Source organism: Diadema antillarum, unplaced genomic scaffold, assembly GCF_040938485.1.
Source record: "Diadema antillarum isolate AM-2024a unplaced genomic scaffold, OU_Dant_1.0 seq00000793_RagTag, whole genome shotgun sequence".
Lineage (NCBI taxonomy): Eukaryota > Metazoa > Echinodermata > Echinoidea > Diadematoida > Diadematidae > Diadema > Diadema antillarum.
The window spans coordinates 1,513,341-1,585,429 of record NW_027271680.1 but is presented as its reverse complement, the minus strand read 5'-3'; the positions used below and the strand labels follow the sequence as shown (position 1 = coordinate 1,585,429).

Below are 72,089 nucleotides of genomic sequence, written 5' to 3'. Positions count from 1 at the left end.
GAGAAGGCAGGATGAAGGGAAGATGCCGTTTAACTCTCTGCGAACCACAAAAATTTCTTGCCCACAGGCATGTATGTGAGATTCGAGCACATCTGACTCAATGACACAAAAAGTGTTAAAGAAACAGACAGAGAGAGCGAGAGAGAGAGAGAGAGGGAGAGAGAGAGATTGAGCCCAGCACTACCACGGACTCAATCTAATCCTAGCTGGCTATCTTGCTATTCTCTATTCTTGATTTACATATTCTATTCAGTTCATAATGCATCACAACCTTTTGTTTTTATTTAGATTATTCATTCATCAACACGCCACAAGGCAGTGGGGTTTAGCTTGATTATCTGAGAGATGTTCATAATCCCAGTCGGCCTCACAGTCCGTGCATTCTTTTCTTCTTTAATTGTAACCGCATTTGCATGCGTCTTTAACGCTATGATAATGTCATAATCTCGTACCTCCGCCTCATGTATAATTTCATTGACAGGCTGTATTATATGCTAAATAGTATCGTGTTTCCTACCTTTACCTGTCAGATAAGAAAACGTTTCTTGACAAGGCTTTCAGACTCTCTTCCTGTCGGAGCACATCACCTTATGGTCTCCTGAAGCCGTCCATTCGTGAATTCAGATAGTATGCTTCCACCGATACTCTAAGGACTTCTCGCTTCATCATTTTCAATAATCTATAGAAAAGCTTACTTTGCTTGAGACCAATTACCATGTTATTTCTGTGCACTTGCTGATGTGCATTTCAATAATCATCCTAGATAATATTTGACATACGTAAAAGAACAAAATCTACAGCTCCATCACTAAAACCACTTCGCCAGAGGGGAATCTTTTTCACATACATTATACCATAAAACTTCGTGTCGAATTTTAGCCAACACCTACGAAATCCAATTCATACGTTGCTTCACCATATCGTGGCGCCATCATCTTCGGAATACTCTTCTTTTTCTCGCGTTCATTCGCTTCGGCAGAGTTCGCTGTCATCATGCCACATGGGCCAGGGGGTGCGTTGCTTCTGGCATTGTTGAGCTTCGCATGGACTCCAAAGCTCTCGACGGGGCAAGAATTCACGACTATGTCTTCACTAGACCTGGAAGGCGGCTGGACTCGTGAGTTGACTTTTTACATGAATGACGCTTGAATGTTAAATTTGTACTATTAATATGGAAACTTCGAGTACATTTTTACTCCGAGTTCAGTTGATGTATACATGGGGGCCATTCTGTGCTTTGAAATATATAATTAAAGTAATCTACATTTGTGCATGGTATAGACCGTGATCTTTTACAGTTAATTTCGAACTGCTAGTAAATTATGTTCAATGCAAAACACTGGATCTCTACACTCTGAAATATATCAAAGAGTGCACTGGACGAATAGGAAAGCCATGAATGTTTCGTTATGCCATTAATTCATCCAATCGGAAATCATGTTTTGAATGCACTTACATTTCATAATGTGTGTCTGTGCTTCATTTTTCATATTCATAGTGAAATAAACCCCACTTCTTCTAAAATATTTCGGGTCCTGCAAATCCATTTCAAGCCACCATTTTTTGATTGGCTGCAGGCTTGATACATTCATCAAAAGCTTTATAGCGGTTTTGTAGAATCGCTTTTTGATAAAACGCGCGACTATCTTGCTTTAAGCGCCTCCTCGCTTTAGGAATGGCACACAAGCGAGTTTCAGTCGCTGATTGGGTCTTCATCCCACATATAAATATGCCTTATCTGTGACCTAACATCTCTGAATTTCATGAATAATGTCTCCATATATGTACATAGTATGCATAGTTTAGCTGCACTATACAAAACTATATAATTTACGAAAAATGGCATTACGTGTTTTGTGTTGTTTCTGTTTCTGTTTTGCTTTAGCACGCAAGGATGCCGTAAGAACTGATTTAGAATTGTTCTTATTCTAAAGTAAAATGCTGGACCTAATGTTTATGCTTGCAATCTCTTCAAATCTCTTTAGTGGACTTTGGCGACGCCAGTGTATCCATATGCAATGCATCTCATCTGTGCAGCACCAGGGACCCACCATGCGTTGATGGACCAGTTATCAACCACGTGGCCTGTTACTGCGATAAGCTCTGTGTAGTCTTTGACGACTGCTGCGTTGACTACACCGACACGTGCATCGGCGAGTCGCAGGGATGGAGCGGAAACGTATCTCAAAGTGAACTCTATGAAAGTGCGTCCCTTCTGATCGACGTCGTCGACGAAATTGGGAAGCCACCTGAAATGTACAAATGTAACACGTTGTCGCATGCCAGTCCTCTTATGAAGGCAGGGTATTTGGTAGTGTCGTACTGCGCCAATGCTTCTGTTGAATGCGACCAGGGCGCCGATCATCCCTTTTATTCAACATCAAATGAAGAATTCATGCGACTCTTTATTCCGGTAACGTCCCCAAGTTCTGGGATTGGGTATAAAAATGTGTACTGCGCGATGTGTAACGGTGAGATGGGTCCAATGGACTACTGGCAGCTGTCGGTAGAAGAAAGCGATAACGTAGAGATCCCGGATGATCTCCCTCTAATGAACAAACTATTCATCGCCCTCTTCTCGTTCAACAATGTCCTCTGGAGCCCTCCATCGTCTGTTAGCACAAAGTTGGTTCGGTCTTGCACCGAAACAACCGAGACACAATGCTCGCAGGGAGAGATCGCGAGTCAAGCCATTTGCAACACCGTAACGGCGCACATTCGCCTGTACGATGGGGGACTCGCTGACGGGGATGTATATCATAACGAACTCTGCGTGCAATGTTCTAGATTGGATGAGTACCGTCTTACTTGTACTAGAGATTTGGCGCTCTTGATACGGCAGCAAGCTATCAAAGAAATCGACTTGAGCGGAATCGGTGTGCTGCCTCTGTCGACCATTATTGATTTCACAGGATCGACGCGGATTGTTATAAGCCAAGACCATGAGGAGCAGGTGTTTACATCCTGCCAAGAAGGGCATGCCTTTAACTCAGACCTTGGGCTTTGCGCACCATTATCATGCGCAGAGGGCTACATTCTCCAAGGAAACCAATGCATAAGAGAGGCAGAGGTTGTGGATGACTGCCCTGAGAATACGCAGGAGTGGGTACTCCGGTTTCATCCAGATGGCTTGCCGACGTGTCGTGCAAGGTTTGCCCTGATTCTAGAATGTCTGCGCCAAAATAGCTTACCGGTGGAATTGACAAGAATTCTGTCAGCCTCGGAAATGGACACTAACTGTTCGTATAGCTTGCTGATGAACGCATCGAGAATTGTCGCCACCCGGGAGGCAAGAGATGCTCTTGACCAATTTCTGGTTGGCAATTCTACGGCATCACCTTTTATCACATGCTCTGTAGTTCATATCGAGATGTATCTCTCATGTATGACAAAATACGAGGAAGAGTGCGCCATCCCCTTGGACGTATTTCCATTAAGCGCTACTCGCAGAGATGCACAAGGACGAACAGAGTACTACGTGGAAGATACACATCGATGGTATTCATACCGCGAAGGTGTGGGAAGAATAACTTACGGAGCAGACAATCAGCAAATCGGCCATGTCTTTGTATGTGACGACAAGCTACTTCTTTGCCCCTTCCTCCGAATGAATGTCTCGATGTTTAGATTCAGTAGCACGTCAATGAGCATAATTCACGCCCCCACCGGTCGAATTGTTCCGGAAGAGCACTACAAGATATTGACTAACGGCATAATTCTTGTCTGCTCTCTCTTCGAAAGTGATGGATTCATCAACAAGACACTTACAACCAAAATCTTTGGGTTTGCCCTCGGTCAGTCGGTTGTTAGCACCGTAGGTTGTGCCATATCTCTTTTGAGTCTGTTTCTCACGGTTTTAACGTACGCTCGATTCAGAGTGATGCGCTTCAGCGTGTCCAGTAAATTAATCATGAGCCTATGCGTGGCCATTTTCACGGGTCAGCTGCTACTTCTTCTCGCGGGATTGGCCGACGAAAACCAAGGTTTGTGCGTAACGGTTGCAGCCTTAACCCACTACGTCTGGCTGGTCGCCTTTGCCCTGTCGTTCACTCTTGCTTACGACCTCAATCGCACTTTCGGCTCCGACACAATCACTCGGTCTGTCGAGAACGACCCCAAGCTTTACCTCTTCTATGCCGGTCACTCACTCGGAACTCCACTGCTTGTGGTGCTTCCCTGCTTGGTGATCCAAAGCCTGAAGAATGGTAGCGCCATCTACGCCAAGGACGGCATTTGCTGGATTTCCGACTTCTTTCCTATGTTGCTGTCGTTTGGACTGCCAATAGCTATAACGCTCTTGCTCAACGCCGTTCTCTTCACGCAGACCGTTATCAGCATCTACAAAACCAAACGGTACTCCAGAAGGGTTCTTTTTCACAACTTCCAAAAGAGTACCTTTGAAGAAAACAAGAAGGAGCTACTTATCTATTTTAAGGTGAGTTTTCAGTGGATTTGTTATTTTTGTTTGTACTACAGCATATCACTAAAGAACGTAATATGTATAAAAAATATAGCAAGCGTAACTTTGTATCGAAAATAAGAAAGTCATCGAACACCAGTGTGCAAGAAGTGACATTAAACTAATCTTCACGCTTTTAAACGAGCACAAACGTCACTGAGAGCAATAACAACGACAAAGTCCTGAAGTCCTGATGTTGTGAATCTTTTGTAAAAAGAAAAAAAGAGAGAGGGAAAATCTAACCGCAAAACACGTACATATACCTCATTCAAAAGCATTGAACTTTAGCAATATTATATATATATATATATATATATATATATATATATACATATAATATATTTACAGAGTAATATTGGATGTAGAGCTTTAACATATCTTCACTGTTCGATGTTTAAGAGGCATTCCAATCACTATTAGCTAAGCGCAGAGAGACATTAGCAATATGTCTTACGCGTTTTGAAGAATTGTTAATCACTGTTGTTAAAATTATCATTAAAACCATTCTCAATAAACACCCAGTCATTGCTTTGCAATTGTCTCTCTACCCTCTATAGATATCCTCTTTAATGGGCTTCACTTGGTTTGTGGGTTTCGCTGCCGTAATCATCCAGCATGAAGTTGCCTGGTACATATTCATCATTCTGAACTCGCTCCAAGGTGCTTACATCTTTCTCTCGTTCATATGCAACGCCCGCGTCTTGCGGCTGTGGACGAGTGGAAGCAGGGACAAGCTCGGCGGCTCCTCGGTCAAAAAGTCCTCGTCTGAGCTGGGGGAGGAGCTGGCTACCAGCTCCAACGAAGTTTTAACTTGCACCACCATCGACAGCGCTGGTCTTTCCAGCGGGGATGACATGCGGGGGAAAAACGACAAATCTGAGAATGGGAGAAACACCAGCGTAAAATCAAACGACACAGCAGCTCCCATCCTCGTGAGCGATAATCCCATGTCGGGAAGTGCGAAGGGGAGAGTGGGGAAAACGGTACACTTCTGAGTTGAAAACTACCCGCAGCAGCAGCAGTAACAACAACAAAAACAACAACACCCAATTCACCTATTTCGAAGTCGATATATTTCAGACTTGATAATATACAAAATTGTGTGCAGTCAAACGGGTAAGAAACAAAGATTTAGTGGGCAGGTCTTTATGATGTGAAGAAAGCTACAAAAACAGACCGAGCTAAGCGCTACAAAAATTAGAATATTTTCTGAAAATGTAATCACACGCGCACCTCACTGAATTGCAGAGAGACAATTCAACAGGAAAATAGAGCAGGCATGATATAATTCAAAATCAGCTTTGTATCAAGTCGTTCCAATCAAAGTGCTGTCGCTGATTTTGATGAACTTGCTGAGACAGATAATTACAGCAAGTTTAAATGAGTAACAAATGACAAGAGAATTAGTGCTATCACTTCCAGCATTCCTTCGTTCACGGAGAACGACTCTTTTTACTCATCAAAGAGTAGCCATGTTTGTAGACTCAGATTGGTTTACCGTTAAGCCTCACTGCTTCGCTAGAAGACATGACTGAAAAGAAAATTGCCAGTTGCGACATCTGGTACCGCTATAGTGACAATTCCTAGAAGATTTTAAAGGGCCCTGAAATCCAAATGCATGTTGATTTGTGTTGATTTATGATACCCTCAACACCACTTTTGCGGTGAAACGAATATCTAGAATTATATAACCCCTGAAGAGATCCTTGTCATTTGATTGGTTGTTTGCCCTTGATCATTCGGCCCATTTCACTATGACGTCATCATCCGTGCAATTGTGGCTCCATGTACCGCGCAATTTAGGATCCATACGATTTGCTCCACTGCACGCTCGCTGAGAGACCTGCACTCTACGCGTGTAAAACGCTTGCGTTTGCAGTGTGTGCATGCGACAGCGCGCTAACGTAAAGCGCTCAGTGATCACTCTTGCAATCTCAGATTCTCTCTCGTTTCTAAATAAATAAAACATCAAATGAAAAGGATCTCTTTTGAGCATCATATAAAACAAATAATAATTTTTTTTTTCATTCATGCAATGGGCAGAATATTTCATTTGGTGAAAGATGAAATTACTGATCCACTCAACTCGACTGCGCCTCGTTGGATGGACCATATTTTCATCTTTCACCTCATGGAATATTCTGTCAATTGCACTGATAGACATTCATTATTTGAATAACATTCCATATATTTTTAACGATTTTTTTTCTTCTATATTTCTTCAGATTACTTGGGAACGCCCACAAAAATCCTTTAAAACCAATATTCCTCTTGTGACCTCATCAGTCAATTATTGCTAAAGTACTGAAATGTTTAACAAAAGACATTTGAATGCACCTTCCCCTCGACTCAGCATAACTTGCATGTTTCTGTGATATTAGTGTTACTAACAAAAGACATGTCGACGGAACATGCAAGTTACGCTGAGTCGAGGGGAAGGTGCATTCCAATGTCTTAAAAAAAAACCATTTCACTACTTTAGCAATGATTGACAGATGAGGTCTCGCAGGAATATTGGTTTGGAAGGATTTTTTTTTTTGTGTGTGTGTGTGGGTGTTCCCAAGTAATCTGAAGAAAAATAGAAGAAAAAATTATTAAAAATATATAGAATGTTTCTAGATAGTCATTTTACCGCAAAAGTGATGCTGAGGGTATCATAAATCAACACAAATCAACATGCATTTGGATTTCAGGGCCATTTAAAGCTCTGTGTGCTACTCTAGTTTCTGTCCATTAGTATGTGTTTGAAATTCGTGCATAAAAAATGACTCATTGGCACTCAAGTAGTGAGGAATAATTTGTACTGTAATTAAGATATCTACAAGAAATAATGAAAAAACAACAAAATACTTCTGCACCTAGTAGTGCACACCTACATGCAGTTTGCTGAAACTTTATCATACAAGTTTCAAGACAGGCAATTTCCCTATTGACTTGTCTGTTTTCTCACAAAGGAATATGCGGGAGCATTTGGCACTTTATTTTCCCACTCTTTTTTCCGTTCAGTGAAACACTCGCTCGTAAAAAAAATACTAAATTGAACAATGGTCTTACAGAATTCTACCGGTATGTGGAAAATGTCCTTTTGTTGTTGTTAAGAATAGCATTTATACCTTTCAGCGAACTTTGCAAGGGTCCAATTTTAGCATTAAGAATGCACCTGTAATGCACTAGCACTATTAAAAAAATAGGTACTTCGCAGTCTGTGTACAGGATTATTAGCACATGTGAACTTTGAAGGAGCTTTGATAGCCTTTGATTATCCGTTTGAAGGCAAGAAGAAGGCCTGAGGAATAGTTGTTTGGTTAACTTCTCGACACCCGGGCAACGGAAGCACATGGTGGACCTATACAAAACGAATGTTGTGCTATATGCGTATCTCTTTTCTTCGTGTATACAACATCACACACAATTTGGCAAACTATCAATAGGCCTACTATGACAATGATACATACATTACTTAAACTTTGCTACGTTTGACTCTGTCCACGAAAACAGAAATAAAAAGAACGTTCAATTTGACCCTGTTTAGTATAGCGACTGAAAAGGATGCAATTGTAATAGTAGTGATTATAGCAGATATACTTTTCTTTGTCTCTAAAAGCAGTTAATAATGTCAATCATATTGATAGCAAAAATGGCGGAAATAACACTAATGTAAATAGTAATGAAACAGTAATAAGGTGAAATTTCTGGACTGGTAGCAAATCGAAAATCTTCATTTCATCTGGCTACAATATCATAAACATTAATTTTGTGTTACAGAGAACATATATAACAATATGATTTCTGAAATGACCGAATGAAGTGCAGCGTTCGTGCAATGAGGTAATTTGCAAGGGATTTGATTAGTATAATAGTATCAAAACGATTGTAATTCATGATTGACAGGTGCAGATCAAGGATGTTATAAAATGTTAGTCAGTCAGTGGGATATATCAATGAATCCACGTTAGGATTCATTGCCATACCCCTTGGCACAATTATCTCAGATTCCATTCCTATTAACGGCACCTATAAAAAATGCATTTCAGACAAAGCACATAAACTGTAATTGTGTATCCATTTGTGTATAAAAGTGAAACAAAACGAAATACAAACCTTTGTGCCACTCCCTACCTGTTGCAAGAAGCAGTCTTCAAATATTCGAATTTACGCAACTGATTAAGATGTAAGTAAATTGGTTAGAAAGGCCAGGAATTCTAGACACATACCATTGCATACAGATGACATGAAAGTAATCAATTGAGGCACTTCCTTAAACTCTTTGCGTGCTTGAAGTGTCGATTGGTACAGAAAACCCAACAGCTTGGTACTCACCTTCAAAAGTCCCTGGCTGGAAAGTCAGGGTTTGTTATCTTCTGTAAACACCCGTGCTGTTCGTGTCGTTGAACAAGTACTGCGGTATGTGAATTGAATTGCTCATCACTCAATAGGCGTTTTCACATCAGCCCGATAAAAATCCAAGCTCGAGATATTTTTCGCTATCGCAAAGTAGCGCGCTATTTCATTTCCTATTCACATCAGCCCGAACATTTTCAAATAGCGAGCTAGTTCGCATTAATTATCCTGCTATTTCGGAAATTTCCCGAGTTGGACTCGAGAAATTTTCTCGAACAGAGCGATTACAATTAGCGCGCTAATTTGTGTTCACATTATCAAATAGCGCGCTGTTTCGTGATCGGGTTAATTTCCCAAGTTAGAAAATAGCGCGCTATTTCGAAACATCGGGCTGATGTGAAAACGCCTACTGTGATTCAAGTATTTGACAAAGTCGTAAGCACAACTTACACAAGTGCAATTTTTCCTTCTGCGTATAGTTTAGTGAGAGTTTGATATACACACACTATGCAAAGTGGATAACCATTATGACTATAGAAAGATATTCACCAACCAAGTGATGCGTCGTGATCGAAAATACTCTCTTCATGTGGATATTAAAGACGTTATGAGGCACAAGAAGAATGATGTCATGATTATATCAATGGACTTTAATCCAAGTTGGCACAAAAAAAAGAAAAAGAATTTGAAATGATTCAATTAGCTTAACTAGTAGAGATCTACTCTCTTAGGGTGTGTATGAGTACATGTGGGTGTGTCTGTGTCACAGACTGTGTGTTTGTATGTGTGTGTGTGTGTGTGTGTGTGTGTGTGTGTGTGTGTGTGTTTGTGTTTTTGACAGTATAAACACGAGCTAGCAGTGGAGAACATTACACTTACGGGCGACTGTGTGTAAATTGGACTAGAAAACCCTGCGTGATGGGTAACAGAGTCTAGAGAAATTATTGCTTACGATACTTGTATACTGTTGGTTATTTGGAAGGTTCGTTTTTCCAAAGGTTCATAATTCCTTAAAAAAAGAGATTTTTTTTTTTGTACCCTAGAGATAGACACTAGAAACAGCGTCTATGGTTTGTACAATTTTGTTTGTTTATCATTATTTTTTTCGGATGAACGAACCTTCGGAATAATAAACATTTCATTTTCAGATTAACGGACCCAGAATTATTCATTCATTCATTCATTCATTCATTCATTCATTCATACATTCATTCATTCACCCATCCATTCATTTCCGCTTAGAAAAATAAAAACACTTACAAAACTCAAAATACAATAGCCTTAGAGTGGAAGGATCATAAAAAGCACATACACACGAGGCTTGTTGGAAATGATCCCCTACAAGGAATCAATATTACATTTCAAAGGGAACAATACCCAGACAAATTTATATGATAAATCTAAGGTGGAAGATAAAATGAAAAGAAAATAAGAGAGGAAGAAGAGGAAAAATTGCACATCTTAATATACATATAATTTTAGCTACCTACTAGCACATCAAAAATATTTTACTTAAAGGGATGTTATAGCTCTGGTTGAGATCTAACTTCAGATTTCTAGCACTGTTTGGTGAAATGATTAGAAATCTCTCATGAAATGTGAAAGAGGATGTAATACCAAGGGGAATTTAAAGTTAATTTGATGAAAATTGGTTTCGAAATGACTGCAATATCCAAAACAGAGCGATTGTAATAAATGGTGGGGCATTACTATTTTATTACAATTGCTTTGTTTTTGGAAGTCTCAACCATTTCAAAACCGAATTTCATAAAAAAAAACCAAACTTTGAATTCCCTTTATAATGGTATGCTATGTACTATTTCATAGGTGGTTTCTTGGTATTTTGCCAAATATTGAAAGCCCAATCCTCATCTCCACCTATAATACGCCATCCCTTTAATTAAAGCCTTTTGAAATTGACTCGAAGTATTACTGTTCTTCATTGATAGGAAAAGGGTGTTCCAAAGAATAGAGAACTATATATGGAAGATGGAAGATTGAGTTTTGGAATATTTTGAGCATTCCTCATAATTATTGTAATTATGAATGGAACAATCCAGGGTAAATTGACTATGACATACTTGTGTAAGGAAGAATTTTGTTACAAACTTTAAACATAAAAATTACGCTTTCAAAAGAAAGGAATTCTTGATCAGGTAAAATTTTCACCTTTAGGAATAATGGCTTACTGGAAACTTGATATGACGAGTTGGTTATTAAATGTAAACTGCCAACGTTTCTCTTTTACGTCATAAATGCAATCTTCTTTTTTCTTTGGCAAGAAGCCCCGACAACAATGTTACAATAATGTTACGATGATTATGCAAGATGAAACATATGAATGTACTTGTTTTTTTCCCTTTGACAACCCTTTCGTGCGATGGTGGTGGATATCAGGCTTTCACAGTTAGCCATACTCACACCAATCCCAACTCATGTTGTACTCATATATATATATATATATATATATATATATATATATATATACCAGTTATAAGAGAGAGGGGGAGGGGGTGTCGGGAGAAACCAAAAAGTGCTATCCAAATATCATTCCCAAACAACTCAATACAAAAATGTGTCTCCTAAATATCAAAGAGTTAGAGAAAGAGTCAAACAGATCCGAGGATTTTTTTTAAACAGAAACGTTGACATATTACAGGCAGGTGACACGAAATACGTCATGTTTGTTTGCTTGATCAACTTTTATCACATGTTCTTTGAAGATTAAAGTCAGGTATCACCAGTCTTGCCAAACATCGGGCAGTAAAAGTGTCCTAAACTCTTAACCTCCATTCCAAAGGCCGCATCCCTGCTGTCTGTGCAGCTTGTCAATGAGATACGAATTGTGGACAGAAGGGAAAGGTAAATATAGCTGCGGAAATAAGAATAGCTTCTCCGTCGTTCTAAAAATGATACATAGTGGAGCGGCATAGCCGAAAAATTGTGCATTTTGTGATAAAAGCACCAAATTTCGTACACAGGTTGACAATCACGTTCAGATCAAATTTAGATATTGGGCCATCGTAAATAGCGCCCTCAACGTCCATGGCAGCCATTTTTCAAAATGGCTGCCATAAATGCCATGTTTTCGTAAAATTTGCTAATTTTAGGAGAGAAAAGTCAATAAGATTTTGGTTACAAATGGGAAATTACATTCAAAATAAATCTAGATATCTGGCCATCGGAAATAGCGCCCTCAACGGCCATGGCAGCCATTTTTCAAAATGGCCGCCATAAATGTCATTTTTTCAAAATATTTGCAAACTTCGAAATTACATTCAAAATGCATCTAAATATTTGGCCATTATTAATTGCGCCCTCAACGTCCATCTGTCTAATAATGTGCCACTTCTTCGATGATTTTGAAAATTTCAGAAGGGAAAAGTAAATAAGATTTCGCCCATAAATGTTGATTACATTCAAAATAAATCTAGATATTTAGCTATCGGAAATTGCGCCCTCAACGGCCATGGTAGCCATTTTGTTTCAAAATGGCCGCCATAAATGCCATTTTTTGTTAAAAAATGCAGATTTCAGAAGGGAAAGCAATTTTTTCATTTTTTTGCAAACAAGCGGGAAATTACATTCAAAATAAATACAGGTATTGGGCAATTGAAAATTGCGCTCTCAATGGCTATGGCAGCCAATCTTTTTATTAATGGGCACCATAAGTGTCACTGTTTCATTAAAAAAAAAAAGCTAATTTCAAAAGGAAAAGTGAATGAAATTTTGGTTATAAATGGGAAATGACATTTAAAACAAATCTCGATATTGGGCCATCGGAAACTGCGCCCTCAAGGGTCATGACAGCCATTTTTCAAAATGGCCGCCATAAATGCTATATATTCGAAAAGATTTGCTGAAATCAGAAGGGAAAGCCAACGAGATTTTGCAAACAGGTGGGAAATTACATTGAACAGTAAACTTATTGGGCCATTGCAAATTGCCCCCTTAATGGCCATTCCAGCCATTTTTCAAAATGGCCACCATGAATGCATTTTTTTCGTAAAGTGTTGCAGACGTCAATCAGAATTTCCACAAAGGTGAAAAATTACATTCAAACTGAATTTGATAATAGGCCATCCAAAAGTGCACCCTCAACAGCCGTAGCAGCTAAGTTTCAAAACAGCTGCCATGGATGCTCCCCCCCCCCCCGTTTTTGTTTTTTTGCAAAAATTTGCTGATGTCAGAAGGAAAAGTCAATAAGACTTTGCAAACAAGTTGGAAATTATGCTCAAAAATAAATTTAAGTATAGGGTCTTCTTAGAAGGCGCCCTCAAGGGCCATGCTGACCGCCATGGATGTCTGCTTCTTTTTTTCTTTTTCTTTTTGATAGAAAAAAGAAGAGTGTATTGTAGCCATTTTGACAAATAGCTGAAATAGCAATTGAGAACACAGCTTATGATGGCTAAATGTCTAAACTGCTTTGTTTGTAATTGTCAACTTGCGCAAAAAAAAACAAAACATGTTTATTGTCTTCTTCCGGCATTAGAACATCTTCATTAAAAAAAAAATGGCATCTATGACAGCCATTTTGAAAAATGGCTGCAATTTCCGTTATTAACAATTTTTTCTTCTTGAAAATTTGTGAAGGAACAATTTCTAGAGTTAATGCAATCTAGATATATTGTTTGATTTTAAACATGATTTTTCATTTTATATACACATTTGCTAACTTTTCTCTCAGAAATTACCATTTTTTAAAACAAAATGATTATGACAATCGCAGCCATTTTGGAATATGGCAGCCATGGCCGTTGAGAGCAGTATTATAATAATCTAATACAAGCATTTATTTCAAACATAATTTTCAAATTGTGCGCAAAATCTTATTGACTTTTCTTTTGGTGAAATCAGGAAATAAAAAATAATTGAATCCATGGTGGCCATTTTGAAAAATGGCTGCAATGGCCATTGATGGCGCCATTTACAATAATGTAATACATAGGCGCAAGATACATTTCAAACGAAATTTTTGAATTGAGTGCAAGATCTTATTGACTTTTCCTTCTGGAATTAGTAAATTCAGAGAAAAAGGTGGTATTTATTGCAGCCAATTTTAAACATGACTGGCGTTGAGGGCGCAATTTGCAATGGCCCAACATCTAAATTTATTTTGAATTTTATTTCCCACTCGTTTGCAAAATCTTGTTGATTTTCCCTTCTGATATTAATTTTTATAAAAAATTGCATTTATGGCGACCATTTTGAAAAAATGGCTGCCATGACCGTTAGGGGGCGCAATTTGCGATGGTCCAAAATCTAAATTTATCTTGAATGTTATTTCCCACTCGTTTTCGAAATCTTACTGATTTCCCTTCTGAAATTTGTAAAATTTTACGAAAACTGGCATTTATGGTGGCCATTTTGAAAAATCCCTGCCATGGCCGTTGAGGGCGCAATTTGTGATGGCCCAATATCTAAATTTATTTTAAATGCTATATTCCAGTCGTTTACAAAATCTTATTGATTTTCCCTTCTGAAATTTGTAAATTTTTACGAAAAATGGCATTTATGGTGGCCATTTTGTAAAAATGGCTGCTATGGCCGTTGAGGGCGCTATTTACGATGGCCCAATATCTGAATTTATTTCTAATGTTATTTCCCACTCGTTTGCAAAATCTTCCTGATCTTCCCTTCTGAAATTTTTAATTTTTTACGAAAAAATGGCATTTATGGCGGCCAGTTTGAAAAATGGCTGCCATGGCCGTTGAGGGCGCAATCTGCGGTGGCCCATTATCTAAATTTATTTCAAATGTTATTTCCCACCCGTTTGCATAATCTTATTGATTTTCCCTTCTGAAATTTGTAAATTTTTATGAAAAATGGCATGTTATGGCGGCCATTTTGAAAAATGGCTGCCATGGCCGCTGAGGGCGCTATTTACGATGGCCCAATATCTGAATTTATTTCAAATGTCATTGTCAACATGTGTGCGAAATTTGGTACTTTTATCATAAAATGCAAAATTCCTCTAATTTTTCAAGCTATGCCGCTCCACTAACAGCAAACTTTACTATTAACTATTAACTATTAACTACTATTAACTATTAACTATTACTATTAACTGTAAATGATTTGTTGGGAACGTATTGTTCACAATGTTATGGACCCCCGTTATATAGCAATTTCGTTATAACCGAACAGAAAACAATAAAAAGACATACAGGGGATAATATTGCGGACTGAATTTATATTTGCTGTAGCCGAAATTTCATTACAACCGTGTTCGTCATAATGGGAGTGCACTGTAATAATTATTAAAGCCGAGATAAAGTGAAGCAGTTATTACGTGCACGGTAAGTGAGTATTTATGGATTCTACTTACATTAGGAATAACGAAGTATGTTTCAAAGAAACGAATTGCTTTGCTCATGACATGGAATGCTTATATTAGCACCGGCCAAAAAAAAAAAAAAGATGTTTTGCGAAGTCACAAAAAAAAAGCATTCTCAATTTCCATATGGTAGGAATAATGCTTATTCAGCTAAATGGTGCGTCCCTCTCCTGACGTTGTGTGGGAAGCTCGGTCAAAATAGAGCAAATTATTTCCTAATACAATATCACACAAGGTTTCTTGTTTACGACATGATTGTTTGCTCATTTTATTCCACTTTATCATTCCCTTGCTACGTGCATTGGTGGTCAAATTCCACTACATAATCTTACTGTCAGAAAACGCTATGTGCGACACGACCGAGGTTACCCCTTTGGTTCGTGAATTAATAAAACCCGACGCATTTTTGAAGATAGCAGCATTTCAGAGACCAGCCCGAGTTCTCGAATCTAGTTCACTCGTGGATATTTGGACTCTAAGCTTAGGGTTGTGCTCCATACCTTTGAAAGGAACCGATTCCATTTTTAATCGGCAGTTTGTTTTCGAGTATATTATGGTAATTGTTGTGCCGTTGAATAGAGGATGTTTTCTTGTCTTTTATAAAAGTAATGTGTTTGGATTCTGTGTTCCACATCTTCTTTTCATTTAGGTTCGCCAGGTTTGCAATTTCGAAATCCGATCGTTGTTCGCTGTACCGCTGGAACTTGTGCACAAGAGGGACAACGGCTGGCGTAGGGGACAAACTAGGCATCCATCTCAGGCTGTCAGGTCACCAACGATATTAATGGAGTGTTGGCATAACCGTACAAACCTTTCAGTGCTAGTTCTTTTCAGTTATTTTCCTTCTTCTTATTGTTGAAAGAATGTCAGCAACGGATTGATTTGCTTATCTTATTTTACACGCTTCTTTCTGTCACTGAAGAAATTGAGATTTATGTTTACATGATAAACTGTGGAAAACGAAATCAATTTGCACTTAACTTGTTTCTTCAAGGGATAAAGTACCATCTATCAACCATGTAAGGCTGTTTTGTTGTTGTTTTCAGAGAGACAATGTATACAATCATACAACGACAGCACAAAAAAAAAAGATTGATTTCCCTGATAAATATCTTGGCAGGCAGCCACATCGCTTCCTTTAGGCCTATACCAAGAAAGTGTGACGACAAACCTACCCCGAAGACTACCGCTAACTGAGAGGCACAGGTGGTGTGTAACGCTTCCCATAATCGGGTAAGTTTTCCATATGGCTTTTCTCATCATGAAGATAATAAAATGAACACGGTCTTTATATCGCACCAAAAAGTATATTCAAAATGTTCTGCTGTAACCCTAAAAGAATGCTTCTTCGTTGAACTACAAACGTTTACAGTGAATATACAAAGGTATCAGAAAATAGCATGGAAAGGAATTGCGAATAAATTACGTAAGCAACCATGAGCTCCACATTAAAGGAAGAGTTTTCCTTTTTAATAATAGTTAAACTTTCGCGAATCACTTTGTTTTCAACTCGGCTAATGCGTTTCATGTCCAGAGCTCTATAGAGGTAGAGCCATCCCTTCGAAACCCGAGTACTCGGATTCGTGAAGGTAATGGTATCGCAGGATGTCAGTGACGAAGGGGATGGCGCTGTCGCCATCGGCTTCAAGATCTCTTCGCGGACATCTTCCCTTGAAGGCAGCAGTGATGGAGTCAACAATTTTCAAGCCAGTGAAACCACTGCTCTTCTTCGTAAAGGGAAGGAAGGAGACAAAAGGGATGAAGGTAAAATGGAAGACATACGTACATCACGTTTGTGATATCTCCATTATTTTACAACAATGCGACAGGGTTGTCATGAAAATGGTTGCATTGGTGTTAAGTGGTGATGATGCCATTGGACTCGGGGCTCACTTGTGGAATCGTGTCATAACTAGTCTCAGGAATTCTCATATATAAACAGAAAAAAACCCCGACAAAGATACAAAGGGAAGAAACAAAACTTATCAGTCAAGATTATTTTGTCTCACAAACAGAGCTAGTGCCCGTATTATCTAAAACTTCATAAGATTTCAGGTTAAGAGATTTTTTTATACCTAAGAATACAAGTAATTATCAAATTAGAAACATTTCACAAATGCGAGATTTTTTTTTTCTTTTGAGTACTGGGCTCATGTCATTTTCCTTATTGTGACGAGTATTATGGTAAACCAATAATTTCTCATTTCTTGGCCAGGTCGCTGCTACGTCCAGAAACGATACATACTTCTCGTCATGCTTTTCGGGGGCATGGCCATTACGTCTATCTCGCGTATCAACGTCAGTATTACCATGCCGGCAATGACGAATGTTACCTTCACGGAAAACACAGATGGCGCCGGGAATGAAAGCGGGTCGTTTTGCCGCGCGATGAACGAAACAACGTCTAACCATGACGATGAGGTGAGTCTGACACCGGGTAACCTCAATGATCCATTGTCAAACTTCAAGTTACTGGGAATTGGTGAAGCCCTTGAGCAAAATCTCACGCGATCACTCGCTGTGGGTCATAGTTTCCCTCTTTTTGAATCAAAGTTTCCGGACACACACGCACACTTACACACACTTACACACACTTACACATTTACACACACACACACACACACACACACACAAGCAAATAATCATGATGCTTTGGACGATTGTCAAAAAGGGCATCAGAATATGATTTTGTTGGCATAAGGTGTGATTAAGACACAGTCTTCGAGACAAAGGAGATTCAGGATAGACTCCCGTTCAGGAGTGGAATCCCGTTATCAGGAAGTGCTCGGCGGCGACAGGCAGTTTTCTTTCGTTATATCGAAATATCCGAACAAAACGCAAACAACAGGAAACATAACGAAGTGCTCGAGAAAGACAGTTTTCTTCCTTTTTATCGAAATAAGTGAACAAAATACAAAATACAAACAATAGAAAAACATAGAGTGGATGATATTGCGGTCTGAATTTTTACTTCGTTGTAACCGGCGTCGCCTTAACCCGTTGAGGAATTTCGTTATAACGGGAATGCACTGTATGGTCATCTGTCACACAGCCAGAAGGAGAGTTCCTGTGGTCCACGCATGAGCAGGAACTGATTCTATCCGGCTTCTTCTACGGCTACGGTGTGTGTCAAATTCCCATGGGATGGCTAACGGACAAGATCGGCGGCTCTCCGGTCTTCGTAACTTCGCTGCTGCTCTCGGGTGTATTGAATACACTGGGACCTGTGGCTGCCCAAAGTGGACCGATGGTGCTCATGACTGTTCGGATTTTGTGTGGCGTCACAGAGGTGAGTTCATATCAAAACGAATGATCTCTTAAAACCGTTAGTTCATAATTATACAAACCTGAATAAGTTTATTTCTTTTCTCTATTTCCTGACATCGTCTTGTTCTCATATATCGATGTTTATTACTCTGGATGTCCGTGTTAGCTCCGTATACGATTCCGGCATGGTCCTCGTTGCTACCTTCTTTGTCTCTGTAGACAACGTACTTGTCCGTTAGACTCCGTACTTGCCGTGTATTGGGATGGTATCGACATGGGCATTGAGAGGGACACTGTAATGTTGCTCGTCGGAACACCACGGATTACTGTCCGTGGTGATCCATGAAGCGAAACTGTAAACGGGGCTTTAGGAATAACGAACGTTATTTCATGTTCGGAACCACTAACATTCGGAACAGCGATCTTTCTGAACAGCGCCACAAATGTTTATTTTAATGAATTTTTTTTTTTCATTTTCGGATTGTGAACCTCTAGGTATAGAGAGTTGTTTGTTTTTGAATATCGAACCTTTGGACCATAATCTCATTTTATTTTGGTATAAACGGACTTTCGGAGCAACGAACATCACCCGGTGAAGTCACATGAAAACGCACACGCACACACTGAAGTGTTTTGCATGGAAATTACAAAAGACCTATGAACACTAATTCTTAGGCTCAAATCTCACTTGAACCTCAAAACTTCTCTTCAACGCCGGTCCTCTGTCGAGAAATAGGAAGACCTTTGACTACTATGACAATTACAAATTCTATTGAATCGCATTCTTTTTTTTTATACATTGTAAACATAAGTAATTATCGTTTGTAAATGCCTCTGCAAAGAGCTTATTGAGTGCATATGGCAGAGGATAACCTGTTACGTTCACTTTCGATGTGTTTTTGTATCCGTTCGTTTTCGAAGGGCGTTGTCGTAATTTTCTTTGCTTTTCTCTTTTCTTATGTTCGTTTGTTTGTGTGTTTACGTGTTTAATTTTCTTTTTTTTGGGGGGGGGGGGGGGTGTAGGGAGGTATCAATCCCGCTGCTGGTTCTCTGATTGCCTGCTGGGTTCCAGAGTGTGAACATTCCTGGTTCTACTCAACTGTCCTGTCAGGTAAAAGTCTTTTTGTGAATAATTGCCAAGATTTGCAATAAATCATAATGTTTTTACAATCACGCATTATCACGTAATGCTTCATAAGCGTAATCATGTAAGATATGCGAAATTATTACCCTTACCTATTACTCTTATCAACAACATTACTATCTCCCCAATATTTGTAATATTAAAGTTTATTGTATTGTACGAGAGGTGACAGCTTACACCAAGAAGCTTAAAGTGTGTATAAATCATGTTCAGTAAGATTTTATGAAACTGTAAAAGGAACTTTATATGCTCGTTCGTCAGTTCATATCGTGTCACATGGGGTTCAAAATTCATCCGTGTTCATCTTTATTATGAACCATTTTGCTTAGTCTTGTTTTGATTTTCACGAGTATTCTTTATGATCATTTTGTTTACTTGTGGGAGGCGAACATTGACATTCGTGCCCTATTCTTATTGTCTTGGGACAATTATTCCTTTATGGCACTCTAGACAGATGTAGTTAATCCGTTGAGTCAAAAGATTCCTTAAGAAAGAGATAACAACGGATCGTATTTTCTACCATGTGATTTTGCTCCTGACTGGCTGAAGCTTACTAGTTTGTAAACCTAAATCCAAAAATAGTATTATGGACTATATACCTTTGCTGTGTTTTTCTATATAGATATTTCTAGCAGAATTATGACAATACTTCTGTATCTAATTAAGCAAGATGCCCTGATGGAAAGAACACAGTGTCCCACAGTGTGTTCACAATGTGTTCACGCAGTCGGCTATGTAAAAACGCTCGAATTTGATAGTGCGAAGATGACCTCACACAGTGCATGGTGTGGTTTTCCACAGAGAGCTCACATAGAAATGTTCTGTTTCACTCTTTGAATTGAATATTCACAATGATAAAACGCTCGAATGACGAGATTTCACACTGTGTTCACGATGTGTTGACACTGTGTTTCACATTGTGGTTCGCACTGTTGTCACTGTGTTCTTTCCAGTAGGGATAGCTCTCTCAAGTCTTCATTATTATGCTCCCTTTATGTGTGTTCCTACTTATATTCAGTTTTGTTCCGTTTTTTTTCTTTTTCATCTTGAGTAAAGGATTTAAATTTGGTGCATTTGTCGGCACCATAGCGTCTGGATTCCTGGCCGGTTCCAGCTTTTTAGGAGGATGGCCATCAACGTTCTATGTATTTGGTGAGAATGACATCGACAAGATCGTTGCTCTACGTGAATCCAAACCAGTGACAATGGTCAACATTGACTGAAAGATGTATCTTAATGCTTTTGTCATGTGTGCATATATAAAAATAATTTGTCTGTTGGTATGTTTGAATGTGTATGTGTCTATATGTGTCTAAGTAGGCCTAGTACTGCAATTTTCTGCGTTTGTAGGAAAATAAGCAAGTTATACTGAGTAAAGTAAAATACTGCAAAATAGATATACGAAATCCCTCATCGTTTCAGTAATCATTTATCACAAAATAGTAGTGGGAGTTTTCAGTTCTAACTTTGTTTGGCTTTTATTTTAGCCAGGTTTGTTAAACACGAGTGTATTAGTTTATGTTTTATTTCTATCGGTTATAAGAGTGATATTGTATCACAACACCCTAATTTCATGTATGATACATGATGTTCCTTGCTGTTTCGTAAACATATACAATGCTTATAAAGGTACATCTATTGCATTATTCTTTTATCATAAGAATATAAACATTTAATTTCCGTACCCTCATATTACCATTCATGTGTATTCCTTGTATGTATATAGGTGGCTTTGGCGTAGCTTGGTCGTTGCTGTGGTTATTGCTCATCTACAACACACCTCAGAGTCATCCACGCATATCAAACAACGAGCTACACCATATCGAATCGAACGCAGTTGTTAGAAATAAAGTATGCAGTTTTACGCACTCTCTTCATCGTTGTCTGTCTTCAAATCTCAATTTTTTAGACAACTACCCATCACCCATTCTTGTGTAAATAATGAATGGCCTCCTTCACTTTACTCTTTGTTTGAGAAGAGCATTCTTTGAAATTGCATTAATCTCGTTGATGGGAACTGAATTTTCATCGCAGGCAATACTCAAGACTACTCTGTAGTAAGGAACGGTGAGGGCGTTGATAAAAAAAAAATGTTGTTAAATTGATCTATCGATGGGCTGTGCTTGAAGTCGCGATGGGTCTTCTATCAAGGCAATAAGCACGTAATGGTTGTTCAAAGTCAATTCATCTTGAATTGCAAACTGTCTGAAAACAGCGTGCTTGTCCGTGATAATAATTATGTTGCGCCTGAATTCGCAAGAACCACTATTTTCGACTTGTTGGCTCACCCCTTGAGTTACAAGCAGCCCGAAATTTTGGATTCGCGAAAAATGACGAAATCGTTTTTATTATTCAGGGCGTTTATGTTTTCCTTTTGTTTACTTTGCCGAATTATCTATTTTGTTTTTAACCTTGCAGTCTTCTTCAGTGACAATTCCCGTCAAGGCTGTACTGCTTTCCAAACCTGTATGGGCTGTACTGATATGCACGCTGGTTGGGAGTTTCTCTGTCATGATGGTGTTCACGAATTTTCCACTCTTCTTGAAGCACGTGCATGGTTACAACATTGAAGAGGTTAATGACACTCATAGTACGCATTGCCATTATGCACGGTGTCTTTGATATGTCATGAGATGAAACCATCAAACATTGCGATTAGAAATGACACTTCAAAGAGGTGAAAACATATTATGTTATTCATCATACGCAATATTCCCCGTTTGCTGTGGTTGTACATTATATTATAGCATGAAGGTGATTATTCAAAGATGTTTCGAAGGTAACGATACATTCTTGGAAATTTTGTGTCGTCAAATCAAGCTCAACATCACTGTTCGGTTCAGTCACTGGCGTAGCCAGGGGGGCGATGGGGGCGATCGCCCCCCCTAAGATTTGGACCGGGGATTTGGGAGGCGGAAAAAAAAAATGCATGTATACTGTATATGCATGCACATGAAGCGGGTCTCCTTTGCAACCTTTCATCAAATAAGATATTTTTTGAATATTTCACTCAAAGTGTGCACCAGATCGTTGAATTTCAATTCAAAATATGCAAAATCTCTCGTGCTTGGGAGGGGGATACCCCCTCCCAAACCCTCCCCCTCTGTGCCTCTTTCCCTAGCTTAGTACACTTTTTAGCTTTACAAAAAATTATGAATAATTCTGAGTGCACAAGACTTATCACTTATATTCCGAAAACTCAAGGTTCCCTCATGTATAAGGGGAATTTCCCCTTTTAATCGACCCTTTCCTCCCTCAGCCCCCCTCCCATCAGTTTTGTGTGTGTGTGTGTGTGTGTGTGTGTGTGTGATTTCCCAGATGTTGATTCCATCAAAAATGCGTAGATGAGATATCTCAATTTCAACCTTAAAAAGGCAAAAGCTCGATCGGAAGGGAAGGGTGGGGATAACACTCGCCCACGCCTTCTCCCTGCTCCCCGCCCCCCCCCCTTCCACCATGCATAGAAGTATAGACTGTGGCTATAGCCAGATCGCTTTATTTCCATTCTAAAAACGCAAAAGCTCCGCGAGCGGGAGGAGGAATTCCCCTTCCTCTATATACCTCACTAGACTTTATACATACACACAGATGGTGCACATTCGGAATAAGAGCTAAATTCCGTGATTTTATCACTTCGATGAAAAAGTATTGCACCAAATATTTGCAACAGATCGCTGAATTTCAGGTCTGAAAACGCAAAACCACCTTCGTGTGGGAGGGGATATGGCCCTATCTACACCCTCGTGTGCATGCTTTTTCTGTTTGACTGCTGAACAGACAGTGTTCATGATATTCAGTGTAAGAATTAATACAAGAAGATTATTTAAATGATACCATTTTATAGGCAAATTGTTCAATAATAATCTACACTAACTTATACTGCAACTTTAAACAAGTGGGACTGTTTCATCTCGTTAAAACACGCAAAAACATGCATCAAATTGCACCATTTGCAACATCAAAATGCAAAAAGTTCTCACCGTCGGAGGGGGTACACTCCCTCCCACACCCTCCCCTCCCCCTCGCTCTCTCCGCTCTCTCGGGTTCAGTCGCGTTCATGATATTCAGTGAAAAGAAGTAATACAAGAAGCGTATTTAAATGATAACATTTTATAGGCATATTGTTCAATGATAATCTACATCAAAATATACTGCAACCTTAAACAAGTGGGACTGTTTCACGTCGATAAAACGCGCAAAAACATGCATCAAATTGCACCATTTGCAACATCAGAATGCAAAAAGTTCTCACCGTGGGAGGGGGACACCCCCTCCCACACCCTCCCCTCCCCCCTCGCTCACTCCGCTCGCTCGGGTTCAGTCGCGTTCATGATATTCAGTGAAAAGAAGTAATACAAGAAGTGTATTTAAACTATACCATATTATAGGCAAATTATTCAATGATAATCTCCATCAAAATATACTGCAACCTTAAACAAGTGGGACTGTTTCAACTCGTTAAAACACGCAACAACATGCATCAAATTGCACCATTTGCAACATCAAAATGCAAAAAGTTCTCACCATGGGAGGGGGGAAACCCCCTCCCACACCCTCCCCTCCCCCTCGCTCTCTCCGCTCTCTCGGGTTCAGTCGCGTTCATGATATTCAGTGAAAAGAAGTAATACAAGAAGCGTATTTAAATGATAACATTTTATAGGCATATTGTTCAATGATAATCTACATCAAAATATACTGCAACCTTAAACAAGTGGGACTGTTTCACGTCGATAAAACGCGCAAAAACATGCATCAAATTGCACCATTTGCAACATCAGAATGCAAAAAGTTCTCACCGTGGGAGGGGGACACCCCCTCCCACACCCTCCCCTCCCCCCCTCGCTCACTCCGCTCGCTCGGGTTCAGGCGCGTTCATGATATTCAGTGAAAAGAAGTAATACAAGAAGTGTATTTAAATTATATCATATTATAGGCAAATTATTCAATGATAATCTCCATCAAAATATACTGCAACCTTAAACAAGTGGGACTGTTTCAACTCGTTAAAACACGCAAAAACATGCATCAAATTGCACCATTTGCGACATCAAAATGCAAAAAGTTCTCACCATGGGAGGGGGGACACCCCCTCCCACACCCTCCCCCTTCACTCGCTCCGCTCGCTCGGGTTCAGTCGCGTTCATGATATTCAGTGAAAATAATTAATACAAGAAGTGTATTTAACGTATACCATTTTATAGGCAAATTGTTCAATAATAATCTAAACACTAGATTATACTGCTACCTTAAACAAGTGGGACTGTTTCACGTCGATACTAACGCGCAAAAACATGCATCTAATTGCATCATTTGCAACATCAAATGCAAAAATTCTTACCGTGGGAGGGGGACACACCCTCCCCTCCCCCCTCGCTCACTCCGCTCGCTCGGGTTCAGTCGCGTTCATGATATTCAGTGAAAAGAAGTAATACAAGAAGTGTATTTAAATTATACCATATTATAGGCAAATTTTTCAATTATAATCTCCATCAAATATACTGCAACCTTAAACAAGTGGGACTGTTTCAACTCGTTAAAACACGCAAAAACATGCATCAAATTGCACCATTTGCAACATCAAAATGCAAAAAGTTCTCACCGTGGGAGGGGGACACTCCCCTCCCACACCCTCCCCTCCCCCTTCACTCGCTCCGCTCGCGAGTTCAGTCGCGTTCATGATATTCAGTGAAAAGAATTAATACAAGAAGTGTATTTCACTTATAGCATTTTATAGGCAAATTGTTCAATAATAATCTCCATCAAAATAAACTGCTACCTTAAACAAGTGGGACTGTTTCACGTCGATATAACGCGCAAAAACATGCATCAAATTGCACCATTTACAACATCAAAATGCAAAAAGTTCTTACCGTGGGAGGGGGGACACCCCCCTCCCACACCCTCCCCCCCCCCCCCCCCCTCGCTCGCTTCGCTCCCTCGCACACTAACCGCCCCCCCCCTAAGATGAAATCCTGGCTACGCCGTTGGGTTCAGTGAAATCAAAGTTTGATTTTTTTTGGAATTGACCATACGCAATGTCACACAGGGGTCTTCAGTTAACATATTCTTTGAGAATACAGTACCATATCGTATAAAGTGTTGGCTTTTTGGGCATATAAGACTTGTCGTGCTTTCCTGTGAACCTAATGAACATCAAACTCATATTTAAAATGGAGATTTATACCACGGCTTTGAATCTTCAGAAATGAACGATAATGACACGAGCAAGATATAAACCACCACACTGCACTTGGCATGATGTTTTACATATTTTTTATATCATCACAAAACAAACTGAGTACGCATTACGGATATCCAGAGAGCGCAAAGTTACCTAGAAAAGGTTGAAAAACGGAAATCAAACTGGATTGCTGCAAAAGAACAAATAAAAGATTACAGCTCAATGACAGTCGTGTGATCAAAGACATATTATTCAGGACCTTAGAGATATCACAACTGCTTTTGCAAAATGAATGATGCCTACGCGATTGATGAAACTACTGTCAAATATTTACTCAAAATGCATCACTAAAAATTGCTTCGGTTATATTTGCGTTTTTAACACTGTACAATTATCAGAGTCATGTTAGTATCACTGTAAGCGCCTATCTAGAATGGGTAATCATGTATTCGTACTTTCAATTCCTTCCAGAGTTAAAATGTACGCAACACAACGATACTCACCCAAAATGATAAAACATGTCGAGAGTATGTGACCCTGCATCACAAAACCAACTAAAAGTCGCTAGAAACATGTTAGTTAAGGACAGATTCTGGAAAAGCAGACAGTAAGCTTTGAAATGATGTATAACTCAATTCAAATGGACTCCCCTAACCTATCTAAACAATGGAAAGAAAGCACACACTCTGGAAAAGTGTGAACTGAGAAAAGGGGCTTTGAAGTACAGGGTGTATTCAAGCGCTCTTTAGCAAGCCGTGTTAGCTGTACAATGAAAGGGACAAAACACAGGATCTAAAGCACTGGAGCAACAACAATGAAGGGATTAATAAAATAAATTGAAATTGAGCATGTTCTATCAAAACATTCTGTCCATGATTTATGCCAACTTTCAAAGCAGTAGCCTCATCCTGTCAAAAGTTATTAGACTTGAAAGTGAAGAGTGTGCAAAGGATTTCAAGAAATGAAAAGGGGCCTCTAAGACATATCTGATTATACTCTCCCCCCAATAAGGGTTGCAGAAAAACTGACGAAAACACACTTTCCCATTCATGTTATGATCCCAAACTAAAAAAATAATGTAGAAGAAGGACAGCTCTTTCAAAAAAAAAAATCAAGATTGACTAAGTTGACCCATTTCATGTTTGTTTGGTTTTTTTTTTTGAGTCCTCACGTAAAACCAAGGGATGCGACTTTTTGTTCGTTTTGTGATGCACGGTCACAAAATAATAATACATCATTTTATCTTTTTATTTCATCTTTTTGTGTTTTCATTTCGAAATCATAGTACTATTATTAGGTTATGAGTTATGAATTCTCTTCGTTTTTATGATTTACAGATAGGTTACCTCTTCGCCATTCCCTACGTTGTTGAGGGGTTGTCGCTTATTGTATCAGGTTTCACAGGAAACCAGTTGATCGCTCGCCGAATGCTCTCCATCACTGCAACTCGCAAACTCATGACAGGTCTTGGTAGGTGCAGGCATCATTCTTCCACCTTTGATTGATTTTGATTTGATTTCAAATTAATTTGATTGCTAATTCTAGTATACAAATAATGAGTGTTCATAAATGCAATGGACAGAATAATTCATGAGGTGAATAATGACATGATCCATTCAAGGAGCAGCCGAGTTGAATGGATCACAAATTTCATCTTTCGCCGAATGAAATATTCTGTCCATTGCTCGAATGAAAACGTTCATTATTTGTTTTTATATAATACCTAAAATAGATCCTTTTCATTTGATGTTTTATGATGTTAGAAACAAGAGAGCATGTGCGGCATCTGCGATCGATACAGACTGCAAGTGCAAAGCGTTTTACATGCGTAGTGTGAGCTCTCGCCGAGCTCTCGGCGTGTGTGAACATGCAATGGGGCAAATCGTAAGGATCCAAGATTGCAAGGTAGATGGAGCAGCAATCGCACGAATGATGACGTAATAATAAGATGGGACGAATGAATAATAGCAAATAACCAATCAAATGACAAGGATCTATCTATGTGTTATATAAAACGTATTTTATACCAGAGAACATTATGGCCATTTTTTTTTTCTCATGGCTATTATAAAAAAAGAAAATAACTGATTAATCGGTGTATAAAATTACGTCGACCAGGGCAATTGATTAATAAATTGCAATAAGAATAACTCGACGCAGGAATCGTTATTTTGAATAAACCATTCGTTTATAACATGTGATAAGTAAGATATAAAGCAAAATACACGCAATTTCGAACCCTAATGAAAGTGATGGTTATATATTGTACTGATATACTAACCCTGTTTCGCGACGGAGTGTTCAGAATGTATTCGTAAGCGATACGGAAGTACGCAATGCCTTCAAGGAAAAATATCGATCGTTTTTCATTCACGAACTCCCGGATGAAAACCTGAGATAGGCTATTTTTTTTTTCCGCCACTGATAAACCGGTACGCCAAGGATAACCGCCGGATGCTTCATTGGTGTTTACACAGCAATACCGGAATCAACACGGGTCATCCCGCGTAGACGATCCGGGGTGATCCGTGACGAGACCCGTGAAAGTGTTAAAGGGGAATTCGTGGGACATTCGTATTATTTTTTTAATCGCAAGAGCTATAAAAATGTGAAATATAGTATGCTTCACATAGCCAGTAAAGTTCTGCATATAGCGTAAACGCAGGTTTGTGTAAGGTAAACGTGAAACAATGAGAAATATGTCAAACTATGATAAAGTAAATAATTTTGTAGTGCACATTTATCTTGTGTGTCACCTCGGACAGAATTAAAGGAAACATTTTATATTTCACTGAAATTGGAACGGTATAGCTAAATTCTTAGAGTTATGTCATTTAAGTGCCATATTAATGTCCTCTATCAATATTCTCTGAAGTCCTCGTCAATGCTTGTCGCACTGTTTTTTTTTTTTTCATTTTGTGGGCTGTGGTTTTTTTTAGAACACTTTTCCACTCTTCTTTTAAACCTTTTGTTTTTTGTTTTCCCTCTCTCCCTTCCTTTATTTCGTCTATCTTTCTCTCCTCCCCCTTTCCCCTAAACCCACTCTCCCTTCGCCCCCTCCACTTCCAAAAAACAAAACAAAACAACAACAACAACAACAACAACAACAACAACAACAACAACATATCCAGGATTGATATTGTCCGCCCTAGCTTTCATCGCCCTGGTTTTCGCCGACTGCAATGGAGGCCTCTCCATACTTCTGGTCACATGCGCTGTGGGATTCAACGGTATCTGCACCAGCGGCTATTTCGTCAACCTGCTGGACATTGCGCCCAGGCTGGCGGGAAGTTTGGTAGGAGTGGTCAACACAGCAACCGGGATAGCAGGCTTCACAGTCCCGCTCGTCATCAGTGTTTTCACAACAAACCAGGTGAAAACAAACAAACAGACAAACAAACAAACAAACAAACAAGCAAACAAGCAAACAAACAAACAAACAATTAAACAAACAAACAAACAAACAAACAAACAGAACTTCATACATACAAGCAAAATAATACTTTGAGAAACAAGGCGCAGATGCCAACTCATATGCGGTTTCCGTATCAAGTGGCTGGGTTAGCTGCTGTGCAAACAAGACCTCTATAGAAAAAAGTACACTACACATTTTCAAACTATGTGGATACATGAATTCCATTTTCTTTTCACAATAACAGAAAAACAACAGTATAAGATTTTCAGACTACAGTGCTATACTAGTCACAATTTACAGTACAATTACACAATTACACAGTACATGTTTATTTGTCTTTTCCTGACAAACAAATTAAGGCATTATATACACACAACTATATTGTAAACCTTAATAACTTTCTGATAGAAAATCCAGCCAAAAAAAAGTAACAGAATAGTCCAAAATGATTTTGCCATTTAGAATCTTCCTGATATAAAAGGAATAGATTGTATATCAACCAAGTCTTATCACTAAGGTCTTTTACTTGCGTCTTTTATAGTTGCCCTAACATTGCCTAACACGTGAATCAATCCGTGTTTGCAATTGTAAAGTTTTGTACTGATTTGTTTTTATTATTATTTTCTTTTGATCCCCCTATTCATATCTTCACGTGTTACTAAAGTCTAAATGTGATGCCACTCGTTACTATAAGAATAGAGAAAGTTGGCTGAAACTTGCTCACTTCAAAGGATTCATAATTATTTGTCGCAATTAGATTAACACTTATCATTGAACACATCTAGGCCCCACTTCATAAAAGATTGTTAGGATAGCAACTCCTCCTGGAATGACATTTCCCCATATGAACAGCCAATCAGGAAGCTGGATTCTTGTCGTTACCATGACAATTGCCATTCCAGTAAGAGTTGCTATAATATCATTTTTTTTAATGAAATGGGACCCAGTATGGGTTACATACTAGAAAACAAAGATCGAAATGACCCCTGCGTGGCATAGCATAGAGAAGTCTGAAAACATCCGCATCTGAGGAAGTGATATCTTTGAATTATTTTAAACAACACTGCTTATCAAAGACGTAAAACATAAATGATATAATCGAGCATAGAAGGAAAATATGTGTGATCATATGTACAGCTTTAAAGAGATAACAATGTTTGTTAAAAACTTTAATTCAGCAACATGCGGTTCTCTCTCTTACAGTTTCAGGAGTATCGTGATTTTAAAGGGTGTGTACAGTTCTGGTCGAGGTGTAGATCTAGCTTTTAACGTTTTGCGAGATATCCAGAAACCACTCTATGAGATGTCAAAGAGCATGCAGTTCTAAGGGGTATCAAAAGTTTATTCGATGAAAATCAGTTTTGAAATGGCCGAGATATCCAAAAACAAGGTAAAACAAAGAGATCTAATAAAGTTGTGGCATGTCGCCTTTTATTATTAGCACTTTTTTGGACATCTCAGCCATTTGAAAACCAATTTTCATCAAATAAACATTGAATCCTTCTTGAAATTACATGCTCTTTCATATTTCATAAGAGGTTTTTCATTATCTCACTTAGGAATGTTCAAAACATGAATTCCTACCTAAACCAGTACTGTACAGTCCCTTTAATCTAGCTTGCATGTATCCATCAAGTTATCGCAGATATTACTCATGCAGAAGCTCGTAATGCAGTTTTAGACTGCCAGAAATCTAAACAAGAAAACGTCAAAAGAAGAGTTTTTGTCCATTCTACAATGTTTAAAATTATGCATAATAATGCATAATCAACCATACAATAGGAGCTATGTCACGTCACATTTCTTTTTTCCTATACCAGCAAACACTATCTTGTGCTTACCAATAATTCATGCTTTAAAAATTGTTCTCTATAATACAATCTAAGGACCCGCTTCACCAAATGTTTCAGCTCGTTCGGTAATTTTTCACACTCCTGATTCGTGTTCGACCTTAAGCTTTGGTTCCGGCTTTCATTTTTAGAAGTCGCACTATTTCATTTATTTGCTCACAATTTCATGGTATTTACTTTTGTAGCTACTTTCAATGTTGGTATTGTATCATGATTATTTTTATATCGTTTGTCTAGTGATATGTATAGTACTTGCTGTTGTGAAAGATGAGAAATAGATTCAACTTCAGTTAACTAAGTTTTGACATTGTTTGATTGGCGCTATCAGCATGAATGCATACTGTAGTTTAAGATGAATTTAACTATATTTCTTAAAAAAAAAAACATGCGACATTTCGCAGCTTTAGCTATAACATTCAAAATAGAAGTTCTACTTTCTTTCGAAATTGTAAAAATCATTTTGTATTTGTCTGTCTTCCGTTGGGGGTCTACATTTCACAAGCGTTGCTTTTCCGCAATAATAATATGCAAAAAAAGTCACAATATGTTGTATATTCACATTGCCCACAATGCGGATTATCAATTGTAAATGAATTTCATTTCATTTCATCTTAAGTTTCTGTCAATTTCAGTTCTTGTACGTTTTCATTTTTTTTTAGAGATCATCGACCACTCAAACGTTTGCTTGCCTTCTAATTTTCTCCAGGCCGACATCGAGGGTTGGCAAAAGGTATTTTGGATTGCAGCTGCTTTGAATGTATTCGGAGCCGTGGTCTACTGCTTAATCGGGAGCGGGGAGGAGGAGGAGTGGGCTAAAGACCCAAAGACCCGCCGGACCTCTAGGGAAACTTAGTCTTGGGGGTACGTTGAGTAAACAGCGCGAGGGGAAAGATAAGTCGGAGGCAAAATGAGTCAAAGGTAAAAGGTCATTGGACATTTGATATGAATATCAATCCAAATATTATACTTGTTACTTGTCACAGGCAAAGTAGGTCAGAGGTAGAAGGTCGTTGGACATTAATTTTGACACAAGTATCAGTGCAAACATCGTACTTGTTCGACATATTACACTTTTATTGGTGCACATGTTTATCTCCGACCTTTGTATCTTGTTATTTATTTCTCACTGACAGTCATACCTATCAATACTTAAACCGGACGGGGAAAATCCTTTTTATGCATCTGTTCATTGTATGCTAATAGAATTGTAGTCTGACAGCTCACAAAATAATTAGAGCGATCTATATTGCTATATTCTTAATAAACACATAAGAAAAATATTACCACCTGTTCTATCTTATAAATAGCAAACTTAATATGTTGAATTGCACAACACTTGTATTTCATAGGGATGCAAATGATTATTACATGTACATAAACATGCTTTTTTGGCTAGTTTATCACGTCAATGAACACTTTTAGTGATGTGCTTACAGCTTTGTGCAGCATAGGCATGGAGTTTTTCTTGTGCAAAGAGCATTGTGACGTCATGTACAACCGCAGTCGTGCTTAACTTGCTGCTGTAAGCGACTATCGTTTAATCATGACATGTTGTGCTGCTACCTAAACAAGATGAGACAGAAATAAACGGGCTCGTAGTAACCTTGAACGTATTACCAATGGTGATATACAGGTACGACTAAACGAGACTGTACTTGCTTATTGTTACTGTTTATTTACATCGGGGAAGTACATGAAGCTATCGATCAAAAGAGGAGAGCATGAAATGATAGTACACCCATTTTGGGCAGTTTTGGGGTATTCGTGTTTTCCTTTCAGCCGTTTCTTTAGTGTAAACATGTGGTAGAGATATGATGTGTCAACGAACATTTTGCACTACGGATCTGACAGTACTACATATTTCTAGCCATCATTGTTTTTAGCATATCAAGGTAACATTTTAAGCTCAGACTATTCGTTCTCTGTCGAATCTTTTCCATGATACAATTATGAAAGCTTCATTTAAGTGTACAAGGCGGCATCGACATCTCACGAAAGTCCTGTGACAGAAAAAGTCCTGATTCAAATCCTCTTATATCTCTCATGTTATACTATAACTGACAGAAGTGATTGTGAAGGCAATTATCATATAGCCGTTATACTGATAACAAATTGTTAGTTATAACAGCAATGACGACATCAAAGATGACATTAATGACAATGCTCTTCCCTTTCTGCCATTTTTGTTGTTGTGTGTCTATGTGTGCACGCACGCCTGTTCAGGGAACCGTTTCATGAAAGTTGTCAGCCCTGACAAGTTGTCAGTCACTGACAATTACCATGGTAACAGTCAGTGACAAGAGCTTCTCAGCCAATCAAAACTGAAGATTTTGCTGAAATTGTAAGCGCTGACTAAATTGATGAAACACCCCCAGGTGTACTTGTGTGGGTGGTGTGCATGGTGTGTGTGTGTGTGTGTGTGTGTGTGTGTGCATTTCCGTCTGCGCAGATTTGTGTGCTAGGACTATTTTCTTGGAACCTTTATACCCTACAAGCATCAATACTCTGCTTTTCTTTAGATTCCCCCACACATTAATTCCAAATAGAAATATGAACCATTAATTCCACACATAAATAAAATGAATATGGCATATTATGGCATGATATGGCATAGACTGATGTATTTCCTGTAACTTCGATCTTTATCTGCTGTTTATTCTATATACACGATGTTTTGATAACTATTGCTACTCTTGTAACTACGGTTTGATCTGAGTATGTGACGGATGCAATTTGCGGAAATAACTTAATCAATGAAATATATGAAATGAAATAAAACATGGCTATCCTGCACACTTGAAAATGACGGCATATTCACTCGCTGATGCGTACTGCAGTATCGTCGATGTGTGTCACTCTATGTCAAAGTTTGAGATATGTAAGTGAGAATAGTGTATGGTACAACTTAGGAGTCGATTAACCCAACGCGTCTCTACCAGTGGCAATCTCCAGATCCAAAGAGATTGATCTAATAACGGGTCAAGCGCCTTTTATAAAAAAAAAGAACAAAACATATATTTTAAAACACGCCCATCGTCACATAGAGCGAAATAAAGCCCCTCCAGTTATAACGTACTTGGCAAATAACACGGAATATTCTCTAAGTTACGATTAAAGATAGCATGTATTTTTCTCTTAACTGCTTTGTGTGTGTGTGTGTGTGTGCGTGTGTGTGTGTTGCAGCTTTAATCGTAAATATCTCAAATTAACAAAAATGGACTTAACTCTTTACGCCACCATACTCTTCATATTCACGTGATAGTATTCTGTACAAAAAATAATGTATCAACAGCTCTACGTATACCAGTAAAAGGAAAAACTATACATATACAATGCGTCTCGATTCGATCGAAGCACAATTTTGTATCACGTAAACCAACTCAGATGTCTTGTTTACTGATATAATTGCACATTATACGAGCCAGAAACATAAACAGATATTTGGCAGGTTGGATTCATTCGATACGTGTAAACTTTGGATCCCCGATGTCATGTAAGATTAGTTTCTTTGTTACGCACAGAATATCAGACTCGACTTGTCGAACTTTGTTTTGTGAATTGAACAGATATAACGACAACCCCCTCCATCTAAAAACAAAAAGAGAGCAGCACAACCCAGCTACCATAAAACAAGACAAATAATTTATCAAAGATAATTACACCACCTTGGTGTATTCACATTAAGGAATGAAAATTTAGATTTTGTGTGCACGTATTTGAAATAATATTCATGATGTAATCTATACAATCGAGTCATTAATAGTTTTTCGTTGTCTTCAGCAAACCCGAAGCATTTTAGAGAAATCGAAAAAACACTTTTAGGAAATTTGATCCCCTACTTCGTTGAAGTTGCTGATTTTGTTTGATTTGCCGGACATTAATATTCACAGTAAATCAAACAAATCGACTTTTATGCGATGCAAGATGAAGGTCAAAAAGAAGTAAACACGATTCCTGAACATTTAAACCTGAAAACAGTTAATTCTTTTTCGTTCCTATAGAAGAAACGTGTCATAAATTATAGATAGATCTTAAAGATATGTGCTAAATACACCTTTATACATATATCAGATATTCAATCATATGGCTCGGCAAAAGTGCCAAAAAGAAGCAAAATTCTATGCAATATTTCCTGTTTTTAAAGACGCGATTACAAGGAGAGATTCATCATTAGATTTGAATAAACTTGATAATCATTCATCAGAAAAACTGCAATAGTCACGCTTTCATCTCACAATGGCTTTCTGAAAGGCAACATATCCTGCCTAATGATACACCTCTCTCTCAAGAAAATATACACACTACACAAGAAGATTTTACACAGTTTCTGATGTTCTTCGGTTTTCTCGGAGAAAAAAAAAACCTCCTGGAAAATACCGATTTCCGACGTAGGTTACTTCAGATGGAGCCTTTGCTATTCTGCTATTCTGATCCTGTAGCGCAAACTCATTGCGTGTTACACATCTGCTGCAGGCTATCCCCCGAGCCGGCGTCTGATTTGGCGCGCAAGAGCTGGTTGGCATGCACGAAGAACTCGGCGAAGGAGTCCGTGATCTGTTGCACGTTCCTCTCCAGTACGTCCAACCGCGCGTTGACTTCGCTCATTTGTCGCTGTGCCTTGGGGCCCGCGAGTGACTCGGTGCTGGCGAAAACACTGGGGAAAGTCTGCAGGCGATTGGCCGAGAGGGAACCATCGGAGAAGGCACCCGGTGCCACCTGTTTGAGGCGCTCCATCACCTCGCATCTGAAGCTCGAAATGTCGTTCTTCAGTTCTTCAATTTCTCCTACACGTTAAACAACAAGACGGACTCGTCATTTTCTTTTTACTACCCCTTTCCACAGCGTAACAATGACCACAAGAGAGAACGACTACTTGTATTCGAAATACTGGAAGTGTTGATAAGTTTAGATCATTGCTGAAAACTTATCTTTACTCAATCGTAATTGTTGTGGTTGTTGTCATATTATGTATATATATCATGCTGTATTCTAATTCAGTTTTTTCCGTATTAATGCGCTTAGAAATGTCAGTATTACGCACTAAGTTATTATCATTATTATTATCATTATCAAAAAACAAACAAACAAACAAACAAACAAATAAACATAAACACAACCCATCAACAAATAAACAAGTTCAACAGGTTCGAACAAAAATGTATCGTCACATGTGCAAAAGAAAGAACAAGTAACAACAAAAAAAAAAAGACATTTAGTTAGCAACACGAAAACACAAATTGGCCTCCGTTAAAAAAACAAGCAAACAAAGAAATTTGACCAAAGTTAATCTTCATGAGATTGAGTGTTAAACAAGTAGGCCTACATTTGTTGTTGTTTTTTTCTCTCATCCGTACCTTCACCACCATCCTCTCCCTCCTTTTCGTTCTGTAGTTTGAAGAGGTAACGTTTGATCACCTTCTTCATTAGACTCTGTCGGAATTGGGGAGAAAAATGGAACATAATAAGTGCATTACACATGCGTATTTCATGGGGGCGATGTGGCATAATGGATAAGACTCCCGACTCCCAATCGGAGGACCCGAGTTCGATTCCCACCCAGTACCTTTAGAAAGCTAGGGTAATTACAATGGATAATGCAGGGCCCTCTGGTAGAGCAGTGGCAACACTGAAGAGGCTAAACTGGATAAAGAAGACACTATTGTATTATGTATTATTGTTTATATGTTTTATTTTATAATTATAATTATAATAATAATAATTATAATCATTGTTATTATCATTATTATTATTATTATCAATATTATTTAATTTCACTTCATTTTATTTCATTTATTTCCATCATTCACAAAAAAAGGACATGATATGCAAAATGAAATAAAGATGACAATAAATATTGATACTATCATCACATGTATCTTGTTAATGTACGTTTATCGAAATTACTACAAATTTGTTTTGTTTATGCATTGAATATAATTTCTCCTGTTTATCTAATGGAAATTAAAATAAAGTTGAACTTGAACTTGAACTTGAACTTATACCAATCAGTACAAATTACCCAATAAGAGCTCCGAGACAATAAAATGATGAATACAGAATTTATTTTTATATGGCTGGTACATCGAATAAAAAGAGATTATTCATACCAGCAGAAATGGTAGGATAATTATACAGTAATGAAAGTGTATCGTCGACAGGAGTTAAAAGCTAGTACCTTCACAGAAAATATCAGTATGAATTCAGAGATTTTGAGTGATCCACATGTTACAGGTCCTGCTTTTAACGCACATCACCATCAGATCATGATTTACTTTTTATCGACGTCGCAAAGAATGCATTGTTTTCTTGTCATTCAATCACACACACACACACACATATATATATATATATATATATATATATATTAAATAATATATCATTGTACTAATTTCTTGATTGTTCAAACATTATGACTTGTGAAAGGTATGCTTTGCCAAGTCATGATAGTGTTTTACCCTTTTTATGAATGAAAATAATCAGCGACTGTATTGCGTTGAATCGCACTGAGGAAGAAGATGATGATGGTGATGAAAAGAAGAAGAAGAAGAAGCAGATGATAACGACGACGATGATGAAGAAGGAGGAGTAGATGAAGAAGAATAAAGAAAGAGGATGTGGAAGTTTGGAGTAATAATTTTGAGAGTAGTTTTGTATACAAATACCTCATGAGACGCTACTTGTTTTCGCATACCAGCCCGTCGATTTAGGTTCAGGTTTCCCTGTGATAAATTGAATGTACAACATTGGAAATAATATCTGCACAGAGAAAGATCTATCGTAGTTTACATTGGAAATTTAGTCAGCGTTCTTTGGCGGCACACTTTTCAGAATATCATCAGACGTTTGCTCATTGACTATCAACTATCACTATCTACACTATCATGAGGGATTACTGTTCAAATCTCACAAACACAGTCATGACATAAGCTTCTACGACTTGTACACATCAAAACATGAAAAAAAAAAGCAACAGGAGACTGAACATTTGCATGCGCAAACCCTAATCTGTAGAAAACACCTGGTGTAGCACCATTCACTCTGAGACTTAGAACACATATCATTATCATAATATATATTTAGCCGTTCTCTATTGTTTAAGTTCATCAGTAGTTTTTGCTCCTAATATATATATGATAAAATTGGTCACCTTTTATTCGTAAAAGACCGATATCATCGCCTTTCTTAACTGTCGGATTGCTGACTCTGCTTCATTCGTAATTAGAATGCAGATAAGTTGTAATATATTACCGTTAAACGTCTGGCAAAATGTCAATTTGTGTGTACGTGTGTGTTCGTATCTCAATAAACCAGTTCACATGTACAAATCTTGGAAAGTGACTTGTAACTGAGATTTCATTTTTTTAAAGAAATCTCGGTAGGTCTTCATGAAAATCATGTTATGAATATTCATATTTGATGAACAAGGGGCATTTTGGAAATTACAGGTGAATGTGCATTCTTTTCAACCAAAATAACAAAAGGCATTTATCAATGGCATCGCTTGTATGTAAATTATCACGCCTTGCTTGACTTTTTTCAACAGCTCTTCTTAAAGATTGATCCATGCTTTAAAACGTCTGTGGTTCAACAGGTCATTGCAGACTATTGCTAACTGTGAATTGGATTATTATGGCTGTGTCTCAAAGGGGTTGTCCCATCAGACCGACACCCACGAGTCATACAGCCGACGAGTTCGGCATTGAAAACAGGTTCATGAATCATACAACTCACGAGTCATACAGCCCATGAGTTCGACACTAGGCAAGTAAAGCCCATTAGTTTGACCCTAGGTAGAAACAGCCCAAGAGTTCGACAGATATAACCCGGTGCTTAATGTGTCGGTCTCGTGGGCCTTGTAAGTTTAGTTACGAACTAATGGGCTGTATGACTCGTGAGCTGTATACCTCATGGGTTGTACGATTTGTGAGCTGTACGACTCGTGGGCTGTAAAGCCCGTCTCAAAACAATCGTCTTACCTCTAGTCTCAACTCCATTGACGACCTTCTAATCGAGCGGGAGAACTGTTTCTTCACAAATTTGATAAAGTGCACCACTGTCTTGGGACTGGGAATGATATTGAAAGGCGGCGGGAGAGTGGCTCCTCGTTCGAAATACACCATCCAAAGTTTGGAGCGAGCGAACTTCCATTCGACATCTTGATCGTCCTGTAATTCGGTCGACACGTTTAAAATATTCAACGCATCAAACTCTCATGCCATCATTATATTGTCAAGGGATGGACTATGAAGAGATGTAGTCTGATGTTGCTTAGGATTAGGGGAGGAACGACTTTAAAGAGAAAGCAATCCTGATACTGTGTAGCTTTGTATGACCACATAACAGTGAAATAAGTATATATAAGTGAAAATTGTGGGAAAATGGACACACACAAAAAGCCATGAACTGTAAAAGTTTTAGAGAGTACAGTGGAGTAAGGACTATTGGAAAATCTGTGTGATATAGGTACACGTATTGAGCAGCTCTCCATACGGATTATACACAAGAATTCAGACCAGTTTTTGGTCATAATATTTTATTAAATATAAAAATGACATGCAGAAACATTATGTTTCTGCATATCATTCCCGGCCGACATCTTCTGCCTATATCAAAATATATGAGAAAATGAAAATTAGTGAAACTTTGTGTACAAAACAAATAGCGAATTGCTCATCAAAAATTTTACTCTACGCTGGAAACTTTTACATAGAATTATCATATTTTTGTTATATGAGTTCGATTATTCAACAAAAATTCCCACTGGTTTTTATACTTCTCATTTTCTGTTTCCTTACAAAGCGACATACTTGATTTGTCAAGACGAACTTTCAATATAAGGGTAGTATCAACTGAAAAATGTATCAAAATTTTATGGGCTATACTGATCTCTGGAGGAGGTATAGAGTTCAGTGGGTTTATAGCAGCATGGGTTTGTTTAACTCACGTATATCTCTTGGAAGGAAGTCGTCATCATCGCGATCAGCATATTCAACATCACAAGTGCCATGATGAGGTGGTACATGATGTAGAGAGCGGTGCCGACGATCTCGGTGGTCGTGTGTCCGCACTCCGTCGTCCCCGAGCTGCACTTGACGTCTTCTTGCTCGGCGAGCCCGAAGAGAGCCCACAACAGCGTCGTCAAGGTGCGATCGGCCCTAGCGACGAGAAACAATCGGACTGAATGCATGATGACTGAGTGGAGTCCTATCAGATCCCTGACATCACGTTATTGCGTTTTGGCCTTGTATTTCTATAATTATGACTGTTACTATTGTAAGTGTCTCGAAAGGTAACAGTAAACATTTTTAGTGGGCCTTTTGCTGTTCACATAAAACTGTCATATCCGTTGCAGAATTTTTAAGATCCCGTTATATCTTAAACTAATCAATAATTCTAAAATTGGCAAGGAATTTTATCAAATTAGTTTCTTTTTTAAAATTGGCCCATTAAATTCTGATTTTGCTTAGATGAAATGAGTTTAACCAGTTCTGTCTTATCCTGTACTAATACAAGTTTTCCAGTAAAATTCAAGTCAATGATTCTTTCACGAGCAAATTCTGCCAGAACTTGATGAGTTGAAAACCTGGTAGCGTGGTAGCGTGAAAAGGCTGGCCAAGATGGCCCTGGCCAGGATGGCCAGCGACTCGGATGTACTAAGTATTAAGAACTGTGTGCAGCTTTACGGTGGAACACAAGCAGCCGAAATATGTCGACTGTCCAGAGTCGAACGTCATCGGTAACGCTCTACTCCAGTCAACAAGTCGAGATCGTTCGGTTGTGTGTGCACTTTAATACAAAGAGATCAGTGGTAAAGTTGCACACGATTCGTTACGGGGAATCTCGAATACATCCGAAACGGGCCATTTATTTTTCCCACCCTATGGTATTTAAGACGCAAAGAAAGGACCAAAGTAGCAGACCTGCCAAACTTGGTGTCGTCCGGGTAGTTCCAGTAGAGGTTGGTCAGCGCGCAGAAGAAGGCCAGAAACACAACGATGAAGACGGCTCCGAAGCGCATGATTTGACCAATCATCCTCATGAGGGAGATCTGGAGCGGGCCCAGGAACTGGTTGACCGGAAGAATGTAGGTGATGCGAGAAAAGCTGAGGATGTTTGCCATTGCGAAGAGCGACTCAGCGATCAGCTGTGGGTCGTAGTCGTGCCAGTCTTTACGATCTTGGGAGACGAACGCAAAAAATAAAGTTAGAGTTTAGCAAATTATTGAATGTCCATAAAACGAAGAAGATAAAACAAGGTGAAATAGTCTCACACTTCATAATGTTTTCTCTTCCTTCTTCTTCTTTCTGCAGTAAGGCTAAAAGATACGCACAATATATCTCGTTACATTATAATAATCTGTGACGTGTAGTAATTGCCAGAAATAAAATCATGGATAGTTAAAAAAGAAACTGCTGCTTTGAAAATGGACCGTTTCTGAAATGCATTAAAATTGATTAACATTAAACGTTATTTAATACAGCATAGTAGAGAACCACTTCATTCACCCGCTTCCTCAAATTAAGATTCACAGGAAGGCATTAACAAAGTTGTTGCCAAGTACGACAACACTCTGTAAAGCTCTGTGACGTTAAAAGACTAGATAACTTGGAGCGGGAAGGTTGGTCCGGCTCGGATATAATCGTGAATCCCGGGAACGAATTGTGGAAAGATTCTTATCACTAATCTCTGTGTGTCAGAAAGTAACCACAGACACAGGCGAAAAATCTCGACTGGAGCTGACGGTTACCGATGAGCATAAGATTTAATGCACTATTCAACGTCACGTGTTTTTCACGATTTTTTTTTTTTTAATAGGGAGTTTTCGCTACACGACGGGAAGACTGAGAATACGCGGAAGCAATCAGCTGTGACATTCCCCATACCCCGGCGTATGGACAAGATCACAGATTGGCTGGCTGGCTGGCTGGCTGGCTGGCTGGCTGGCTGGCTCACTCGCTGCCCACCGAACGCTATTTCGGCCGAGTACCGTACTCGTTTTCCCCTGGACGGGACGTTTCTCGGCTTTGATCATGCGCAGAAGCAAATTTTCCACACGACTTGCTCAACTCCCGGCCGCACCGTGCTTGCGAAAACTCCCTGATGTACCCAAGTGGGCAACTACAATTGTATTATAAATGCAGATTGATGTAGCCACTCACGTTTCCCAAGGCTACCGGCTACTGTGACTAGGTATTGAATGACCTTTGCGAACAATGCATGCATAGAATCTCATACATTACAGATGTAGTGGTTCATTCCCATGGAGCGCCCATCCTGCGGGCAGCTCTCCTGACCGCTCTCCCCTTTTCACCTAATATTTGTTGGGTTTCATGTGTTTTGCTGATCAAAAACTGTACCAGTGTTTTTGTAGTCATCTCAGGGTTCTTCTGGACTTGTAAGAGTGATTCAACTACATCTTGAGAAGATTTAGCCTTGCACCTGGTCATACTGCTTCATGTGTACACTGGTCAAGTGCAGCCATGTTACAGCTCCTCCATGCAACACAGTGGCATTGATACTCACTGAAGCCTGACTACAATGTGAAGGACAAGGAGAACCCTTGGTGACAATGGAGGCAACTACGTGTTATTCTATAGTGCTCCTGGTGGGGGTGAGTCTGTTGGATAGCTCCAATTTCAATGGACAGCAAGCTGCTTTATGTGTGTACAAGCCTGTTTTTACTGCATGTGAATTGGACTCTCATTTTCCAGACCTGTTTGGATATTTTATGGCAACCGAATCAGCTATTACCCCAACTCTGATGCGTATCACCACAGTTTGCTTCTAAAGAATGGTGACATTATTCCCAATCCTGGTGTTGAAGTCAGATCTGAACACACACAACCTGTCAGAGAAAGCATATCCTATACACGTGAACAATTGTTTGATGTTAGCCTTCATGACACTTGCCATCAGAGGCTGTCTCCTATCTTATGGAAGAAGCTCACTTTCCTGGGGATCTCCCACCGAAAGTCAACACGACGTCGTAGAAGAGCAGGGGTGGGACGGAGGAACCAACTTTCTCTTACACCTGGAGCTCTACACAAGCCCCTACACGTATGGATGGAAAAAGGAAGCATCAGCCAGAAGAAAAGCACATTAAGCAACCAGGTTAATATTTTGAGAGTGTCAGAATCGAGGGAAAAACACAAATTAACCGTCAGAAAGTGACAAATAACACCCAAGCCCAATCGGTCTGTGGACTGCCTTTCTATCGGTAACAATTCAACGTGTATCAGTGATCTGATACAGGAATGCAATCTTGATGCTCTAGTTATTACAGAGTCTTGGCTTACTGGTGATCACAGGGATAACCATGTTTTAGCCGATCTTAAAGCTTACACTTCCAAATTGTAGCATCTCACATTGTCCCCGCAACGGTTCCAAATGAGGGGGAATCTGTGTCATCCACCGTTCTTCTGCTTCCATCTCTTTGGATGATGCAAAGACCTACTTATCGTTTGAGCTCATGGACTTCAACATCAGATTCTCACCCGCATCTGTTCTGAGGGTTTATGCCACTTCACTTTCATCTCATCTTTCCACGGCTGTCGACGTGTATAATGAGACGTTGATTCAACTACTTGACAAGAATGCTCCCGCTGAAAGCAAGGTCATTACCATTAAGCCGCATGCACCATGGTATAACGAAGAGGTTAGGGATCGAGGCTAAGAGGTCAGGCGGCGGGAAGAGGGTCGAATGGTTAAATCCGGATTTTGCATCCATAAACAATTGTATAAGAAGGAATGTGAAGCTTACTTCAATATACTGTTTGAAGCCAAATCAAAGTAATTCAAGTGTGAGATCAAGGGATCAAATACCAAGCAGTTTTTATTTAGGTAGTGAAAAGGTTTTCGACCCCTAATCGTTCCCCAGCACTTCCTGATCACTCTTCTGATGAGGACCTAGCCAATAACTTTGGGGAGTTCTTTGAGATCAAGATCAGCTCAATTCTTTCTTCCTTTGATGATTCTTCTCATGAGTTCTCCTGTTTGCCTGCACAACCTGGGATTTCACCTGACTGCAATCTGTCAGAGTTTGATCCTGTTTCTGAAAGCCGAGTGAAATCCCTCATCAAATCACTATCCTCAAAGTCTTCCAGCTTAGATATAATCCCCACATGGCTGGTAAAGGCATGCCTTGATGAACTTCTGCCTCTTATGACACAAATCATCAGCCTCTCTCTTTCCTCAGGAGTGGTTCCTGAGCAGTTCAAGACAGCGCATGTGGTACCTTTACTAAAGAAACCTGGTCTTGAACGGAATGATTAAAAAAACTACAGGCCTATCGCTAACTTACCATTTCTTAGCAAGGAAGATCCTTGAGAAACTTGTTGCAGCTCAACTAAGGACTTATCTGAATGAAAACGGCTTGTTTCCACCTCATCAATCGGCTTATCGTCATTTTCATTCTACTGAAACCACTCTGTAAGGAGTCTTCAATGATCTTCTGCTTGCTCTGGACAAGGGTCAGGAAGCTGTCCTCATTATTCTAGACTACTTCGCTGCGTTTGATACGCTAGATCATCACAGTCTCCTTCATCTCCTTGAGTCTGATTATTGTATCAAAGGAACTGTTCTCCATTGGATAGAATCTAATCTGGAAGGACGCAATCAGGAGAGTCTTGTACATAATGGCACTTCAGACCATTTTCCCTTCCTTATGGGGTCCCTCAAGGATCAGTAACTTGTGAGACCCCTGATGTATATCCTGTACACCGGTCCTTTGGGAAGACTTATCAACTCTCATCATGGAATGCAACATGCAACCTACGCTGATGAGACTCAAATATACCTCATCATGAGCTCATCAGATCATGGGGGGGGGGGGGGCGATGCTGAGACTCTCCGCCTGTATCAATGATATAAAGAGAATGTCATTTGAGCATAAACCGAAGCTTAATGAGCTCAAAGTTGAAATGCTTCATCTGTCATCCAAGTTCCGTAATACAGACCGCCTGGTATCTCTTAACTTTGAATCTGGAAGCATTTCTTCGTCAGAGAGTATTCCAGAACTCGGGGTCACTCTCGACAAGAACCTGACTCTCAATCATCAAATTAAAAGTATCTGTCGATCTGCCTCACGGGGTGTCTGCAAAATCGGAAAGATAAGGCGTTATCTCGATAAGTCATCCACGGAACGATTAGTCCATGCCTTCGTCTCATCACGTTTGGATTACTGCAATTGTCTCCTTGCTGGTCTCCCGCACTCCCACATTGCACCCTTTCAACGTATACAAAATACTGCAGCAAGACTTGCCATTCGAACTAAAAAGTCAGATCATATAAAGCCAATCTTACAGTCCCTTCACTGGCTACAGATACAAGACAGAATCATCTTCAAAGTTCTCCTTCTCATCTTCAAAATCAACCCCAACCTTGCACCACCCTACCTTCAAGATCTTGTTTCTCTCCGCTCTGCATCCACATCCTCCACACCAGACGTCTTCGTTCCGCCACCACTGCCAATCTTCAGTTATCCTCCCGACCTCGTACCAACACACGTTATGCTTACCGTGCCTTTCCTTTTCTTGCCCCTAAACTATGGAACAATCTCCACATCAGCATCCGACAAGCCAACACACTAGATTCATTTAAGTCACTCCTCAAACCATATCTCTTTAGGCAGTGTCATTTGTGTTAGTAGTAGTAGTTGTATTTGTAATAATTGTTATACATGATTGTTTACTGTAGTTACTTTATTATGTGGATGTCCTTACTCATTGTTTTCCTCTTCACTTGTTGTCTATGTTTGTTTTTCCTCCAGCGCTTACAAATATGATATTAAGCGCTTCATAAATGTTATGCATAGTTATTACTATCATCCAGGGAAAAAAATCAAACTAATACAAATATGCCTTACGTGACACGTACCAGTGTTGAGCCAGTAGAGAAAATTGACAGCCTGAGTTTTATTTCTCTCCAGCGCCTCGCAGGTACCGTTGGTGTTGAAGTAGCCCATGGCAGCGGTCGCCTTCGCGGACACGGCTCCGCGGAGGAGGAGCGAAGATATCAGGAGATTCAGCATGGCGATATCGATCCAGTTCCACACCGAGCTCAGGTAGTTCCTGTACCCTTCTTGGAAGATCTGCTTGATTTCTCCCCACAAGAGCCCTATAATATGCGCAGAAGAGGGGACGTGAGGGTAAACAAGAGAGTTGATCATTCAAAATAGAGAAGTGGTAGAAAAAAAAAGAACTCCCGTCATTCCATTATCCTTTGACTTCAGCTGTATTAACTGCGGCGAACCATATCCCGTTTACCTTATCCGTTACATTGATTCCTCAATAGGGAAACGCATTAATATTTAGGCTGTTAGCGTGATTAGCTGCACTACGATACGTTCTCCCGCAAACCAATGTAAACCGAAAATTTCAACCATTATTGATGGATTGCTTTGTGACTGAAGTCAAGTTTCATGACAACGTGTTGAGTAAAGATACATGTATCCTCTCAGTACTTTTCAAAAAGTGATCTTTGAACATCCTGCCACAAGAAAAACTAGGCTTTCGGCTACAAATCAAGCAGACGTTTCACATAATCACCTAAATTAAATTGAGTGAAAACAATTCTTGACTAAAGTATGTGTTTGTGTATGTGCATGCATGTGTGTGCGAGCGCGCGCCCGCGTGTGTGTATATAAGCGTGTGTGTGAAGATTTGTTCATACCTGCCTTTCTATTATGATTAACAATGGACTTGTATTCTCTCGTGAGGAACAACGAACCTAATACAAATATCGCCATAATCCACTGCAAGAAGGAGAGGTTAGTTTGTCTCACAAGAAACTTTCCCGGCGACCCTTCGAGTGCTTGCAGACTTTCGCATAGGAGAGGACAGCGTCCGTCGTCCTCGATGGTCTGGGGCCCGTGACGAGGTCCCAAGAGGTCCTGGGAGATCACGGACTCGAGGAAGAGGATGAGCAGGAAGCACACGTACATCGACGCATGCGTCATGAACTTCGTTCTCGGGCTCCTCATGTACTCCGCAATCTAGAGGGAATTCACAGCCTAGAAATCATTCACAGCGGATACTCGGCAGATGAAGTTCATTGCATTCGTGTGTTTTGACATCTTGCTGATGGGTATGCTATGTCTGCAGTCTTTTTAAAGTATTTTCATTGGGACATACATTACAGCAACAGTGTAAGAGAATGGATTTAAGAAACACTAACATAATATCAGCAACTGTAATGTGACTGGAAATATTAACGGTTCACATATAACAGTAAGCAATATAGTCCATCAGAACCAACGTGACCTGTTGAAATTTGATTTTTCATTTTTTTTTTTTGGGGGGGGGGGGGGGGTAGGGGTTGATATGAGTTGCCTAGTTTTGATATGTTCTGAATATGTATATGAAATTCTCACAGAGAAAGGGCAAATGTGCAGTTTTAACTTGACATAAGATGGAAGTAGGGGTACAACAAATGGGACTATAACTGTGATCGATATATTATAGATCTTACCAAGGGATATCATAGAACGGCAATACATTTGATTTTATCTCGCTAAAGGGCAGTGTCGGCACAAGGAAAATGTATTATTCACCTCAAGACCAAAGGGATGATAACAATCATGTAGTTTTTTTTTCCCTTTTTTCTTTTCTGAGGGAATAGGACCAACATCCAACATTATGCATCACAGTGATTTTTGGCTAGCCTGGCCTCAAAGGGTATTCTTTTCGTCTTTAGAGCCTTTTGGATTTAAACGGGTCGGTCAGGTGCCTTCTTCATGTGATGTACAAACTCGTATCTCTCCGTATGTATGAGTAACTATCTCGGCAGTCATTTATCCTGACCCATGGGATGGAACCACTGATACATATTCTTATCTAGCCTGGGGGTATTCTTATCTAGCCTGGGGGTAAGAACAATGGCGACACGATATTTGATCCTGCGACATGCTCCGGTCTTCTTTTCTCGAAGGACTTAGGGTTAGGGTTAGGGTTGTGATAGGATTTTAGATCTTAATAGTTTGATGTGAGGATTAGGATTAGAGTTAGTTATATGTTTTTGGGTGAACTTTATGTTTGGTGTACCTTGCAGATGTTTCATGCTAGCAATTGTTGCAGGAGCAAATCTCAAATGAAACCGAGAACAATATAGGGTTACATCCAAGTTTACGGATCCAGATATTGATACTGACTAGAACCTTGACTAGATCTATAGGTTTACATTGCCAAATAGTCAGAATACCACCAGCAAATTCCAATTAATCGTTTATGTGCCAGGGACTTTGGACAGTGTGTAGGATGGTATGGGGGATTCCTTCTTGCCACAATAGCGCTCAAAGCAATCAAAGGGTGAAACAAGTCATTTACCTTTCCGAAGGGATACGTCCAATAGATGAGGGTTAAGACTGGCAGCAGGGCCATGAGGCCGAGTGTGATGACACACTTGATGAGTGGATGCCACTGGCGAGCAAGGCTGGGCGTTCCCTTATACCAAAGGGTGGCTAAGTGATGTTGACAGTGAGGGTGGGCGACGAACTGAAGTATAGATATAGATACACACAAAGTTAGAGTCTTTTTATCATCATTGATTATATTTTTTGGAGTCTGTACGAACTATGCTATTCTTACGTTTCGATTTTAATTCTTCACTGTGTATAGGCTTGTCTTGTACAGTTGTTTATTGTTATGAAAGGAACATGAAGAAACAGATTGGGTTGGAATCTTCAGATCATTACGATAACAAAAACTATTAAAGAATATTCCAAACGGCTCTGCAATGATACATTGTAATCATTAATATATCACCATCACCATCTTTTCTCTTTACACATCTTTACAGTTCTCAAAGTCATTCTTTTTTAGCATTAGAGTAATGTAGTGTGACTCTTTTATCCCCTGCAGACAGGTGGTAAAGTTCATGTCTTCACCTGTTTATAACAAAGTCATAAACACATAAAGACATGAAGTTTTACACGTACATAAATCACACATAATATACATACATAAGGTATGTCTTTATGCGTAATATGTATATCAAATATGCATGAAGACTGTGTGTGCGCGTTTATGCATGTTTATAAACAATAATACTGAAAATTATTACTTCTCGTCACTCCCAATGTCAGGTTCTGAAATCAAACACTCAAACACCATAACATGATAAGACTTTAATGCTAATAAGGTCTTAAACTGGATGGCTAGTAACTGATCAGTGGGAATGCTGGGGGATGATTGTTCCAATCCTTGTGGGATTCATTTAAAAGTACATTACATATCCATTGTTGTGTGAAAATTATTTGCTTCAGAATGGTCTCATATTCAAGTAATGTGCAGTTTAATGTTTCCAGGTTAGCATGCCTGTACAGTAACGGGGCGATCGTTAACGGCCCCGCTAACGATCGCCCCGTTTATCTATCATTTGTGAAATTTAATAAATTTTGGAGTGGATTTCTTTTTTAAACGTGTGAGGCTGAAAGCTCAAAATTCAAATTCATTCATTCATTCATCAAATTCATTCATTCATCGCAAAGAGCAGGGTGTTTAACCCGGTGAAGTGGTCCCGCCTCACACTCAAATGGACCCCATGGAAGATCAGCTTATATAGTGTAGCTGAATATGGGCTATCCAGCCATCTTCTCAGATGGAAAATGAACAAACAAAACAAAATTGAAAAGGTCGACTAAATGACATGAATCGGAGAGATGAAACAGAATGAGAAATACCTGCTTTTGTTTGTATTTGATGGCCAGATCGAGTCGTGGGAGGGAGAAATCTTTGTCCTTCCCCTCCGTCGTGGGTTTACCGGGTGCCTTGTGTTTACGGAGTGTGTTTGCGCCCTCTGCCGCCTGACTCTCGATGGCGGTGGTGGCCTCTTGCGTCAGAATAGTCTTTACCTCATCCGTCGTCTGGCACATGTCGAGAAGGTCTGACGCAAACTCTTTGCACTGCTTGGCGAGTTCGCGATATTCATTCTAAAATGGCAACATTCATAAACACAGCAAACTCCATCACAAGTCTACAGTATTAATGCTGATAAATACTAACTTTTATCTTTTTATAAATTTTTGCATCAAGCTATATCTGCAAAAGTACAGCATTTTCCGTTTTTACGTTCGTAATTTGATTGATGAATCTTAAATCACCCTTGCTTTCACCTTTGTTCATGAATTATTTTGTATAGCTGACCGTTAATTAATTGTTCTTCATGTTCTGGTGACAGAGTCGTGTCAAATAGAGTAATAAGAGACGATGAGATCTAATTCTTAATCAAAGGTCTTTTTCTTCTTAAATAGGAGTAGGCCTATTGTTTTCTTACAAAAAAGGGGGGTGCATGCACTAAATTTCCTGTTAAACCAAACCAAAATCCAAAGAGAAATGTGGATTTTAAAGCAGCAACATTATTTAGTAGAACATATCAGTAAAAGTTTGAGGAAAATCAGATAATCGATGCAAAAGTTATGAATTTTCAAAGTTTAGATGTTGGAACCATTGGATGAGGAGACTACTAGAGGTTATGACGTCTTGTGTGGACAACAATAATTATAAAGAAAATGTAAAGGGAATTTAAAAAAATCGTTTTTCATGATAATTACACATTCCATCAACTTCATATTGACACATGTTAAGGGTAGCAATTATTCCCCCCTGCTTTCTGAAAGCAGTTATAGTCAAGTGCTCTTTTATTATGCTAGAAAAGTATTTTTTTTTGTGGAATTCCCCTTATATTTTCTTTATAATATTGTTGTCAATTCATCCACATTTTTCTTTGGGTTCTGGTTTCCTTTAATCAGATCATTATTAATTGATGCATTTAATGCATTTCGAATCAATTCGTCTTCCTCTACTGTCATCAACGAATTCAAGGCACTAATACGTTTATATACCTACACTTCAACCCGATTGACTCATGAAGGTAGTTCCCCATATTTTTTTTTTCTGAAGAGTAATTTGAGAGCGTGTTCATGGTAGGGATTGGAGCTATCGCAGGGATTTATTTGTAAAACATATGTGATGGAATATCATATCCGGATCGCTGTCCATGATTTTAACGTGGCAAGAAAGGGATTTTATTTCTACTCCTGCTGAAATACAACTTGGTATAAAAACCAGGCTGTTCTTGCACTTCCTTTTCTTGTTAAGAGTAGAATATTGTGACTACATGTAGTCAACACGTCACAGAAAACATACCACGATACTAAAGTTCAGACAATTAAAAAACAATTGTGATTTTATTTTGACAAATAAAATAACAACATCAAATCAGCTGATTCGTGTAACAATCCTAGGTGTATGAATTGGAATGTTAACAAATTGCAAATAACGAGTTACATAGATATTATGGTGGTAAAGATTGTGATGTCTGGTTTCAACTTTATGACTGCATATATTCCAGCCACAGAAGCCCTATGAGAAGTACTTTGCGTGATTCGTGGAAGTATGGAGTGGTTGAATGTGTTTTAGTGTACAAATATACTTTGCCTTGAGAGCTTCTGGTTAAAACTATTGCATAGGCAGAGTTAACTCCAAAAGAACTGTATTTTAGTTCTTTTGGAGTCACCGGGGCTACTTAGGGGCTGCATGTGCCCCACAGAGAATAGTTCTTTTGGAGTCACCGGGGCTACTTAAGGGCTGCATATGCCCCACAGAGAATAGTTCTTTTGGAGTCATCGAGGCCTATCCAGAAACTAGAAATTAGGCAGGGCATTTCGGTTTTATAGTTTGGATTAAAAAAGATAAACACAAGAAGAGGAAAAAGAAAAACTAGAAATGTCGCCATGGCGACTGGTATGCCTCCGCCATAATGCATGATTCTCCTAATAGGTCTATAGTACATGTGGACAATGTGTGATTACATTTCCCAAAATGATTGGAAAAAATATTAAAAGGACAAGTTTGTCACAAATGTGTTGAATGTTCACCTTCCTTGACCTAGGTCTACTTGGATGAATAGGAGAGCATGCATTTGGGAAATTAAGGACTTTAACTTGAATTTGACCCATTAATAATTTCATTCATTGAGTAATTTTCAAGGTATGGAGAAAAAGTGCAATTTCTATATTGAAAAGTACATTGTTACCATTTTCATTTGGCCTTTGACCCTAAAATTCATAGGATAATCACTGTCAGGCAGAACATGTATAGAAATATGTAGAAAGAGTCAAGATAACTTGAGCCACTTCCGAGATATGGAGGAAAAAGTTAGTTCAACACTTTCCCTTGATCTTTGACCTTTTGACCTTTGAGGCAAAAAAAAATCCAGAGAATCTCTATGAGGTTATACATGCCTGCACCAAGCGTTAAAAAAATAATCCTGATGGCATTGCATAAATATGAGGAAAATAGTAAGATTTTGAAGTGTTTACCTTGACCTTTGACCCCTGACCTTTGACCCCATGAACCCTAAATGCTCTACATAATCACTGCCAGTCAGTACATGTATACTATGTTCCATGAAGATACCTTGAACAATTTCCAAGTTATGGAGAAAAAAGGGAAGTTTTAATATTTTACTTGACCTTTTGACCTTTGACCTTTGACCTCATGACCCCAAACGTTCACCAGAGAATCTTAATTGGGTAATACATGTATACACTAAGTTTCAAGAAAATATCTTCAGGCATTGCATAGATATTGTTAAAATAGTGGAATTTTACGTATTTGACCTTGACCTCTTGACCTTTGATCTTGAGCAAGTGCATCCAAAAGTTGAGAGGCACAACTTCACCCCCTAATACACATACATGCCAAGTTTCATTAGGATAGCTAAAAAGGTTTTTTAGTTATGCTGTCCACAAAATTCATTACGGACGGAAGGACGGACGGACGGACGGACAACCAGAAAACAGAATGCCTCCGGCACCACTTCGTGGCGGAGGCATAAAAATGTGAGGCAAGAAGATCGTATCCAAAGAGGTTTTATAATATGTAATAGAGTAAGCGCTCACCATTCAGTGCGTACAAATGAAAATAGTGGCGCGCGCGCACGAAAGAGGTCGCCTACCAGAAGCCTCAACCCGGAAGTGCCTATAGTAATACACGTAAAGTACAGCTTCGAAGATGGGGTTGGGTTGGAAAAATCATTCTAATTTCAAGGAAAATCAATATTTGTCCATATGCCGGCGGGTCGTTCAATTGGCCCCGCTTCTATATGCGAGCGCGCGCTCTATTACATAGAACCTCTTTGATCGTATCCTGGATGCGACGCTGTGTTAAAAGGGACCCTTTATTGATCCCAGGCGGCGATGTCAGAATTGCTTTGTGATGTGAAAATTAGTTTTGTTCGAAAATGTTACATTTCAAAGAGTGACGGTACAAAGCTGTACGCAATGCAACAATTGTTTTATGACGTCACAATTGTTTTTGATAGAAATTATAACATTTCAAACAGTGACGGAACAAAGCTGCGCACATGTTTAGGATCGCTTTGTGACATCATTTTGAGAATAGTATACTATTTACAAAGTGTCGTCATAGAAGTGACGTCACGTTTCAAATAGTACTACGTGGAGTGTCAGACATGCCAAAATTCTGGCATAGTTGAAAATAACTATGATCACGTGAAGCTCTTTCAACCAATCACTACAGGTTGATATTTTGATCCAGGCTTTTTTTTTTCTGACTTTCTGACGAATGTTTTCTCCCTTAATCATGTCTTAAAAATACTCCCAAAATGCGAGAACATATTTTGTTAAACAAAATGAATTACAATTAGTAGGTTGATGTGGATTTGCGTAAAGAGAGCCAGGCCAAACATATAGACCAGGAGCTGGCTGCTGGTCAATTTATCCCACCAAGCCCAAAAGGTTTGACCCTTCAGAGTTGTTGGGACCACCCTCCTCATTAAAAAAATGGGCGTCTGCCTGGTCCCTGAGGTTGGGTTCGGCCCCCGAAAAGGCCCTCCGGCGGGTGTAATTTACCCCATGGAGCCCATGGATCAAACTTGGCCTAAATGAATGTCCTATGGGTGTACATAATCAAAATATAAAGACTGACAAAATATCTGGTTGGGAAAGGGGTTGCCAGACCACTTGTTTGCAGGTAGAAAACCTCGTTTTTGGTCAAGGAGTCTGCGCCAAGACTACACTGTCCCATAGGCCCTGCACTGTAGCGTCTCCCAACAGTCTGAGGGACAGTGCCAGTTAGTGCATGTAGTAGTCTTGGCGCAGACTCCTTAACGCTCAACAAGGGTTTGTGCCTGCAAACTACCCGTTAAACCCTGGGACCCAGGGTAGTTTGCATCCAGAAATTCACCACGCACACACACACACACACACACACACACACACACACACACACACACACACACACAGACACACACACACATACACACACACATACACACATGACTCTATGATACGTAGCTTTCTCAATACAATGTACAGTTGTACTATTAATACAGACATTATATCTTGCACACAGTAAATGTAGATGTTCATACCTTTTGAATGTTTTACATGGATACTGATATCAAAACACCAAGGAACACTGAAGAAATTTGAAATTCGTGTGGAGTTGTATAAAATGTTTTACTGGCCACCCAGCCTATTCTGTATGATGTTTTCACCTTATGAGACACAAATAGAGCTTTTCAGAAAATGCTGAAATAAAACCTTTGTTGTGAGTAGACTTCAGTTGCAGACCAACCACAACAGCACTAAAGGCCAGTTGTATGACAGATTTAAGTAAACATTAATTTTTCATCAACAGTGCATCAAACATACCTTTAATAAATTTTGTCAACAAGAGGAAGTCGGATATAGCTTGGATTACTTTCTTTTTTCCTGCTTGATATCCTCTTTTGAATACAAATGGCAAGTCTCAATCCTCATATAATATAAGATTCTTTTGAAAACCTCAAACTAAAAACTTGTGTATTTGGCTGATATAAACCACCTACGATGCATGAAATAGGCAAGGATTACAGCATCCATGGCAACATTTCCTTTATTTGACTCTAATGAATTCCAAATCAGAATAACTGCAACATTACATTAAGAAATGGAGCTTAATGGTTTTGAAAATGATATCTATCCAATTTCATACTCAGTAGTGCATGTGACCTCATAGTTTTGGACAAATATTTGCATATTGATAAGAGTGATGAACATAATTATGGTCACTATAATAGAATAACCTTATATACATGTATTTTGCTGAACTTCCTTGAAACATCGAATAACAAGCTTCACAATAGAATGCTAACTTTCTGTAATGAAATTAACAGGCTAAGAGCATTTACTTTGATCTTGTGTTCTCTCTATTTCTTCAGCACTTTTTTTTGGGTCAACTTCTTATTTCTGGAGATACATTGTAATTTTTTATTTGTGATAGTTCCCATACCCACACAAATGGTGGACATACTGCAAACACTGTCATTGACAATGACCATTACGCCTACACACCGAGTTAAAACATGAAATCATCAGCTTACTGAAATAGCTCTCTTTTTTTATAGCATATAGGCTAAGAGCATTAACTTGGTCTTGTGGTCCCTTTATTTCTTCAGCACTTTTGTCAACTTCTTATTTCTGGAGATACTTCATCTTCAGTTCCCCAGCCCAACACAAACAAAACTCAACCTATATATATATATATATATATATATATGTGTCACATATACTGCAAATGGCACATCATAGTATGATTGTCATAAACCCTGGACATATACACACAACATTGAAACATGAAATTACCAGCTGAAAGTTATGCTAGCTTAATTTCTTTCTTTAACAATAGCATGCACGTTGAGAGCATTTACATGTAGTGTTCTTGTGTTCTCTTTTATATCAGAATTTTTGTCAACTCCTCATTAAAGAGATATTTCGTCTACGTCCCCTCCCCCCCCCCCAAAAAAAAGAAGAAGATATTACACTTTCAGGGTGTCACATACCATATATAGAACAATGCAGTTAATGTTTATGATTTAGTGGAAATTAGTGGAAATTACACATGAAGTCATGTATCACACTCTGTGGTAGACTAAAGCTTACATAAATTATGTATAATGTAGGCCTAATAAGCATTGCACATGTTTCAGTCACAATCTAGGGGCCTATATGATTCCTGAACTGACCAGTATTTGGAATGGATTTGTTTTCATACAAATACTAAACATATTGGTCTATCAATGATGTTTGATTTTATCTATTATATAACTGATGTCTACTCACAACAAAGGGTCTATTTCAGCATTTTCCAAAAATATATATGTATCATAATATTATCCGTATTTTTGGTCACATAAGGTGGATATAATAAGAGTATATAACCAGGTTGTGTGGCCAGTAGAACACCGTACAATTGCACTGAAATTTCAAAATCTCTTCACTGCTCCTGCTTAAAGGTGTATTGAGAGTATCCATATAAAAATTCAAAATGTATGAACATCTTTATAGGTCGGACATTTTATACATGCAAGGTATCATGGCTGTATGGAGAAACCAGTGAACATGTTTTGTGTTACATGGAGTCATGTGTGAACGTATGTGTGTGTGTGTGTGTGTGCGTGTGTGTGTGTGTGTGTGTGTGTGTGTGTGGTGAATTTCTGGGTGCAAACTACCCTGGGTCCCAGGGTTTAACGGGTAGTTTGCAGGCACAAACCCTTGTTGAGCGTTAAGGAGTCTGCGCCAAGACTACTACAAGCACTAACTGGCACTGTCCCTCAGACTGTTGGGAGACGCTACAGTACAGGGCCTATGGGACAGTGTAGTCTTGGCGCAGACTCCTTGACCAAAAACGAGGTTTTGTACCTGCAAACAAACGGTCTGGCAACCCCTTTCCCAACCAGATATTCTGTCAGTTTTTAAATTTTGATTATGTACACCCATAGGACATTCATTTAGGCCAAGTTTGATCCATGGGCTCCGTGGGGTAAATTACACCCGCCGGAGGGCCTTTTCGGGGGGTCCCTGGGGGCCGAACCCAACCTCAGGTACCAGGCTGACGCCTATTTTTTCAATGAGGAGGGTGGTCCCAGCAACTTTGAGGGGTCAAACCTTTTGGGCTTGGTGGGGTAAATTGCCCAGCAGCCAGCCCCTGGTCTAATATTTCAAACATCGTCTTTTCAGTGGGTCCCTCATTTTTTTTTTTACTGGACATATTGGTCGCTTGTTGACTTATGAAAATATTTTACATTTCAGTGTTTTACTGCCACCACATTAACAATATTTACATAACATTGACGATACATTCTGTGGTATGAAATTGCGATACCCATGACGCTTTAGCAGTAAAACTTGTTGGGATACCATTTTTCTTTCTAAAGTGAAAGCAGAGTTACCTTGAATTCCTTCTCGCGAGCGGCGAGCCTCATGAGATTGTGGCTGAGCAGGAAGGCGGTGAGAATAGGATCGGGGCTGGTAAGGCAGATGTACGCCTCGCTGGCCAGTGCGCGATTCGTGTGGAGATTGGTCAAGGAGTGCATCAAAGGGTCAGTGTCTGGTGGAAGTGAGAACGCAGACAATGACGGCGAGACTGCTTGGGAACTAATAGCAATTGAATTTTGACGACAGATGTATTGAGCATGAAATTATTGTTATAGTAAACCTAATTTCAGTGACATTTTTAGCGGACGGAAACAAAACGGGAATTGACAGTGTCACCAAACGTCTTTTAAGAAGGGGGGGGGATGGGGAGGGAGAGGTTGGAGGGGAAGAGAGAGAGGAGAAGGTTGGAGGGGAAGAGAGAGAGAGAGAGGGGGGGGGAGGGAGATTAGGATCGGGATATGATTTCATTAAACAGTTTTGATAACAGTGATAGGCCCTATGCAACGCTATTTTTTTTTTTGCAACACTGCGTGACAGGAGGAACAGTCCTATATTATAAACGAATCTACATTTAGTTAGAGTAAAAGCAGCGGCTCCGAACGAACAAATATCTATTCCTGGTTATTTCAGAATATCAATGCAGGCTTGGCATAAAAGTTACATCCATTTTTATATGAGTATGGTTGCGTATAGTACGTGGGAATAGAATGGAGAAGAAGTTCGTGTTTATACCTCTTGCACATGTACATTCAGTGCAATTGCAGAGGATGGCGTGGGGGTCTGCGATGCGGTGTCCACGGCTGAGGAGCATGCGGATAATGTCAACCTCGTTGCAGTGGGCAGCCAGCATGAGAGGTGTGACATCACGGTCGAATTTCGAGTTGCTCTTTATATCGAAGTGAGTTCCAGCACCCTTCCTCTTCCTCTCCTCTGTGGTGGTACAAAGACATTCCTTTTTTAAATAATACATGGAATTCATATCGGCACTTTCTTTGACATGCGTGAGGGCATTGTGGATTCGATTCTTGACTTTCTATCGGAGAGAGGAGTCGAGTTCGAATCAAGTCAAATGAATAGACGGCCTAGATGTTTCTTCTCGCCATACCCATTTCGAACCAGGTGTATGAAATGGGTACTGTATTTGGCAATGGTAGGGTAATCACAATGCCAAAGCCCTCTGTTAGAGCTACAGCAGTGACAATACTGATGAGGTCAGCCTGCATAAAGAAGGCCATGATTATCATAATCATTATTATTACAAAACAATTGTGGCGTAAGTTATATTACATTATCATTACCATTAGTTATAATATGTTATGAATATTATGTAACTATTAAATTACCGTTATCATCATCATCATAATCACCTCCATCATTATGATTGATACGTGAGACTTACACAACATAGAAATCCTACAGATCCTTATCTTTTAGGTCCTGACCATCCTTGGATGTTAAGATTTACCTACCGACGCCCTCTTGACCCATCAGGCGCCGCAATGATGCTAGCACCTGACATGCAGTGCCGGCGATATTCATGACTGTAATACTTTTTAAGAACAATATTTACAGTTAAGTATTACTTTGAATTATTCAAAGCGCAAATTTTCGTCATTACTCCAATCGAAAAACTGGAGGGGCAACCAGGTGTAAATAACGTATTATAATAGTCATTCACGACCGTTGCTGCTAGATCTGATGTATCAGCTCACACCATTACTACTATTATTGTTTGGTTTATTACGCATCTAGAGTATCTCGCACTTCGGTACATTAACTGACACACGTGTTCATGATTAACTGCCCTCTAATCAAAACATGAGCTGCATTTTCTTGGTGAGAAGACGGAACAGTGGATATTCAACCCTTCCCGTTTTTTGATTGATGAATTATTTTCTACTTGAGTCACCAAACTCTGCATTCATCTCCCCTACAGAGTTGTTCAATGCAGATACGCCTAGCAGTAAAAAGCTCAGGAACGCCTTGGATTAACTGACATGTGTTGAATGAAATGCATATTGACGTTATGGTGTGTTGTGTTTGTGTAATGTAATTGTAATTGGAAATGAAAAGACGCTCCCTAAATTGTGCTAATGCTTTATGGCGTTACTTTCTGGTATCTAGAAATCACCTTTTTCATTCATCAGGGGATGGTCAAGGAGTACCATTGTGATCCGGAAGTAGCCTTTGCTGATGGCGACCATCAGACATTCGTGTACGTGCACCGGATCCATCATGACGCCGTAGTTGTTGACGAGATACTCGACGATCTCGCCGTGCTCAACCTCCGTGGCGATCTCCAGGGCGGTGCGGTCCTTGAAGTCCGTCATCTGCATCAGATGTCGCTGCTCGCTCTCGCTGTACCCCTCCATGACCTCCCGAACCTTCGGCAGGTTGCCAATGGAGACGGCTTGGAAGAAGGACAGATCTTCTTCTTCGAGGACATGGCCTGCGCTGAAGGTCAGCGTGCGTCCGCGGAGCTGCCTCCCTTTCGGCATTGTCTCTATGTCCTTCTCATTAATGAGGTTAGTAAACTTGCTAGTCGTCTGCGAAAGGACTGCTCGATTCTAACTCACCTGCAGGTGGCAAATGGTAAGTTTACTCTTGCGTTTTATGTTATGTTTTTTAGGTGATGTCCGTCATTTCGAAAAGTCATTTATACGAGTAAGATACTCAGTACACGGTTCTTAAATACAAAATAAAGCTGCCTCCTAACAAACTTTCCGAATTACACCTAAGAGACTTATTCTGTTTTCGGATTACCAAGCCTTTGGAATATCCAACCAAACATGTTTTTACTGACGAATCTTCCGAATAATGAGATGGACCTTTGGAACAAAAAAACTGTTTCCCTATTTTTGATATAGATATTTTCTTGCACAAACATCACTAGGTGAGTTGAGTTCTTGTTCAATGGATATACTGACATGCTCCAACTCTTCCAGATACAGTTCAATGCCTACAGCAGTAGTGCCCTTAAAGGACTATTCTATACGCCATCTGCATGTTGAGTCGAATGAAAAGAGTTACAAAAGACCAGCAGAATGTGATAGAAATTCTCAAATTCGGAGCAATATTGGACAGAATATAAAAATGTTAATGAAAACATTAGCAAAGAGAATGACATTGGCTATTGGCATCCGAACCGGATACATCTGGGTTGCCTGTTTACCGACTGAGATATAGGGAGAGCCCTAGTGTACGATGCCCGTCCGTGAAACCTTGAGTTTTCATTGCTCTTCGCAGCTAACACAAGGACGTTTTCTTAACGTTCTTGAAACGTTCCAAGTTAATTATTCGGACTCTTTATCAAAACGTTTTCAGAACATCTTTTTGTGGAAGGTTTTCGATGTATTTAAAACGTTTCACATGGACGTTTTAGAAACTTTTTTTAAACGTTTAGAAAACCAATAAAAAACCGGAATTTTTAAGGACCTGCAGAAAACCTTTTGTACGTTATAGACGTCAGTAAAACCTTTTAAGAATATTCAAAATGTTCTGTGGACGTTCTGCGGACGTCCAAACAACCTTTGAAAACCTAGAAAGTTCAAAAAACGTTGTTAGAACTTTTTTTCTTACGATCCGTTCCAGAACGCTATTAACCTTTCATCCGTCAAGAACATCCAGAAAACCTTTTAAGACTAGTTTTTATTCTTATAAGGTATTTAAGAAAAAGAATTACAGTTATGAGATTATGTAGACACAATCTGAGATTAATGTATCCTAATTCCTAATCATTATCCTATCCTAACCTGTTCCTAATGTCCTACCACCTATGATACACCCTATTCCCTATTGACGAATCTGTATCACATTCATTTACATATCACGAAAATGTTGTAATGCATGAAGACATGGTTACTAAAATCAGATCACACACACACACACACACACACACACACACACCTTAATATTCATAATTAGGCATGACTATTCATGATGAAGAAACCAATGACGAACACGCGGCGAACCGAATAAAAACGTTTTTTTCAACGTTCATTAAAGTAGCAGACAACGTAGCTGACCTAGGGTCCTAATAAGAACGTTTTGTGGACGTTTATAAAGGACAAAGACTTTGCGGACATAATAAAAACGTTTTTAAAACGTTTTCATAAGAGCACCTGTGCTTTGCAGTTAAAATGGTAAGTCCCCACTTTGACGTCGTATATGCTTGTTTTAAAAACGTCCATTTTATATGAAGACGTACAGAACCTGATAAAATGTTTAGGAAACGTTTTGAAAACGTTCTGTGTTTGCTGGGTTGTGGCCAAAAGTTTACATTAACTTGACACACGCCAGAAGGAAAGAAATCAACTTGGGCATAAATAATAAGGATCATCGAAGTGACACATATTTTTGAACATAATAAATGAAAACAAAGGAAATATCACCAATATATTTGATATAGATGGAAAATGAGCAAAGAATATGAGTTTCCATTGGTGTTCTCACGGTCTCCCATTGGATTTTTTCCCTTTTATTCCACGTTGGTTTGATTCCTCCCGGTTTTCTATTCATACCTATAATTCAGTCGGTAAAGCACCGTTTTAGAAATCAATGTGTTGGGTTCACCTCCCGATTTGAACCCATTTTCTTACCTATTATTTCTTTTATTCATTATTATATGTATATTTTCTGGTCATTTTTACTTGTTTTTCATTGCAAATGTAAAAAAAGTTACGAAAACTTTAATTCAGAATCTATTCAAAAATTGTTATATTCGTCACAATAGCACAAGATAATCAACGTGATGATGTCATCGACAGATTTTCTTTGTTTGAGCGAATGTGTCGCTACTTTGGTAATATTGAGCCTACAAGTTGTGTGGGCGACACTTCACTTTTACTTGCCACTTTCTCACATGACGTAATCTTGTTTTTCTTCCAGTGTAGAATAAATGATGGTTGTGTGTTGTGTACTTACATGATTACCGTCTTCTGGGAAAACAAAATTTTATGTCTTCATAAAACAGAAGATCCACATAATTATATCTACATGATAAGGGTCAATCCGAATCCCAGTGAAGATTGAATGCTATTCTTCGATAACTTACTGCCAGTTCAATTGCCGTAACTTACGCTACTCAAATCAGAATTTTGCTAACACTCGGTGACTATATGCTCTCGAGTTCAAATCCCCATTCAGAACATTATATTTTTAGATCGAACATGAATGACGACTGCTGTCCACCGTGCAATGAATTCATGTATAGGCTTGACTATGAGAATTGAGCTCAAGGCTGATTATCAGAAAAAAAAAATCCACGGTGCTTCAAAGCAGGCTAAAAGGTCTTCCCAGGGTTGCAGAAATATTACCAATGAGAATATTAATGTAAATGAGAAAAGCACTGTGAGATCGCAGACCTCCGCCAAACAGGTAATTATTTCCACCCATACAAGCATGCTGCAAATGGCCCAATTCCCCAATATAAAACCATATCTATTTTTTATTTCCGCCATCAGCTTTCAGCCGCGTGGCGCCTGGCCCGAGAAAAGTAAAGAGAATTTGACTGAATCAACAACCCTTGTAGGGTGTTGGAATATAATATCAATTTCAAATTAATACGTACAAAATAGGATAATTTCCAACGAATTCTAGACATATACATGGATAACACAAATATATCTCTGTTGATATACAGAAAGCAATACAAAGTATACCATTTCGAAGGTAATCTAATTGGCTATGACCTATTAGGTAAATATAAATGCAAACCTTTACTCATGAGTGAACACAATTAATCAAAAGTCATGAGACATGAATGAAATAGTAAAAATAAGATTTCGTTCTCTGTATCTCTTTATAACCTCGAACAAAATCAAGAGGGAAACGAAAGGGGAAGAATGAGAATTTTTCTGTCAACTCATATCTGGAATGAAAAAGGTAGTAAGAGAACAAATGTGGTTCAATAAACAGTTTATCTTAATTACATTCTTTACTTTTTAATTTAAGAATTCGTGAGACAATCAAAGAACCCAAAAATATTTTCCAATTTTCCTACTTTGAAAAATCAGTTCATATTCTTACCATTTTTGTTAATTTTGCTTCTTGTCTTCATTTCATTTGAATTTGGATTTGACAAAAGATTCTTAATTTTCCTCCATTCATTTAAACCTTTATTGATTTTTCGGGCGTCAAGGAATATTATAGAGATCATTGTTTTATTTTCCCAACTTAATTGATGTTTTTCATTGGAGTATTTTCATTTTTGTACCTTGGAAGAAAAATACAAAGGAGTTCACTCATGTGTAAAGTTTCACTTTTTATTGATCTCCTGGTTGAGAGCCATTTTAATTAACTTTCATATGTGAGCCTGAAGCATAAAACCAACAAAAAGTCACCAGAAAATTGATTTTTTTTAGTTAAAAGGGCAGATTCTGAAAGAGCAGATTCTAAGCATTTAAATGATGTGTAGCTCAAGTCAAATGGACTCCTTTAACCTCCTCTAACACTCTGGAAAAATGTGAACTGAGAAAAGATGCTGTGAAGTACAGGGACTATTCAAGTGCTTAATATTTACCAAGCCGTGCTAGCTGTGTGATGAAAGGGACAAAACACAGGATGTAAACCACTGGTGCAACAACAACGATGGAATTATCAGATTAAGCTGAAATTGAGCGTGCTCTATCGACACATTTTGTTCATGAGTAATGGCAACTTTCAGGGCAGTAGCATTATCCATTCAAAAGTTATTAGACTTGAAAGTGAAGAGTGCGTAAAGGATTTCAAGATGTGAAAAGGGACCCTTCAGACAAACCTGATCATTCTATCCCCCCCCCCCGAAAAAAAAAGGGGTTGCAGAAAAACTGCTGAAAACACACTTCCCCATTCATGTTATGTTCCCAAACTAAAGAATAATGTGGAAGAAGGATAGGTCTTTCAGAAAATATGAAAAACTCCACATTGACGTGGTCACTTTCACTTTTTTTTTTTGGGGGGGGGTGGTCCTCGCGTAAAATCAAGGGCTGCGACTTTTTCTTTATTAGTTTTTTGATGCATGGTCACATATAGTATAATACCTTACTTTTAGCCAAATATTCTATGAGAAAATATAAACTTGAAAGAAGTGTTTATTTTCATTTTTTGGTGAGTGTATAAACAAGATAACATCTTAGAATTTGTATAACAATATATTATCTGATTATTGATAATCATCTTGATATTAAGATACCTTCATATGAATAATGTAGACATTGTCTGATGCATAAAACCAAACGAAGGATACATGTGATATACGCAAACAATAATTGAATAATATAGTGGACAAAACCTAATGAAGAGAGAACACTATTTCTTCATAAAACCTCGAGACTTTCGACAATGTCTCTTTCTTAGTAGAATTAAACAATTTATCTTTTTAAATGTGTTTGGGTATTTCCAACAATACCTTTCGTTATATTATACGTTTCCAATAAAGAAGGGAAATACTAACAATTAGTAGAATTCATCATCTATTTTTTTTTTTAAGACAACGAGTAAATAGACGCCGTTCAATTCTGGGGATGTCTTTGTTACGCCCAGATACTATTGAAAACTTTTGATTGAGGCAACCAAAATGTGATAGAGATTTTCTGTTGTTTTCATTAGGAGGAACATTATTTTTTTTTCCGAATCATAGTTTCTGCTTTAAAACTTTCCACAAACATGGCATTGATTGTTTAACTACACATCTCTGTGCCACTCCACCTGACTCATGTCTTAATTTTTGTATCTACTATTTTCTTTGAATGTGGCTAAAATCAAGTTAAACTGGCTGGACTTTTCCACAAGTCAGAAAGGCGTAAGCTATCGAGAATATTCTTAACTTTATGAATAGAACCCATCTAAATCTTCCATGTCGAAAAAGAAGAAAATTCAAGCTAGTACTGGTATTTGAAAACTGAACTGATTGTCCATTTACGAGACAATGCCAGAATATTAACATTCGACTAGCTTCATTGTTTTCTATTTTGTAACGCCTATACGTTCACCTGAAATCATACAATTGGAAGTTCTCTTGTTCAGACCAGCAATTTAAAACGTTTCAATTTGAATTACGTTTTCACATCAATACAATATTGGATATATTAATTAATCAAATAAATCGCGTTGAATATCGGTAGGTAGATAGAAAAATGTTATTTTGCTGTTCATGGAGTAAATCGCTCTTTAGGCTTGAGTTACTTGTTTCTTCATAGGCTTTTTTAAAGCTATTGTTGTAGTTTAAAGTTTTTTTTTCCTAAATACACGTACTCATCACATACACTTAAAGGTTCGTTAGGAAAATAAAACTTCGGAATATTTTCCTTCTGTAGAAAAATCTTTGTCTTTGTGGTATTATTTAACGGTAAGATACCACATTTAACAATAATCATGCAGAAAGAGCATAAAGGGCATCATGTAAATCATTGGCACTTTTAGCAAGTACAATAGTATCATCAGCGTACAAAAGGTGAATTGATTCATATAGATCTAGGTATCAATTCAATGCAACTGATTGACAAATTAACCAGCATCGACGTAAAAAAGCACTGAATTGAGCAGTGTTTTAGTAGTAGCCATGTAAAAAATCATGGGCGTACATACTCGAGCAGGATTCGAACCTACGACCTCCTGATCACCGGACAGGCGTCATCTCCACTAGACCACCGAGCTTTCGCCCGACAGCAAGTTGTTGGTTCAAATCCTTATAGCATGCAGCGGGTACTGTTTTTATTATTCAAATTTAATAGTGAAATTCTTCTGTCGAGGTGTATTCAATGCAACTGATTGACAAATTGCCCAGCATCGATGTAAATAAGCACTGAATTGATCAGTGTTTTAGTAGTAGCCATGATAAAAAATCATGGGCGTACATGCTCGAGCAGGATTCGAACCTACGACCTTCTGATCACCGGACAGGCGTCACCTCCACTAGACCACCGAGGTTTCGCCCGACAGCAAGTGTTGGTTCTAATCCTTATAGAATGCAGCGAGTTCTGCTTTTATTATTCAAATTAGTGAATTAGTGAAATTTCGCCTGTCCGGTGATCAGGAGGTCGTAGGTTCGAATCCTGCTCGAGTATGTAAACACATGATTTTTTATCATGGCTACTACTAAAACAGTGATCAATTCAGTGCTTATTTACGTCGATGCTGAGCAATTTGTCAATCAGTTGCATTGAATACACCTCGACGGAAGAATTTCACTAATTTGAATAGGTATCAATTTCTTTCTCATAATAGCAATCGTGGATTGACGAAGATAGAGAGCGCAAAGCATTGTATCTATTTGGTAAAAGTGATTCAAAATCATTGAGGTACAGCTTGAATTAAATTGGTAGACACATTTTCAGTTTGTCTTCCTCCTACGTTGCTTTAAGAAAATTCCCATTTCTTACCACGATATGAAATGCAAGATTTAGCATTGTCATAAATTTGTATTATTGCACGCAATGATTTTCCAGCAATCCCGTGCTTCAGTTATTCAATTCAAAACGAACTTCGATCAAGTAAATCAAATCCGTTTTTTCTATAGTCCACAAAAGGTCATTTGTCTCTTTCTCTCCCTTTGGGTAAATCAAATTAATGATTGCATGCAATAGGAAAGTATTTCAATTCCTTTTTCAAATGGTTTTCTGTTACTCTATAACTCAATACGCTAGCGAACCAAAAACAACGATCTTATTCGCGTTCATCATTTTCCTTCATTTACTAGTACTTCAGACAAGTCGATACATCTATAGCAGTGACAAACAGCAACTCTTGTATTAAAATGTAAGGTCATTTTAGTCGTATTAAACCTACCTTGGACTGAAAACTGGATATCACGCCTTCTCGATCCTTAAGTAAGTTCCAGAGTAGAACAACTGTTCACGAAACATTCCCAACTACGAGATTCATTGGTAACCATATGAGCTCACAGAATAATTCCTCCAGTGGGCAATGTTTCAAAACATCTGCTGTTTGAGAAACGACGTCGAATCAGCGTAAAAAATGCGCTACGAATGACTGATAAGGCTGCCTTTGTCTGATTCCTGGATAATTGTGTGCAATAATGGTCGAACGCTCGTCTCTTCAACGTTGATACAGCGAAGGGAAACGAACTTATTGGATGAAACCGAATATTTGGATGAAGGTACTGTGCAGTATCATGTTTCATGAACAAAGTTTAGGACACGATGCTCGCTGCATGTGAAAGAGGCAAATATCTTACAAAGCTTCCTACATATACCAGCAACAGCTCGAAGCTGTCTGATGTGATGTTTTGCGTATTATATATACCGACATTTTATGCGGAACTTCAGAAGAAGTCAATCCCTCTAAAGGCAGTAGATCTTGAACTGGAAGAAAAGGGGAAATTCACTACATCCCATAGCTTTTGTTTTCTATCAAAATGCAGTTCAAGCGTTACCAAGAGTTGGTCATATTCTAGCCATGTCAAGCCAATGAGGTTGTATCCTAGATTAATAAAATAATGATAACAAGTTTATTTTTTTTCATTAAATTGTGGGGGAAATTTCTACACATCCAGTGACATCATCCTCGAAATATACTGTTGCTTTGACAGCATGTTATATGTGGCCTTGATTCACAAAAACACCCAAAAAAGGTCGCCTAACTTGTATTTTCATTTAGGGGCGGATTCTGAAAGAACAGACTCTACGCTTTAAAATGACATATAAAATCAATACAAATGCACTTTCTTAGGCCTACTCATTTAAATAATGGCAAGAATATGCACACTCTGGAAGGGTGTGTACTTAGAAAAGAGCCTTCGAAATGATAGAGTCCGGTCAAAGGTCATACTTTCATCCATCTGGATGTGTTCGTTGCCAATGAAAGGAACAAAGGAGATGATAAAAAACCCAATGGTAACCATGGCCCATGAATGATTAATGAACTGATCTGAAAGTCTGCACTTTATGAAGTATTTATGATCGATACTAATTTCCAAAAGTTATTATAGCTAAAAATAGAAAAAGTGCCTGAAAAGTGCCTGAAGCCTACTTCAGACCCCAGACAACGTGTTTTTGTTGTTGTTGTTGTCTTTTTTTTGGGGGGGGGGGCGGACAGCGAAAAGAGCAATTTCCCATTTGTTTTATGATCTCAAACTCTGGAAACACAACTGTATGCTGGTATAAGAGGAATTGCTCTTTAAGAAAAAAAAAAGAGACAACTACGAGTTGACTATATGTGACCGTGCAGCTCAAAACGAACATAGAGTCACACACACTGATTTTGCGTGAGGACTGGAAATAAGTGAAATGGGTCAACCTAGTCGAACTTGACTTTTTCATATTTTCTGAAAGAGCGGGTCTTCTTTTACATTATACTAACATTTGGTATCATAAAACGGGCAGGAAAGTGTGTTTTTTAGCAGTTTATCTCGAACATTTTTGGTAGAATAGTGTGCTTAGGTGTGTCTTTAGAATCCCTTTTTCATTTCTGAAAAACCTTGTCCACACTCTTCACTTTCAACTCTAATAACTTTCTGAAGGATAGTGCTACTGCTTTGAAAGTAGGCATTAATTATTGACAGAATGTGTTAATGAGACATGCTTAATTTCACTTTAATCTAATAATCCCTTCATTGTTGTTACTCTGGTGGTTTACTTCCTGTTTTTTTTTTTTGTCCCATTCATCGCACAGCCAGCACGGTTTGGTAAAGATTAAGCGCCTGAATAAACACTTAACTTCAGAGCCTCTTTTCTCAGTTCACACTTTTCCTGAGTTTGTGCTTTCTTTCCAGTATTTAGATAGATTATTAAAGTCCATTTGATTTGAGTTATACATCATTTTAAAGCTTAAAATCTGCTCTTTCAGAATATCGTCTTAACTAAAAAATTCATGTCTGTCGACTTTTTGTTTGTTTTGAGGTGCAGGGTCACATGTTTTCCATTTCACCTTTTTTTTTTAAATCCACGCGGAAAATCTGGTCGTGAATGTTTTTATTGGTTTCGTGATCCACAGTCACCCATAGTATTTTGCACTTGAATGATTTTATTTTTCTTCACAGTTATATTGCATAATAGTATCTCCTTGGTTTTCCGTAATTGATACAGTTTTTTTGTGTGTGCGCTATGATCGTTTACATTCATTGTGTGAATATTAGCTATTTCGTCGTATTGAGAACACTTCTTTATTATCATATAATTTGTTCTTCTCTCGTGCTATGTTATACATTGTCACTCCTTGTTGAAAATGAAAGCTCTATTCTCTTCCATAGAGATCAGTGATTTCCACCTATAGGCATATATGCATGTTGAAAAATCGCCCGATTTCCCAATAAAGAAGCCTTTGTTGCTTCATAAACCCTCAGCTGCGCGGCGCGCCTCACCCTGGCAGAAAGTTGAAGACACACTTTAGTGCTCGCATGCAAACCTCAAATACGCCGCGCAGCCTGAACTCCCAAATTCATTGACCCTAAATGCAGAAATATAAAAAATCCGTCATAAATCCCACCAAAAATTCTCGGATCACTACCAAAATTTAATCATCTGTTACTTAAATTATTCTTAACCTTTCCTGCATGTTTCATCCAAATCCGTTAACAATTTGTTGAGTTATTTTGCACACGGACAAATTAATTAACTAATCAACAGTAACGAAAACATAACCTCCTCCCTTTGGCGGAGGTAATTATGAACGGGTGAGAACATTAGGGTGCTCTCGCTCTCTCTCTCTCTCTCTCTCTCTTTCTCTCTCCCTCTCTCTCTCTCTCTCCCACTCCCTCCCTCTGATATGATAAAAAATAAAAACACCCCGATGATTTTAAACAGAGATCGGGTTTCACTCATAACAATTTATGACGGATGAGAAAGTTGAGATCGTGAAAATGTCTTGTTGTCGTCACAGTTGTGTTGGGGGGTATATGATCTGACTTTTCTCCTCTATATCTATGACCATCGTGACTAAGTTACAGTCACGCATCTACCCTCCCGAAATTGAACACTAATTGTTCTATTTATAAATCTATTTGCCATCATTCCATTGCTGAGCCTTTTCCATATTTTCTGTTCTCCCCGTTTACTTGCTGAACCGAATAATATGGACAGGGCCTCCACCCACAAATTAACCAAAAATATCCTCATTTCATCCCACTCTCATGATTGTTCGGATCATATCACGTGTGAGTGCGACTCTTTTGAGGAATGATTTTGTTTTTCTTTGAAAATAATATATGAGAATGAGGAAACTGACAAACAGGTTTATTAGACAGATTTAACCATCAATGAATAAAAAAAAAGAAATGTATTTCTTCAAGTATACAATCTGATAACGTTATTTTCCTGTATACTTGATCATTGTGCATGATTGGAATAAATTTTCTATCGACTTGTTAATTTGAATCATTTGTGAACTGAGAACACAGATCTATTATGACACACAAAAACAAACACACACATTTTCATTAAATTTATTTGGTATGATTCAATAGGCCATAGCAATGTAATTGCATAGAAATTTAATGTTGGAATATAACAATAGACAAATGTGATCACCAGTATAATGTTAATCGTTCATTTTGAAAACAAATTCGAATATCTCAAGATAGACGAATTACTTCTAAGGAATGAAATCAGCAGTCAAACACCACGCACCCCTCCTTCCGCCCCAGCCGATTTACACATACTGAGTATACAGATTAAAGTACCAACCCCACAGATACACCCAATCACACCCACTTTCACACAAACAAACAATAGAAGCCACATACACAAACACACACATGCACTGAAATACTTCTTTTTTAATAGAATTATTCTACTCCGAGCTGGGCATTTGTGCTTCGTTTTGAGCAAAGCATTTTCAAATTATAAATATGTTTTTTTTGTGTGTTTTTTTTTACAGTTCATATGTTGAAATAAAAAAACATGGACATACTCAACTCTTGAATTTCTTTCTATACATTAATATCACATAATATTACATAATCAATGATTATCTGTGTAAATTAAAAAAATCTGATCCCGACTGGGTATACAAAATATTTAAAAATCATGCAGTTAATGTTACCAGATGCATTCAATAGAAAGATATTCATTGGTATACAACTAAAAAAGGCAGAAATCACGGCTAAACCTTATGAAAAGTATCATTGCAAAATGAGCTAAGTGCCATTTTAAACATTTCAGAGTAAGTCCATCATCAGATGATAGAGCAAAATTAAACCTCTCAGGTAATAGTTTAACTCACTTGCGACATAACAAGGAATATTCTAAAAGTTATGATTACAAACATCCAGTGTTTTCTTATTATTTTCTTTGTTTTTAGTAACTTAAATCACAAATATTTTCACTTAACAAGAATGGAGTTAGCTAGTTTTGCGACAAAACTCTTCATAAGTATCCAACAGAAGTGAGTACACCCACTTGAGCATTCGAAAATTCGAATGTAATTCTTCAAGTTGTTGATTTTAATACAAGTCTCACAGAGATTGTAAAAAGGACCTGGCGTGATAAGAATTGGGGCAAAAACTAGTATTCATGAACTTAATTATGAATTAAATATTATGCATATTTCATGTAAATAGTGGCAACAAAAGTGGTAAACCATGTGTAATATTTCATGGGCGTCAGGGGGGGGGGGGTGCGTTGGGTGCGGACGCACCCCCCTTCAGGCAAAAAAAAAAAAAAAAAATCACCTCTTCAGTCTGCGAGCGACCTCAAAGCCGGACGCTAAACAATCTTGTTTTTCTTTTTTTTTGCAGCAGCAGCAGCAGGGACAACAAAATCGTGGGCAACAACGATTCTCATCCTAGGCTCTGTCAGCACTGATTTTATACATATCTACGAGTATTCTACAGTGTTTACTATTTATCGACCATACTATACATCCATACGGTACGGAGCAGGTACATGTTTGCATGTACATGTGTTACTTACAAGTATACAGGGTCTATTATACAGCACGTTA

At 38.6% G+C, this 72,089-nt stretch overlaps 3 protein-coding genes across 3 annotated transcripts; 2 read left to right on the top strand and 1 right to left on the bottom strand.

Annotated features, from left to right (window-relative positions):
• The first annotated feature begins 993 nt into the window (after positions 1–993).
• On the top strand, positions 994–5,454 carry LOC139739327 (uncharacterized). The gene is made up of 3 exons (XM_071649942.1): positions 994–1,117; positions 1,986–4,435; positions 5,017–5,454. The coding sequence occupies exons 1-3, from the start codon at positions 994–996 to the stop codon at positions 5,452–5,454; spliced, it is 3,012 nt and encodes a 1,003-aa protein (XP_071506043.1).
• An 11,275-nt stretch (positions 5,455–16,729) lies between these two features.
• On the top strand, positions 16,730–31,847 carry LOC139739326 (sialin-like). The gene is made up of 10 exons (XM_071649941.1): positions 16,730–16,901; positions 17,353–17,558; positions 18,190–18,426; positions 19,479–19,515; positions 20,605–20,733; positions 21,275–21,387; positions 21,967–22,122; positions 27,067–27,199; positions 28,861–29,102; positions 31,701–31,847. The coding sequence occupies exons 1-10, from the start codon at positions 16,730–16,732 to the stop codon at positions 31,845–31,847; spliced, it is 1,572 nt and encodes a 523-aa protein (XP_071506042.1).
• Positions 31,848–35,440: 3,593 nt separating this feature from the next.
• Positions 35,441–59,710, bottom strand: LOC139739325 (short transient receptor potential channel 7-like). The gene is made up of 13 exons (XM_071649940.1): positions 59,344–59,710; positions 57,945–58,142; positions 57,227–57,384; positions 49,671–49,919; positions 48,316–48,483; positions 46,721–46,985; positions 45,869–46,108; positions 40,915–41,170; positions 39,939–40,149; positions 38,971–39,159; positions 37,657–37,713; positions 36,349–36,424; positions 35,441–35,778 (listed from the first exon to the last, which is right to left on the bottom strand). Exons 1-13 carry the CDS (start codon positions 59,708–59,710, stop codon positions 35,441–35,443), a joined length of 2,772 nt encoding a protein of 923 aa, XP_071506041.1.
• Between the last annotated feature and the right edge of the window lie 12,379 nt (positions 59,711–72,089).

What these genes read in the sequence shown, in the direction of transcription:
- LOC139739327 (XM_071649942.1), top strand. Translation starts at nt 994, where the DNA reads ATGCCACATGGGCCAGGGGGTGCGTTGCTTCTGGCATTGTTGAGCTTC. An exon ending in CCTGGAAGGCGGCTGGACTC is followed by an intron (nt 1,118 to 1,985) that starts GTGAGTTGACTT and finishes AAATCTCTTTAG; the next exon opens with TGGACTTTGGCGACGCCAGT. An exon ending in AGCTACTTATCTATTTTAAG is followed by an intron (nt 4,436 to 5,016) that starts GTGAGTTTTCAG and finishes TACCCTCTATAG; the next exon opens with ATATCCTCTTTAATGGGCTT.
- LOC139739326 (XM_071649941.1), top strand. Translation starts at nt 16,730, where the DNA reads ATGGTATCGCAGGATGTCAGTGACGAAGGGGATGGCGCTGTCGCCATC. An exon ending in TTTTGTGTGGCGTCACAGAG is followed by an intron (nt 18,427 to 19,478) that starts GTGAGTTCATAT and finishes TGGGTTCCAGAG; the next exon opens with TGTGAACATTCCTGGTTCTA. An exon ending in GTGTTTTCACAACAAACCAG is followed by an intron (nt 29,103 to 31,700) that starts GTGAAAACAAAC and finishes AATTTTCTCCAG; the next exon opens with GCCGACATCGAGGGTTGGCA.
- LOC139739325 (XM_071649940.1), bottom strand. Translation starts at nt 59,710, where the DNA reads ATGCCGAAAGGGAGGCAGCTCCGCGGACGCACGCTGACCTTCAGCGCA. An exon ending in CTCGCGAGAAGGAATTCAAG is followed by an intron (nt 49,920 to 57,226) that starts GTAACTCTGCTT and finishes TTGCCATTTTAG; the next exon opens with AATGAATATCGCGAACTCGC. An exon ending in GACGACACCAAGTTTGGCAG is followed by an intron (nt 40,150 to 40,914) that starts GTCTGCTACTTT and finishes TCTCGTCGCTAG; the next exon opens with GGCCGATCGCACCTTGACGA.